The sequence below is a fragment of the Gossypium hirsutum genome, chromosome A02, assembly GCF_007990345.1.
Source record: "Gossypium hirsutum isolate 1008001.06 chromosome A02, Gossypium_hirsutum_v2.1, whole genome shotgun sequence".
Lineage (NCBI taxonomy): Eukaryota > Viridiplantae > Streptophyta > Magnoliopsida > Malvales > Malvaceae > Gossypium > Gossypium hirsutum.
In genome coordinates this window covers 18,408,505-18,480,593 of record NC_053425.1, presented here as the reverse complement: position 1 = coordinate 18,480,593, position 72,089 = coordinate 18,408,505, and the positions used below count along the sequence as shown (strand labels likewise).

The 72,089-nt window shown below is 34.7% G+C and overlaps 1 protein-coding gene and 2 non-coding genes across 3 annotated transcripts; 1 reads left to right on the top strand and 2 right to left on the bottom strand.

The window, feature by feature from the left end:
• Positions 1 to 3,313: 3,313 nt before the first annotated feature.
• LOC121217478 (small nucleolar RNA R71) lies at positions 3,314 to 3,420 on the bottom strand. The gene has a single exon (XR_005913564.1). It is a non-coding gene; the product is annotated as a small nucleolar RNA R71 (small nucleolar RNA).
• Positions 3,421 to 10,084: 6,664 nt separating this feature from the next.
• LOC121216383 (small nucleolar RNA R71) lies at positions 10,085 to 10,191 on the top strand. Its single transcript, XR_005912567.1, has one exon. It is a non-coding gene; the product is annotated as a small nucleolar RNA R71 (small nucleolar RNA).
• Positions 10,192 to 53,145: 42,954 nt separating this feature from the next.
• LOC107951413 (ubiquitin carboxyl-terminal hydrolase 16) lies at positions 53,146 to 60,887 on the bottom strand. The gene is made up of 11 exons (XM_041083447.1): positions 60,095 to 60,887; positions 57,869 to 59,270; positions 57,681 to 57,769; positions 56,663 to 56,748; positions 56,410 to 56,572; positions 56,170 to 56,290; positions 55,878 to 56,035; positions 54,974 to 55,058; positions 54,681 to 54,893; positions 53,991 to 54,052; positions 53,146 to 53,909 (listed from the first exon to the last, which is right to left on the bottom strand). The coding sequence occupies exons 1-11, from the start codon at positions 60,376 to 60,378 to the stop codon at positions 53,354 to 53,356; spliced, it is 3,219 nt and encodes a 1,072-aa protein (XP_040939381.1). The 5' UTR covers positions 60,379 to 60,887; the 3' UTR covers positions 53,146 to 53,353.
• Between the last annotated feature and the right edge of the window lie 11,202 nt (positions 60,888 to 72,089).

The window sequence follows — 72,089 nt, the reverse complement described above, 5'->3', positions numbered from 1 at the left end:
TTATGAATTCTCTAGTGTCTAGAGTAATTTTCTGATGAGATGAATGAATTTCTATCATTTTAGATCAAGAATTACAAAATCCAGGCCTAGATTGGGGAAAAGCGAAGCAAGTGGACTAAGATGAACTAGTCGTCTATAGTTTGTAATCCAAGGTAAGTTGTATGTAAATAAGACAACTACATTGTTATTATATGTGTTTGAATTAATATAGCATAAATTGCTTGGTTGTGGAAATGATTATGTATGATGAATATTAAGCTAGTCTATTTCTTGGTTCTGTTATCGGTGTTGCGATCCGAAGGTGCCATGTTGTGACGCTGACTCTGTTTCATCCCCAATTATAAATTCACAATGTGTTTCAATTTATATTAAACATAAATTTAAATAAAGATTAGGTTTTAGATTATTAGTTAGTTAAAAGTACAATAATATGCATAAAGTTAAAATTCAATTAAAAATTATCAAGTCTTGTTGTCAGATTCATCCGCCAGTCCTATTAATGTACACGTGGATGCTCCATTGGTTTCGTTTCTATCGGTATTGGTCCAACATTCATCGTGCCACTCCACTTCCTTCTGCTTATCTCTTTCTCTGAATTTCCTTTTACCCCTTACACTAATCACTAAAAAAACCTTTCCTAGTTCAAAGTAATTAGGGTTTTGTATAAATATTTCATAACATTGTTTCCTTAAAGTTTCCCTGTTTATTTTATTGATGTCCACGTTTAAAAATTCTTGTCTCATCATTGATTCTCATAATTACCTCATTATTTTCTAGGTCAAAGGTGGACCTTGAGGTTGCTAAAAATAGTCTTCCCAATAAAATGGGTATCTCACAGTCCTCTTTAAAATCTAGTACTTTCACCAACATATCTTCAAGTACCCCCTTTAGTTGTACTAAAGACCTATCGGCTAATTGTAGTGTGATTTGGATATTTTTAAGCTTCTATAACTCAAGTTTTACATATATACATGAGGGCATTAAATTAATATTGGCTCCTAAATCACACAAAGCCTTTCTAAAGTGAATTTTGGGGGAATCTATTTTGATATCATCACACTACAAGATGCGTCTATATTAACCTGGTCTCTTGTTTTAATTTTCCTATGCCTAGACATAAGTTCTTTTAAATACCTGGCGTATGTAGAAAATTTTCAATTAACTTTATTAAAGGTAGGTTAACATTTAAAGATTTAAATAAGTTTGATAAACCGTAATTTATACATATTTCTATCCCATGCTTAGCACATTTTATGGATGATTTTTCCTTAGATTTGTTGAATTCGATGCTCCTAATGCCTTAATTTCATGTTTTAAACTCAGGTGAGCATAGGAGAGTGAAAGGAACAAGAAACAAGCCAAAAACGGAGAAAATGGGCCAACGTACGAAATCAACACGGCCTGGACTTCCTCACACGGGCAGACCACACGGCCTTGTCAATTTGGCAGAATCAAAGCACAACTCACACTGGTGGACCACACGCCCGTGCCTATTTAACAAGCTTGATCATGGCCTGCAGTAATCGCACACGGGCGTGTCACACGAGCGTGTCCCTACCGAGCCCAAGTTTAGTCCAATTCGGAAAAGGCCAATTTTGAGGGTTCTTAGGCATTCTAAAGCCTATAAATACACCCTAGAGGAGGAGGCAAAGAGGGACACAGAGAAGGAAGTAGGGAACTACTCATAGAAAGCTGATTGATCCATCTCAGAAGTCAGATTCATCATCAAAACTAAAGATCTCCCCTCAATTTCCCTTTAGGAGTTTTGGGTTTTTCTTTATGTTTTGTATTCATTATTCTTCTGAGATGTTTACCTTTTTAGTTATGAACTAAAACCCCTAAATACCTAAGGGGAATGAAACCTAAGACAGATCTTGTTATTATTATCTGAATTGTATGATAAATATTTGACTTGTTCTTAATTATGTGTTCTTAATTCTTGTTTTGATATTCCAGGATATTGATTCAAGTCAAGCTCTTATTCAGAGGAGGAATAGACCCTATCTAAGAGTACATTTGTCATAATTAAGCGGAGTTGATTGGGCACCTAGAGATAGGGTGACAAGATTTTTCCGGATTAGGGTGAAACCTAATAAGGGGATCCATAGATCGAGTTAATGCAACCCTAGGGAGTTAATTAGAAAGAGATTTCAATTATTCAACCTAGGGTTAGACATTGTTAGTCTCGAGAGAGATAATAATATAACTTAAGGATTTCTACGGATCAAGTCAAATGAATAAATTGTTCGATTCAGAGTCAAATTACAAGTAAAGTCTAGGTGGATTTTTCTTTAGGTATTGTCTTAATTCAATAGTTTTTCCAAAAGTAATTCCCCAATTCTATTTTCTATGAATTCTTAGTTTAGTTAATTAGTTAGTTAAAACAAACCCCATTATTCTTAGGCTAGATAATAAAAAGACAGTCATTACTAGTACTTTTAGTTCCTTTGGGTTCGACAATCCGGTCTTGCTAAAGCTATACTACTATTCGATAGGTACACTTGCCTTTATCGTGATAATAGTTAGTTTCAAGAATGATTCATTATAAATATTTAAAACGTGTCACGAATATCACGTATCAAGTTTTTGGCGCCGTTGCCAGGGAATTAAGATATTAGGAATACTCAATTTTTATTACTTTAGCCATTTACTTTTATTGCAATATAAATTTTATTCTAACTTTTATTACTAATTCTTCTTTTTCCCTTTTTCTGGCAGGTTTTTATAGTTTATGACTAGAAGAAACCCGTCAGGACCATTACTTTTTGATAGTGAGATCAATCGCACAGTTCGCAGAAACCAAAGAGAAATAAGGCAAAGCTTAAGATACACAGAGAACGAGCAAGAGGACAATATTCAAACCACAACCAAGGAGATGGCTGAAAACCAAGAAAACCTGATACTGCCTGCGATTGCTATTGATCCAGTAAATCAGAATCCTGCTTCACGCACTATGTATGATTATGCTAAACCTAATTTAACAGGAACTGAGTAAAGTATAGTTAGACCAGCTATTTTTGCAAATAATTTTGAACTGAAACCTAACACAATTCAAATGATACAACAGTTTGTTCAGTTTGATGGTTTGCAAGAGGAGGATCCCAATGCTCACTTGGCAAATTTCCTAGAATTTTGCGATACCTTTAAAATTAATGGCACTTCTAATGACGCCATCCGCCTTCAGTTGTTTCCCTTTTCGTTAAGGAATAAGGCTAAAAATTGGTTGAACTCGTTACCACGAGGGTCAATCTCTACTTGGGAACAAATGACCGAAATGTTTTTATTGAAATATTTTTTACCGGCTGAAACAGCTAAATTACGTAATGATATCTCTTCTTTTGTGCAGATGGATTTAGAAACACTCTACGATGCACGGGAGAGATACAAAGACCTTTTGCGACGATGCCCTCACCATGGGTTACCACTCTGGCTAAAGGTCCAAACGTTTCACAATGGCCTGAACCCTTCGACTCGGCAGATGATTGATGCAGCCACTGGCAGAACTATCAATAATAAAACACCTGAGGCTGCTTATGAATTTATTGATGAGATGTCACTGAAAAACTATCAGTGGCAAGTCATGAGGACAAAGCCAACGAAAATAGCCGGTGTTTATAACATTGATTCGGTCACCATCCTCTCCAATCAGGTAGAACTCTTAAATAAGAAAATTAATGGTTTTCTTAGTTCTTCACAGATTCACCCAGTAATACAGTGCGAAGCGAATGGAGGTGGATCGAGCAATTCAAAATACCCACCTTATGGCCACAACACGGAGAACGAACAGTTAAATTACATGGGTAATAATCCTCGATCTCAAAATATTCCTTATAGCAATACTTACAATGCAGGTTTGAGGAATCACCCAAATTTTTCATGGGGAGGCCAAGGAAATTAGAAACCAGCACCCCCTCTAGGTTTTCAGCAACCACCATACCAGCAGGAGAAAAAGTTGAACCTTGAGGAGATGCTAACCAAATTCATCTCGGTGTCAAAGACTCGTATTTAGAATACCGAGACGACACTCAAAAATCAACAAGCATCAATCCAATGGCTCAAAACTCAAATTGGACAGCTCGCCAAGGTGATTTTCGAATGACCACAAGGTAGCCTGCCAGGCAAAACTGAATCTAACCCAAGGGAGCAACTCAACGCAATTGCCATTCAAGACGAGGAAGGGTTAGTGGCAAAACCAAGGTTAGAGCTGGTGGTAAGCGAAGGTAAGAATGAGGTAGGCCAAAACGAACAAAAATCGGTAAGTACAGAATATAAACCTCGTGTGCCATACCCCAATGCGACAAGGAAAGACCGCTCAGACGGATAATTTGGTAAATTCCTTAAACTTTTAAAGAAACTACATATTGACCTATAGTTTATTGAAGTACTTTCGCAGATGCCGAACGCAGTTAAATTTTTAAATGAGCTTCTAGCAAATAAACGAAAGTTAGATGAAAGGTCACATGTGGAGCTGAACGCGGTTTGCTCAGCCATTCTTCAGAATAAGCTACCCAACGAGCTAAAAGATCCAGGGAGTTTTACGATTCCTTATTTAATTGGTAGTTTAGATGTTAATAATGCGTTGGCTAATCTAGAGGCTAGTATCAATGTTATGCCTTACAAATTGTTTAAGCAACTAGGTCTAGGGTAACCCAAACAAACTAGGATGAGCATTCAATTAGCAGATAAAACTGTCAAATTTCCTAGGGGTATTATTGAAGACGTACTCGTTAAAATTGACAAATTTATATTCCCAATTGATTTTGTTGTTTTAGACATAGAAGAGGATACTAATATTCCTTTAATTTTAGGAAGGTCCTTTTTAGCAACTGCTAGAACAATTATTGATGTTGGCACAGGTGAACTCACACTTCGTGTAGGAGACGAAACAATCAACCTTCAAGGTCGCAACCCGAACAACACATCGAGAATTGAAAGTGATTGTACAAATTGTTCTACTAAGACTGATCATACAGTGCAACTTATTTTGCAGGAAATAAGTTCGAAGGATACACATGAGCCATGTTCAATCCACAACAAAGAATCTACCCATGAAGAATGAAGATTACGAATTGAGGAGTTAGATGAATGGCTGACATTTAAGCCGAGAAAACACGATAAACCAAAACTACTCCAGAACGAGCTCAATGCCTCACCAAATCAACTTCAAGTTGGAGACAAAGTACTACTAGATACAGCAGATCCTCGAATCGGCACTTCTGAACCGAATGAAGAAACCCCTCTTACGGTAACTGGCATTTTTCTATACAGTACGGTCGAGGTAAATCACCCAAAATTTGGCACATTCAAGGTAAATAGTACTCGTCTTAAACCTTATGTTCATAAAATTTATAGCAGGGATGAGAAGTGTAAACTCCTCGATCTAGCATGATCACACACCAGAGAGGTAAGTCGAGCTTAGACTATAAATAAGTGCTTCTCGGGAGGCAATCCAAGCACTAACAATATTACTTTCTTTAAATTTTAGTTTTTAAAATCTAACATACTACCAAATCATTGAACACGGGCTTTTCAGAACCACACGACCAGGCACACGGGCGTGCCGTAGGCCGTGCACATACCACGGGATGCAACATGGCTGTGCAATACAGCTGTGTGAAAACAGGGCAAAAATTTCTTCCCCAACATGGGATGCGATAAGTAGCCACGGCCATGCGACATGGCCATGGGTGAAACTGCCAAAATAACACGCTCGTGTTTTGAAACTGTGGGTAAACCTATCAAATTAATACGGGTGTGCGCCAGCATAAATGGGCGTGGGGGAAGCGAATGGAGATTGACACGGCCGTGCAACATGGCCGTGTACACCAATGCGCCTAATTTTAAAAACTACGAAAGGCATGGGCAAAGATTAGAGCACACGGGCGTGTCCCACAACCGTGTGCCCCAATTTCTCTATAAACACCTATTATTTATTTTATTTTATTTTTATCTCTATATTTTGAAATTATTATTTATTTATTTATTTCCTTTTAATACTATTTTATCCTGAGTTTTTACAATTTTTATTCTTCGGCTATTTCACTACGAGTAATTATGCTTCAGTATTCCTCTTAAAAAGTTATTGGTTTTATCACAGTCATAAAGAGCTCCTAAGCTCATCATCACATAGGAACTAAAAACTCCACCGAGAAAGGTTCTCTACGACTGCCATGTCCTACTCGACCACGACCATAGCTACCACCAGATATAATATTCTTTTGGCACAGGACTTATGGACTAATGAACCTCTACCACCACCAGAGTATCCTCCTCCACTCTCACGCTTATTATTCTCCAAAACACTAATTCAAGGAATTCATTCATCATTCAGGAAGTTTCACTTCTATTCCTATCTTATGCTTATATATCTATCTTTTTTCAAATATCTATCTTTGTACATTGAGGGCAATGTACATCTTAAGTGTGGGGGGTCTTTTATATCAGAAAAATCCCTGAATTTTGTTTTATTCTCATGCGATCTTCTCATATCATTATTAGAATGAATTTTAATTAGTCTATAATGTTTATTGATATATCCTGAATTAAAACATAGGTATTTATGCATTGATTGTTTAAACTTTAAGACATTAGGTAATCAAGCATGATAAGAAAGATTTTTGAAGAATTAAAAACTTTTAGGTTGTTCCCCCAAGTTTAGGTATTATTTTGAGTTGGAATTCACAAGTTTAAACATCAAAAAGCCATAATTTTTGTGAGATCTTGAGCCTTTAGAGCATCTATTATTTCTTTCTCAGCTCACTTTCATTATGAGTGCATCAGTATTGAATCGTTACTCTAGAACTTGTTTGATTATGCATGTCAAAACCACACCATTTGATTTGATATGTCAAAATGATAAAGGCACCTAGGTTTAACCCACTCACTCCATAAAAGCCTACCTTCACAATTAACCCTTAGTGAACCCCCTTGAGCCTAACAACTCATTCATTAATTTACCCTCAATATTAACCCATAACTCATTATTGTTGAAATCCCCTAAATTAATTTGATCCCTATTTTTGTCGAGATTTGAATTGGAATAGTTACTTAGCTATGTTTTATTCTATTTTGTAATTTGACTTGTTATTAAAAAAAATACATGTATACATATTAGCAGTAGTGATCTTCTGAGCTAAAGAAGTTAAATTCCATATTATGAGAAAAAGCTCTGTTGTACGCAATTGATGACTAGTCATTTTTCTAGTTAGGCAATTTTTCAATTCAATCTCAACTCTAACCCTTTCTTTCAGCTTGTGACCACACCCTCTAACCAAAGCCACGTTACAACCCTCTAAAGACCTTTTGATTGATGTTTCATCTCAATTTATAGTGGTGGAGATTTGATTTTCATGCAAGCCTATGGTAATAACTTTTCATTGTTGACTATTGAGTGCTTCATTTATTGTCCTTAAACATCTCGAGTGATTTGAGTGAATCTTTAGTGAGGATGTGAAACTCTATGATATTTTGAATCAAAGGTAATTACTTAGATGAGGGGAGACACCTATGATTTCATGATACAATACTTAACTTGGAATGTTTGAAACTTTGATGTTCTTTCGGTTCAATTTTCAATGTATGATTACCTATGGATTACTTTGAGGTATTATCGATAGAAATTATAAGTTGAGAAGAATTTATTTTGATTATGAGTTGAGGATTTTGCTTGAGGACAAGCAAATGCTTAAGTGTGGGGGTATTTGATAAACCGTAATTTATACATATTTCTATCCCATGCTTAGCATATTTTATGGATGATTTTTCCTTAGATTTGGAGAATTCGATGCTCCTAATGCCTTAATTTCATGTTTTAAACTTAGGTGAGCATAGGAGAGTGAAAGGAACGAGAAATGGGCCAAAAACAAAGAAAATGGGCCAACGTACGAAATCAACACAGTCTGGACTTCCTCACACGGGCAGACCACACGGCCGTGTCAATTTGGCAGAATCAAAGCACGACTCACACTAGTCGACCACATGCCTGTGCCTATTTAACAGGCTTGACCACGGCCTGAAGTAATCGCATACGGGCGTGTCACACAAGCATGTCCCTGTCGAGCCCAAGTTTAGTCCAATTTAGAAAAGGCCAATTTTGTGAGTTCTTAGGCATTCTAAAGCCTATAAAGACACCCTAGAAGAGGAAGAAAAGGGGGACACAGAGAATGAAGCAGGGAACTGCTCAAGGAAAGCCGATTGATCCATCTCAGAAGTCAGATTCATCATCAAGACTAAAGATCTCCCCTCAATTTCCATTCAGGAGTTTTGGGTTTTTCTTTATGTTTTGTATTCATTATTCTTATGAGATGTTTACCTTTTTAGTTATGAACTAAAACCCCTAAATACCTAAGGGGAATGAAACCTAAGACAGATCTTGTTATTATTATCTGAATTGTATGATAAATATTTCACTTGTTCTTAATTATGTGTTCTTAATTCTTGTTTTGATATTCCAGGATATTGATTCAAGTTAAGCTCTTATTTAGAGGAGGAATAGACACTGTCTAAGAGTACATTTTTCATAATTAAGTGGATTTGATTGCGCGCCTAGAGATAGGGTGACAAAATTTTGTCGGATTAGGGTGAAACCTAATAAGGGGATCCATAGATCGAGTTAATGCAACCCTAGGGAGTTAATTAGAAAGAGATTTCAATTATTCAACCTAGGGTTAGACGTTGTTAGTCTTGAGAGGGATAATAATATAACTTAGGGATTTCTACAGATCAAGTCAAATGAATAAATCATCCGATTCAGAGTCAAATAACAAGTGAAGTCTAGGTGGATTTTTCCTTGGTATTGTCTTAATTCAATCGTTTTTCCAAAAGTAATTCCCCAATTCTATTTTTTGTGAATTCTTAGTTTAGTTAATTAGTTAGTTAAAACAAACCCTATTATTCTTAGGCTAGATAATAAAAAGACAGCCATTACTAGTACTTTTAGTTCCTTTGGGTTCGACAATCCGGTCTTACTAAAGCTATACTACTGTTCGATAGGTACACTTGCCTTCTTCGTGATAATAGTTAGTTTCAAGAACAATTCATTATAAATATTTAAAACCTATCACGAATATCGCGTATCAAAGTTTAAGAAACTTACGAACTCTACTTCATCCTGTTTTCGCTTATCTTCTAACCGAGAACGGAATGGTACCCTTGTTAGTGCGTATTCCTTGATTGGCTCTTTCTCTAGCTCAGCTGTCGGCTTGACTACCTTCTCTGGTTCTGGTTTGATTTCAGCTGGTTGAGGGTTCTCTTGAAGATCTTCAAAATCCTCTTTATTCTCCTCTTGAGTTGGGTTTTCTAGGTTACCCAGTACTTTACCCGAGCAAAGCACAATTACTTTTAGTTGCTACTTCCCTTCCCTTCGAGGATTCTTCTATAAGATGCTTGGGATTTCGATGCCAATCTACCTCTTGATATCTCCCATCATGCTCATCAATTGGCTCATTTGATCTTCAAGCTTAGTCAATTTTTTTATCATATTGGTGCACTAATATTGCATATGTTTTACTTCGATCCCCATTGACTACATTTCCCATCGATCCAATTCAGCCGTTGACCACATACAGTATGGTCATTCGGGTTGGCCCTTTTCTAAGGCTTCTGTAAATAGAAAGGCTGGTAAGTCTTATTTTTGGAAGAATTAGATTTATTACCTCCTCCTTGGTTTACACCCCATCTCAGATTTGGGTGATCTCTCTAGCTAGGATTATATGTATTTGAATAAGGGTTTCCACCCCTATTCCCAATGTAGTTCAAATTTTCAGTTGGGTTATTGAGATAATGGAGGAAAGGTTTATTTCCTCCACATAATAATGACACATTGGATGAGGATTCTATGCAATTAAGTCTCTCAAAAATTTGTCAGTATCTATCGTCTTCCTAGATAGCTGTTACTGTAGAATGTTGGCCATAAGTAAATATTTTGTTTAGCTAATAGCAGGAATTCATTGCCATGTTTTCAATTAGATCATACACATCCTCGTATGTCTTATTCATCAGGGCTCCTCCTATGGCTCCATCTAATTCTGAACGTGCATATGAATCCAACCCATTATCAAACATGTGCAATCTCAACAACATAGGTCAACCATGGTTTGGGCACTTTTGTATCATTATTTTAAAATGCTCCAAGGCTTTCTGAAAGATTACTCCTTCTAGTTGTTTAAATGTGGTGATCTCTCTCCTCAGTTGGACTATTTTGCTAATAGGAAAGAACTTCTACAAACTTTTATTCGTTAGATTATTCTAGGTTATGATCGATCTTGGAGCATGTGAGTCTAACCAAGTAAACGCACTATCAATCAAGGAGAAGGGAAAAGGTGAAGATAAATAGTGCCATCGGTGACGCAGTTATACTTAAATGTGTCACAAAGCTAAAGGAACCATTTTAGATGCTTGTTTGGATCCTCCATCATTATGCCTTTAAAATATAATTTGGATCACCTGGATCATGGCCGGTTTGATATCGAAGTTATTTATCGTGATGGCTAGCCCTGTGATTTTTTTTTGAACCATCTCTAGATTGGATAGTTAATCTATCGTAATTCAGTATAACAGATTAATCTAATTTCTTCACTTTTGGACCTTGAAAGTAAGCATTTTCATTAGGTTTTAATTATGTTTTTGCAAGTTCTCCTAAAGTTAATAAAATGTGCAAATTGATTCTTTTATTAACCTTAGGGGCTGAATGAAGCCTAAGGATGAGCTAATGACCTTTGTAAGTCTGTAGGAGACTATTATAAGGTGTAATAAACTGATATTAGTCACTGTAACAGCCTGATTTTGGACCTAGTCAGAACAGTGGTTTCAGGACCACCAATCCAAAGTTAGAGAAAGTATTTTATTATTATTTTAGGCTTATAACATGTTTATTATAGTGCATGAAAAATTTGGTGAATTAATTTTACCATTTGAGAGCTTAATTGCGAAAAAGGACTAAATCGCATAAAGTACAAAAGTCTTAAGTTGATAACTAAGGGAGTTAAATTGCCTTGTATCATAAATTGGGCATATTTAAAGTGAAATTAAGCCCTAAAATAATGCTTGGCCAGCCATGAGACAAGGATGTTAACTTAGTCAAATGTTAGGTGAAATTGGTGACTTATTTAACAAAAAAGAAAAAAATAAACATTAGATTATATCATCCCTTTCCCATCTTATTTTTGACCAAAAATATCAGCCATAGGAGGGTTTTGAAGCTTGAAAATTTTAGCCACTTAATCTCTCTACAAGTAAGTGATCTTGATGGTTTTTCTTGATGATTTTTGTACTTTTAGAACCCTTGTAACATGAGCTTTCAAATAAGAAGACTATTTTGCAAAATGGTTGAAAGTCTAGGGTTTTACCTTGAGTGTGTTCATGTTGTTTTTTGAAATTTTATGTAAGGAAATGAGCTATGGTAGTGTAATAAACAACTTTTGTGAAATAGTTTTCATGAAAACCCTAACTAAGACCATTTTGCATAAGTTGTAAAATAAGTGATAAATGTGTGAACTAATGAGAATTGTGGGCTACTTCTAGTATAAAAGTAATCGTCTCAGCTTGGTTAGTGGGAAAATGTGATAAAAATTAATTTTCGGACTTAGGGGTAAAATGGTCATTTTGTGAAAGTTTAGGGGCAAAACAATCATTTTGCCCAATTATGAATTCTCTAGTGTCTAGAGTAATTTGCTGATGAGATGAATAAATTTCTATCATTTTAGATCAAGAATTACAAAATCTGGGCCTAGACCGGGGAAAAGCGAAGCAAGTGGACTAAGTCGAGCTAGTCATCTATAGTTTGTAATCCGAAGTAAGTTGTACGTAAATAAGACAACTACATTGTTATTATATGTGTTAGAATTGATATTGCATAAATTGCTTGGTTGTGGAAATGATTATGTATGATGAATATCGAGATAGTAGAACTTCCGTTTGAACCTTAGGAAATAAATCGGATATTCGTGCCATGACATTTGGGTTATTTGTGTGCCAGTGTAAGACATGTCTAGGACATGCATCGGCCACATTATGAGAGCCAGTGTAAGACCATGTCTAGGATATGGCATCAGTATTGAGACGAGAGCTAGTGTAAGACATGTCTGAGACATGCATCGGCCTCTTGATGTAAGCCAGTGTAAGACATGTCTAGGACATGCATCGGCTACGGGATGTGCCAGTGTAAGACCATGTCTAGGACATGGGATCGGTAAGAGCTAATGTAAGACAATGTCTGGGACATGGCATCGACTTAATGGATGAGCTAGTGTAAGACCATGTCTGGGACATGGCATTAGCATTACACCCTATGTTTGAGGCTTAATAAATATCCAATAGCATTCCAAATGGTTCAACGGTGAGAGTTACAACTTCAGTTAAACGAGAAAAGTGTAACCATGTTGTGAGTGGTACAAGTACCTATTTGAAATGTATGAGACGTGAGCTCAATTTATATATGCAATGTGAATTGTATTGGTTAGTGACGAGTAAGTTGTGCTTATGCCTACTTTAGTACTATGAGCATGATGATGAATGGTAAAGTTGTTGTTATATTTATTGCATGCAACTTACTAAGCCTTATGCTTACTCCATCTCTTTTCCATTTTCTTATAGTGCCGCCTAGCTAGTTCAAGGATCAATAGACATTGGAGGCATCGATCATAGTATCAGCTGAAGCATTCAGTATAATTAGACTTATCATTTTGAATATGGCATGTATAGGAACTTATACTTTTGAGTTTTGTGTCATTGTTAATTGGCGAAATATGATGGCTTAACTTAGCATTTGATTCATTTTGTATAAGGCCATGAAAAAATGGCTAATATTGAAAGTTAGTAAATGAATGTAAGATAGTCTTTCATGAATGTGAAATTGATGGCATGTTTGAATATATGAAATGTACATCAGCCTTAGCTATGGTTGTTTGGTTGAGAAATCATATTAAGCTAGATTTTGATATGTTGGTTGGCATTAGATTGTGTTACAGGGTGGCAAAAAGGCTTGGTAGATAGCCTCGTATTTCCCACACGGGTAGACATATGGGCGTGTGTCTAGGCCGTGTGTGACACAGGGCCAGCCCCATGGGCGTATTGTTCGTTCGTGTGTCCCCTGCATGTAAAAATTGCAAGTCAATATGCATGGTAGTAAATACACGGGCATAGACACAGCCGTATGTCTTAGCCGCGTGAAGGGCACGGCCTAGCACACGGGTGTGTACCTTGGCCGTGTGACCCTTAAGGATTGCTGACGTCAGAAACAAAATGTCAAGGTTTTCGAACATGGGTTGAGACATGGGCGTGTCGCGGCAGTGTGAGGGACACGGGCGTGTGCCAGGTCGTGTGAAAACCCCTGTAGGTTCAATTTGAAAAATAAATCTACACGGGTATGGGACACGGGCGTGTCCCTAGGTACTTAGGCCGTGTGTGCCACACAGGCCATCAACACGACCATGTTCAAGTCCCACACGGGCGTGTGCCCTGTTTCAAGGATTATTTTTCTAAAGTTGGTTAAGGACTTGAACTGGTCCCGAATGGTTTCTGATGGACGTTTGATGCCTCGTGGGCCTATGTTAAGGAATTTTAATCAAGTTTGAAAATTTTTTAAATTTGCCCAAGTCTTGATGATTCGAAAAAGTTAGAATGCATGTGCTAAGTGAGGTGACGCCTTGTACTCCATCCCGATGTAGGACTCAGGTGTCGGGTGTTACAGTCACTATGTTGCAACAGAGAATGCTCAATGTTGGAACATAGAGAGTAGAATGGAGAAATCACAAGACTTCCTAAGATGTCACAACACATCCTAAGGGTGTCGCGACATACCCCTATAGATAACCCAAGAACTGTGTCATGAAATCGACTCTAAACGAGAATTAAACACAAGCTAGGGGGCATTTTGGTCCCACAATCAAACTTAAAGCTTAGGTACATCAGCTAACCTAGGGTTAAAGATGATGACCACCTGAAATATATAAATAGGCTCTTTTGTCACATGTTTTAGACACCAATTACTCATTCAAATTTTCATTCAATTCAATTTAGCCTAAAAGATTCATTTTGGCTAAATTACAAATTTACCCCCAGACTTTTGACTACTTTGCAATTTAGTCGTTTTTACACAAAATGGCAAATTTATGCAACCTAACCCATGTATAGCTGAATTTCACATAACTATATAGCAGCCCATATTTTCATATTATTAACATTTTCAACCACAACATTTCTATCGTTCACAATTTAATTCCTAATTCTCATTTTTCTCAAAAGTCACTTTATAAAACTTGTATATCTATTAACAACCATCAATAATCTAACAAGAAACTTCAAAATACCCAAGTATTCAACAATGGCATATCTCAAAATCTATAATAATTTAAAAAACAAACATACGGGCTAGCTAGATTAAGCTGCAATGAGCTCAAAAAACATAAAAATCATCAAAACCAAGTTCAAATTGTACCTCAATCAAGCCAAAAAGGTGTCGAACCCTAATAGCTCTTCCTTGACTTCTTTTTCTTTTGGTTTTGGTTATGAAGAAGAAAATATGATGATAAAATAGCTTTTGATTTGTTAAATTTATACTTATTATTCATTTTACTAATTTAACCTTATAAAAACAACTTATAAATCACTTAAGTCATGGATACAAATGACCATTAACCTTAATCATGGTCAAATAACATTATAAGGACTTCCATATTAATAAACCATAGCTATTTAATACCTTTAAACAATAGAACTCAAATTTTATGCGTTACGCGATTTAGTCCTTTTTACCGAATTAAGCATTTAAACAATAAAATTTCTTTACAAAACTTTAACATAATAATTATATCATACTGTAAATATAAATAAATTAATAAAATAAATATTCTAAGTTTGGATTTTTAGTCCCAAAACCACTATTCTGATTTGACCTAAAAATGGGCTGTTACAACTCTACCCCTTAGGGATTTTCGTCCCCGAAAATCTTACCGATGAAAAGGTTAGAGTACTATTTTTGCATAGCTTCCTCAGGTTCCCATGTAGCTTCCTCGATCCCATGTTTATGCCAAAGAACATTTACCAAGGCTATGCTCTTATTTCTCAATTCTTTGATCTCACGAGCCAGAATCCTGATTGGTTCTTCGTTATACGACATATCGGTTTGAATTTTCAACATCAATCGGAGAAATCACATGTGAGGGATCGGATCTGTAACGACGTAGCATAGAAATGTGAAAAACATCATGGATCTTTTCAAGTTCAGACAGTAAAGCTAGTCGATATGCTACAGGCCCTATTCTCTCGATAATTTTATACGGCTCGATGAATCGCAGACTTAATTTTCCTTTACAGCCGAATCAGAGAATCTTTTCCACAGTGATACTTTTAAAGACACTCTATCTCTGACTTGAAATTCAATTTCTTTACATTTCAAATCCGCATATGATTTTTGTCTATCCAAAGCTACTTTTAAACTGTCACGAATTGTAACACCCCGTACCCGAGTCCGTCACCGGAGTCGGACACGAGGGGTTTGCAGACTTAAATCACTTCTTTGCACAATCCATTTTAAATTTTTCCAGGCAAACTGGCTAACTGCGTCACTGTCACCTTAAAAATCATATCTTGAGTTTCAAAACTCTAAAATCAGTTTCGTGATTTTTCCCTGAAACTAGACTCATATATGCATCTACAAATTTTTTTTCTAGAATTTTTGGTCGAGCCAATTAGTACAGTTTATTAGTCAAAGTCTCCCATGTTACAGGGATCAACTACACTGACCTTTGCATCTTACGACTTGGATATCTCCCTGTACAGGGCTTCAATACTGATGTCGTTTGTTTCTATAGAAACTAGACTCAAAAAGGAATCTATGCATATATGGCATGACTTCTAATTATCTCTGGTTAATTTATAATGAATTTCCAAAGTCGAAACAGGGAATCCAGAAACCGTTCTGCCCCTGTCTCACGAAAACCTGAATATCTCTTAACATACAGTTCATATGATCATTTCATTACTTTCCTATGAAAATAAATTCATCAAGGTTCGTTTACATAATTTATTCACTATTTAATTCCATTCCTACTATTTTTAGTGATTTTCCAAATCTACATCACTGCTACTGTCAGCATCTGCCTTTAAGGTAGACTTTACCTATTTCATAGTTTCCATGATTCAACTAGCCCTTTTAGCATAAATAGCACAAATTATGATAGTGATTAACCATTCCCATGGCCAATCCTTGTTAAGCATGTCCACACCTCTCAATAACCATATCCATACCAAATGATTATAACATTATGCTCAAACATATATAAGCCATTTTCGCATGGCTATCCAAAATTATACAAATCCAAAGGGTCCATGACCCACAACAAAAAGGGTAGTCCTATACATGCCATTTCAAAGTTCAACCAAAAGTGTACCAAAAGGGGCTTTGATAGTGTGGGCGACTTCGACTTCAAAATTCCCGAGTCCGATAGCTGAAGAACCAAAATCTATAAAACGGAGAATCAAAGAAACGGAGTAAGCATTAAATGCTTAGTAAGTTTTGAGCAAAGAATTTAGACACAACCAAAGTATAGCATTCATGTAGCTAAACAGATAATTTCATATGCACAAATTTTCAATATCATACTTACTTCACATTACCAACCCTTATATTCATACACAAAGATCAACTTAGCCAAAGGCCGGTAGCTCATTTATCAACTGAGCGAATACTTATTTGTAAGGGCTTAACTAATTCAAAGCACATACGAAACATACCTCAATGTTGGGATGTTACAAGCGTATTAACTGAAATTTTTACAGCAAGATCGTTCATTCCCGAATCACGTACCTTCAGAATTTAACCGGATATAGCTACTCGTTCAAATGCCTTCGGGACATAGCCCGGTTATAGTAACTCGCACAAATGCCTTCGGGACTTAACCCGAATTTAGTAACTCGCACCAATGCCTTCGGGCTTAGCCCGGAATTAGTAACTCGCACAAATGCCTTCGGATCTTAGTCCGGATATGGTCACTTAGCACAAAGCCTTCGTGACTTAGCCCGGACATCATTCGAATAACCATGCACATTTAACAATAAATCATGACACATTCGTATTTCATTTTTATTAGCAAAACTCAAACACAAGACACTTATCACTCTTGCAATTTCGGCTCAATAGCCACACACAAAGAGCAGGATTTTGATTTGCTTAAAACATGATCTAATCAAATCATAATTTAAGCTCTATTACTCAAGAACTTACCTCGGATGTTGTCGAACGATTTCGATGGCTATTCAACCACTTTTTCCTTCCCTTTATCGGATTTAGTTCCCCTTTGCTCTTGAGCTTAATTTAACAAATAAATTGATTTAATCATTTGAGCATCGAAAAGAGGAACTCAAGGTACTTAGCCCATATATAATTCATTAGACATCAAAGTCACATATGTACGGAATCATGAATCAAACTCAACACATTAGTTAGTATTCTCCTTAGCCGAATTTTCTAAGTCAAGATAAATCCTTCAATATGCTTACCTATGGCCGAACAAACACATCAACCTATGTATTCATTCATGTGGCCGAATATGCATGTTTATGTTGAGGCCAATTATATACTTAATACCACACACAAATGGCATACATTTTACTAACTAATGCATTACATATTATAACTCAATACGCATCCATCATTTACTCCATAACCGAAACACCATCATATGAAAATATATACCTTGAGATATTATATATGTCATGCCAATACATCATGTGCAAACATATATATATGTGTAAGAGCCGAATCACAAGGTTGATTATAACCAAACATAAACATAAATCCAAAACACAAATCTTACCTACCATGCAATAAGCATAAATCATACTTATGGATATACCATGGCCGAATACATCACAACACCTTACCATTTCAATTTTGATCATGGTTAAACAAAGAACTTAATGTCTCGCTCAAAAATGCTAAAAAGAAAATCCAAGAGTTAATCAATCCACCATCACATGTATCATTAACAAGCTTCACATTTAGCATGCAATGACATTAACACAAAATCCACCTTAGCTGAATATCATCTCCATGACATAGTAAAGATTTGAACCATGGGCTAGTTAGAACTCAAGCTAACAAAAAAAAACATGCATGAATCTCATGGCACAACATCAAACTTACCTTAATCTAGATACAAGTATGGCTGAACCTCCTCCTAATCCTCTTCCAAACCAAACATGAAGCAAGAACTCCTTCCTTCTTCCTTAGAATTTTCGGCCAAGGATGAACCAAAGGATGAACACTTTTTTTTTGTTTTCTTTTCTTCCACTCACGGCAATAGGGGGGAGGGAGACAATCACACACATTCTTTCCTTCTTTTTTTTCCATTTCTTTATTACCCATACTCCTTATTTTATTTTTCCTAACATACATCACTAACATAACATGTTTGTGACATGTTTCCACTCATAGCATGGCTGGCCACTAAGCTTAAATTTGGGTAAATTGACATGCAAACCCATCATTTTCACAACATGCATTAATAGGCCATTTCACATTTGCCAAGCACATTTCTAAATTTTCTCACATAAGTCCTATTTGATAAAATTCACTTACAATTGACAAAATTCAAACATGAAATTTTCACACATGCATATATACATATAATAAGCATCAAATATGACAGCTAATTATTTTTATGACTCGATTTTGTGGCCTCGAAACCACTTCCCGACTAGGGTCACTTTAGGGCTGTCACACGAATCATGTTCACTTTTTCTTTAGTTTCTCTAATCAATTCAACCCCGTGAATATTATTCTTACTCAGTCCAATCCAGTATAGTGGAGTTTGACAATTGCGGCCATATAAATCTTCATAAAATGCCGTCTTTATACTCGTTTGGAAATTGTTGTTATAAGCAAATTCAATCAGAGGTAAGTATTTCTCTCAACTACCTTCAAACTCGAGAATGCAACAACGCAATATATCCTCAAGTATTTGTATAATTCTTTCGGACTGACCGTTAGTTTGGGGATGAAACGCTATCCTAAAATTTAATTTTGTTCGAAAAGCTTCTTGTAATTTCTTCCAGAATCTTGACGTAAATCTTGGGTCTCTATCGGAGATAATAAACAGTGGTACACCATGTAATCGTAGGATTTCAGACAAGTACAATTCAGCTAGTCTGTCCAGAGAGTAATTTGTACGTACTGATATGAAATGAGCAGATTTTGTTAGTCGATCAATGACAACCCAGATAGCATCTTTCTTTTCGGATTTAGAGGCAATCACGATACAAAATCCATAGTGACTCTATCCCATTTCCATTTAGGAATCAATATAGGCTGCAGTAAACCAGTTGGTACTTGATGTTCAGCTTTTACTTGCTGACAAATCATACATTTCGATACAAACTCTAATATATCACGTTTCATTCCCGACCACCGATACTACTGTTTCAAATCATCATACATCTTGGTACTACCCGAATGAACAGAAAAGCAACTATTGTGTGCTTCGTGTAGAATTTTCTGAATAAGTTCTGTATTTTTCGGTACACAAATCCTATTTTGAAACATTAAATAATAATCAGTTCCAATATAAAATTCTAAGTTAGAATTAGACTCACATCGAATTCGTTTAACTTGCAAATCGTTGTCATTTTTCTGAGCTTCACCGATTTGTTGAAGAAGTACCATTTTAGCTCTTAATTCAGCTAAAATAGACCCGTCATCACATATCATCAACTGGGTGTTCATAGCTCATAACGCAAACAATGATTTTCGGCTCAAGGCATCAGCAACTACTTTAGCTTTTCTCGAGTTATAATCAATCACAAAGTCAGAATCTTTCAATAACTCAAGCCATCTTCGTTGTCACAAATTCAAATCCTTCTGTGACATCAAATATTTCAAGCTTTTCTGATCCGTATAAATATGGCATTTCTCACCGTATAAATAGTGTTGCCAAATCTTTAATGCGAACACAATTGCAGCCTACTCTAAATCATGTGTCGGATAGTTCTTTTCATGCAGTTTCAGTTGTCGAGAAGCATAAGCAATAACTTTTCCATCTTGTATCAAATCACACCCCAGTCTATTTAATGACGCATTATTATAGATCACGAACTCTTTACCCGATTCAGGTTGAACCAAAACTGTTGCCTCTGTTAATAGTGCTTTCAACTGTTCAAAACTCTGCTGACACTTTTCTAACCATTCAAACTTCACATCTTTTTGTAGCATTCAAGTCATTGGTGTCGCAATTATCGATAATCTTTTTACACATCTTCAGTGATAACCTCCTAAGCCCAAAAAGCTATAGACTTCAGATACTTTTCTCGGAGGTTTCCAATCAAAAATAGCAGAAATCTTGCTCGGATCAACTCTAATACCATTGGCTGAAATAATATGTCCCAAAAATCCATCCTCTTTGAGCCAGAACTCACATTTACTGAGCTTAGTAAATAACTGCTTATCATGTAGAGTTTGTAACACAACTTTCAAATGTTCGGTATGCTCATATTCATCTCATGAATAGATCCGAATATCTTCAATAAATACAACAACAAATCTATCTAAATACGCTCTGAATATTTGATTCATCAAGTCCATAAAAATGGCAGGAGCATTAGTTAAACTAAAAGGTACACAAAGGAATCCATAATGTCCATACCTTGTTCTGAAAGTAGTTTTCAGCACATCCGACTCTTTGACTCGCAACTGATAATAACCCGATCTCAGATCAATCTTTGAAAATACTGAAGCTCCCTTCAACTGATCAAATAAGTCATCAATTCACGGTAAAGGGTATTTGTTCTTTACAGTCACTTTATTCAACTGTCTATAATCGATACACATTCTCATAGTACCATCTTTCTTTTTCATGAACAATATCGATGAGAATAACTTGGTTGTACAAAACATCTGTCTGTTAATTCTTGCAACTGAGCTTTCAACTCTTTCAATTCTATTGGAGCCATTCTATATAGAGCTATTGATATCGAAGTTGTTCCCGGTACTAATTCAATACCAAATTCAACCTCTCTGATTGGTGGTAAACCTGGTAATTCTTCTGGAAATACATCCAAAAACTCACAAACAACAGGTACAGATTCAATCTTTTATTCTGACACTTTTGTATCCAGTTCGTATGCAAGATATGCATCATAGCCCTTTCTCAAATATTTCTAAGCTAATATAGACAATATCATAGTAGATAATTCACTCGAATCATTAGACTCAATCAGAAGAATCTCACCATTTTGACATTTCAATTCGATATTCTTCTGTCTACAATTCACAACTACATCGTGCATAGTCAGCTAGTCCATACCCAAAATCACATCAAACTTATCAAATGGTAGAAGCATTAAATAAGCTTGAAAATAGTAACCCGAGATCATTAGAGGACAATTCTTACAAATTTTATCAACTAAAACAAACTTGCCTACGGAGTTTAATACTTTAATTACAAACTCTGTAGACTCGACATATAAACTTTTTTAAATACTAAATTCATACAGATATATGAATGGGTTGATCCAGGATCTATGAACGCAACTATATCAGTATCAAAAAGAGAAAAAGTACCAGTAATAACGTCTAGTGATGATGCCTCCTCTCTTGAACGTATAGCCTTGATAGGTGCTCGTGCCTCAGATCTCACAGTCGAGACTCTCATAGCACCTTGATTCCACTCACAGTTTTGGTGTTTCGAAGCAGTCTCCCTATAATAGTCATGTTACTTGTTTTCACTAGTTGTTCTCTTTCAACTATGAACTTTTATGGACAATCATGGAGAAAATGATCAAAAGATCCACATTTAAAGCAAGCTCCACTTACTAATCTGCATTCACCGTAATGTCGTTTATTGTAATGTTTACATTCTGATCCAGCATTTCTAACACTTACCACACTGGCCACAGATGTTGCTTGAGGTTTTAAACTTAATTGACTCGTATTTCTATCTCTAATAGAAATTCCCGCAGAGACTGTAGAACAAGGATGATATTCTCTAAATTTCATTGATGCTGACTGATGTGATTTGCCCGTAAATATTTTTCTAGACTCTCTAGCCTCTGAATCAGCTTTTCTTTTCTCTTTACAAAGCTCTTCGACTTAACAGGCTCAGTCAAACATAACAACAAACTCTTTTAGCTCAAGAATTCCAACTAGCATTCTGATTTCTTCATTCAATCCATCCTCGAATCTTTTACACATTATAGTTTCAAAAGAAACACATTCACGAGCATATTTGCTGAGTCGTACAAACTCTCATTCATATTCTGTAACTGTTATACGACCTTACTTCAATTCAAGGAATTCTTTTCTTTTCTGATCAATGAACCTTTGGCTAATGTATTTCTTTCTAAATTCAACTTGAAAGAAATCCCAGGGGACTCTTTCTAGCGGAACTATGGTTTTAACTTTTAGTTTAGGATTTTTACTTGCTTTGATATAAACTGCTAGTTGTAGGAAGAAGACATGTTTTCAGAAGATTACTATTTTTCAAAAACACCATGTCTTCTTACTATAATTTTAAAGCTTCCGCAACAAACATTGTTTTAAAGTGTAATAACAATCTAATATGATTTACAAATTTTCGTTAATGATATACTAAGGTTTTAATATATAACGGGCATTTAATGAAATTATGGTTTCGAAAAACACTTCAATGTAACACCACCAGATTTGGCAATAACATCTAGGCCGAGTTTAGGGCATTACATTTAGTGGTATCAGAGCCAGGTTGTAAAACTCGGCTGTGGATTTGGGTTCCTTCCAAAACATGGAATTTCTAAATAATTGTTTTAAATGAATTGAAATATTTTGAAATGTCTTTATTGAATGTGTGGTACACTGAGTCTCCAAATTGTATTTTGATTTTGACTGAAACTTCCATAGGTAGGATTACTGGGACTATTGTGGGTAATACTACAAGCTCTTTAGTAGGGTATACTGAAACTGTAGTAAACCAGTAGACATTGATAGACACTGCGTGCCGCGAAAACAAACTCTTAAACACTGATACTATTTTTCCATAAGATACCTGTTAATAAACAATTAGAACTGTAAACCGATCTGCATAGACAATGAGCACAAGAGGTACACGCGAATGAGGTAAAAGAGGCTGTGGTAGAGGCCATAAAGGTGCTCGAGCTGGGTCCCATAATCGTGCGACTGAGTATTGGATTGACGTATTGTTCCAGTCTATCTATAGACTTTACTGAAAGTACCCAATTTAAATGTGGTTGTGATTTGGAATTAGAGTGTGTAGCGAGAGCGTTGTGGTGTAGCCTGTGTTATGCGACTGATCTGATAGTTGGAAATTTCGGGGATGAAATTTTTTTAAGGAGGGGTAAGTTGTAACGCCCCAAATTTGGGCCTAGAAGTATTAGGTCTTGAGAGTGGGAGCAGTTGGGAAGCTGCTCATAAATATTTGGTTGTGCAAGAAAGTGACACAATTGTGTACCTGTTTCATTGGTTATGTGTTCTGGAAGTGTCTGAGAAGTCTTGGGTTCAAGCCTTGGCTTCCACAAAAATTTTGGTTTTAAAGGATAAAACCCTTATCTTTGGTCAGTAGGGTTATAAGTAAAATTTGTAAAAAGCATGATAGAATGGACCTGTTTGATAGTGGCGTGTGGAGTGTGCTAGTGGTTTAAGGTTCGAATCCCTGCTTTTGCAAATGGAGATTATTTTTACTAATGGCCATGAGAGGTAGTAAAGTTCGACTGAAACACTGTAGAGTTGAGTGGAGTTTGAATTGGTCATGGAGGGATTGTAGGAGGGAGTTGAGGAGAGATATTAGGAAGAAATCAAGGGAAGTGGGGGGAGAGGGAATAGAGTACCGAATTTGATCAAGGAATACTCAGGAATTTTAGTTTTGGGGGGTGAGTTTGGTTATTCTATTTCGATTTTGTGAGCATTTTTGGGTATTACCTGTTGTTCTCTAGAAGCTGATTGGTACCTAAGGTTCTTTCGGGTATCTTGTTTTCTGCGTTACATGATTTTGTTCTCTCTCGTTTCCTTTCACACTTTCGGTTTTGTCAAGTTGTTCTTACGGTTTTATTTCTTGTTGTGACCTTTCTTGATTGATTACTCCATCTTTTCTCCTATCAATCGGTGGTGGCTTCTTGGTTCAATATCATGTATTCTCCCCTCTCCCTCTCTATTGGTCCTTTCTTGACTGAATCTTCCTTCACACCCTCGCCCCATATCGGTTTCTCCTTGACCAAAAATTGCTATTTCTTCCACCTCACTGTGTCGAATCTTCACTGCTCTCTGTAGATTTTGGTGGTATCTACAAACTTTTCGGTTTCTCTTTCTCTCTATTTCTTTCTATCATACTAATAGTTTTCTTTTAACATCTTCTTTTGCTTCCATTAATTGCTAGGGTGTGTTGTGCTGAGCTTTTGTCTTTTAAAGGAGAGTAATAGATTGATTGTTCCTTTCCCGTACGTATGGGTTGCATTTCGGTAAGTGATCTTCGTCGGTTCAATCTGATTGTGGTAATATATGTTAATCGTTGTCGATTAGATTGCAGGTTATCTTTAAGGAACAAGAGATTAGTCTCTTACAATGGGTTAGGTGTGTAAACCCCAATCGATTGAGATAGGCAAGTGATGAGATACCATTTTGTTAAGTGATATAGAAAGGGATTGCTAATCCTGTTGTTAATAAGATTAATGGTGCTTTGTGTTTGAATATAGGTTGGTGTTCCTTGGCTTCTGCGCGTTTTCGCAATCAGGTGTGTAATCAATGTCTTAACCATAAATCGACAAAAGCCAAAAAATAGGACCTTTGATGCGACATGGGCTTGTGATCGCTCGTGTGGTAATGCTAAACGCATAAACGTGGGTACTGGATTACGAGAGGCCACCATGGGCGATTTCATGGGCTTAGATCGTTTTGGGCTATGTTAGGCCGAGATGATGACCGAAATACCCTCATAGGGTAAAATGACCGAAATACCCCCATAGGGTAAAATGACCGAAATACCTCCATAAGGTAAAATGACTGAAATATCCTCATAAGGTAAAATGACTAAAATACCCCTATATGGTAAAATGACTGAAATACCCCCATAGGGTAAAATGATCGAAATATCCCTAGAGGGTAAAATGATCGAACAATCCCCATAGGGTAAAATGACCGAAATAGCCTCATAGGATAAAATGACCGAAATACCCCCACAGGTTAAAATGACCAAAATATCCCCGTAAGGTAAAATGACCAAAATATCCCTGTAGGGTAAAATGACTGTAATACCCCTATAAGGTAAAATGACTGATTTGCCCTACGATGTGTATGACTGTATTTGAGCATGCCACGATATATGTATGTTGCATCCATGTAAGATATTATGATACGATGCATGACATGTTGCATGGGGTTGGGATTGTTATTTTGGATGAAGTGTACTGTACTGATATGGTCGCACGAGTCGCCCAAGATGACTGCGGACCTAAGATTGCACGGGTCGCCCAAGACGACCGTGGACCTACTGATGGCTTTAAGCAGTTCATATCACTGGCAGCTTTGCTGCAATACTGTTTAGTACTGCAACCGGTGCTAATTCTGGATTGTAGGGATGGGTGGGTCGATTTTATCCTACATGGTGTGTAGGGTTGGTACGGAGATGGTGTGTAGAGGCTGGATGGGTAGGACCTACATACTGTTTACTGTTACTGCACTGTTTACTGTTACTATAATGGGCTAAGGCCTGAGTATATGACTGCTTCTGTATTGAGATGGGCTAAAGCCCAAGCGGATATTGCCACTGTTACCGATATGGGCTTAGCCTTAGACTATATTTGTTCACTGTATGTTTAACTGTTTGCTTATTTGGGATTACACATTGAGTTTTTGTAAACTCATCCATCTGTTAACTGTACAGGTAATCCTTAGGCAGATCGGTGCTACAAGGGACTTGAAGGTGGCCACACAACAGCTTATGCTTCCGTAATTATCTTTTAAATTTTAAGTAGTTTAATTTGGGCATTTTTATGTAATAAGGCCTCTCTCAGGTTTTAACTTTTGATTTGGGATTTTTACTTGCTTTGATATAAACTCCTAGTTGTAGGAAGAAGACGTGTTTTCAAACGATAACTATTTTTTCAAAAACACCACGTCTTCTTAATATAATTTTAAAGCTTCCTCAACATAGTTTTAAAGTGTAATAACAATCTAATATGATTTACAAATTTTCGTTAATGATATAATAAGTTTTTAATATATAACGGGCTTCTAATGAAATTATGGTTTCGAAAAAAACTTCAATGTGACACTGCCAAATTCGGCTATAACATCTAGGTAAGGTTTTGGGTATTACATTTATTGGTATCAGAGCCAGGTTACAAAACCCTGCTGTGGATTTGGGTTCCTTCCAAAACTTAGAATTTCAAAAGGAACTGTTTTAAACGAATTAAAATATTTTGAAATGTCTTTACTGAATGTGTGGTACACCGAGTCTCCATTCTGATCCTGTAAGCTCTCTGAAAGAAGGCTTCTTTAGCCTCACCACCGTGACTACTCGTCACAAGTCTAGATTTAGTAGGCGCTGTCCCTTGTGTAACATCCCAAAATAGGGTCTAGTCAGAATAGTAGTTTTAGAACCACAAATTCGACATCAAAATATTTATTTTATGATTTTTATGAGGCCTAGAATATGAGAATATGCATGTTTTAAAGTTTCATGAAGAAATTCTTTGAGTAAGGTATCCAATTGGAAATTAGGGACTAAATTGAATAAATTGCAAAACATGGATTCTAGAAGCAATTTGTATGAGATTGCTTTAAATTATAAATTAGAAGGTCTTGGAGAGCAATTTACCCAATTTTTAAGTTTTTGGACAAAAATGGGCTTTCATGGATGAAGTTTTAAAGAAAGGGCTTAAGGGCATTTTGGACATTTGGCATTTTAATAAAATAAAATGGGAAAAAGAAAGCCAAAATCAGCCATCTTCTTCCCCATAGTTGCCGAAATTCCTAGAGCTCCATAAGCTAGGGTTTTCCACATTCCAAGCTCAATGGTAAGTGCTCCCAAGCCCCGTTTTTAATGTTCTTTGTATTTTTTAAATCCCGATAGCTTGCTCTCTCCATTCCTACCCATATTTCATGCTAGGGTTCGTGTTTAAAAATTTACCCATGCATGACTTGTATTTTGATGGATTATGGAGGAATATGAAAGTTGGTTGTGTGTTAAACATCTTTTCTTAAGTGATTTTCAAGAAAAACCCTTATAGGGACTATTTTGCAAAAGTTGTAAAATATGTGGTAGAAATGAGAAAATAATGGGAAATGTGGGTTGTCATAAGAGGGAAAAGTGTTCGGCTAGGCTTGGGTAAGATAGAAATTGCATGTGTTTCATTATACGAGCCTAGGGACTAAATCGTAAAATCGTGAGGTTAGGGGCAAAACGGTCATTTGGACCAGAGGTGGAATTTAGACTTGGTATAATGTAGTGTGTTTGTGATTTAATTTTATTTTTATAGACCTCGAGGAACAAATTCCAGCGGTCGATCGAGGAAAACGAAAGGTTTCGGAATAACTGAAACACCGCTCCGAAACGATTGCCAGGTAAGTTCAGATAATTTAAACTGAACTCCTAATATGCCTGATTATATGATTTATGAATGTATGATGTTTGCATTGGTTGATGGCATAAAAATACATGAAATGTATCTTTGATGATGATTTATTGAAAAATGTCTCGGTTGAGGTTAAAAATGGAATTCGATGGATAACCATGATTGACATGTGAATTGAAATCCTGCATGTGTTGCAATAGGGATTTAACCTGGATGGGTAATCCATTGTTCTCGATTATGAAAAGGATCTAGCCTGGACGGGTGTTCCTTTGGATGATTAAGCCTTCCGAAGAATACATGTGTATTATGGATTTAGCCCGGACGAGTAATCCGATCGGGGTCTAATTTTAGCCTGGACTAGTAAGTCAGATCCGAGCTTAATAAAGCTGTTTGTCAAAGGAAGGGATTTAGCCTGGACTGGTAAACCCGACATCACCTTATGAGTTTACAATATGGGGGATTTAGCCTGGACTGGTAATCCTGTCATAAGATGTGATGTTCGCGGGAGTGCACACCTGATATGATTCATCCTTATGAATTGATGGTTAATGAATATTCCATCGAGATTTCCTAGACACTCAACGGGATTAACATGAAATTCGTGTTCAAAATTAATTGTTAAATGATGAGTTTATCTACGATAATTTATATAGTGCATTGTCATGTGACTAACTCTTTTGTTAAGTGCATCTGATAGGGAACCATGTCATACTTGTTGGTTTCCTTATCTATTATGGATGTATGCTAATTACTTGGTAAGTTTACTTTCTGGTTATTCGAGCTTACTAAGCATGTAAATGCTTACCCCTCTCCTTTCCCTATTTTACAAAGCTAAGGGACTTGTGAGGATTGGAATACACTAGGAGAATCAGCACATTATCATCTAGCCCAGCTTTGGGATAAAGACATTTCTATTTTGTTCAATGGCATATATAAGGTTTTGAGTATTTTTGTTATATGTGTCATTTGATTTGCCAAATGAAGGCATGTAAAGATGTATCTATCTTTTTTGTATATGGCCATTGGAATTGGCTTAATCGAAGTAAGCTATGACCTACAAATCCATACATGTTTATACTCTTATATGATGGGTTGCTATAATTGGCAATGAGTTACCAAAACGAGCCAAATTTTGAATGAATTACAATAACATGGAAACCCATAAATACTAGTTGGGAAATAACCTTGCATGTATGACACCAATGATATGAGGTCTCCATGCAATAAGTTTTATCAAGATCATTTACAAGGGTATAATTATGTTTTATTTTGTATTGGGTAACCATAAAGCATAAAAAGTAAAGAGGGGTGACCAAAAAGGCTTGGAAAATAGCCTATTAGGGTCCACATGGTTGGACACACGGATGTGTGTCCAGGCCATGTGTGACCCACGGCTCACTCCCATAGGTGTGTGCTACGGCCGTGTGTCCCCTGTACTTAAAATTTTAGGTCAGTGTAGTACAGAAGCAGGCCACACAGGCGTGTGCCTTGGCCGTGCTTAAAAGACAATATTGAACACGAGTAGGCCACACGGGCGTGTGCCGAGGCCGTGCTGAAAAGTCAGTGATGCACACGAACTAAAGGCATGGACGTGTCCCAAGCCACACGGGCGTGTGTGACCACACGGCCCACCTACATGGGCGTGTGATACTTCTAAATAAGAAAAATTTCCTAAGGTGACCAAGGTTCATCGAACGTTCTTGGTTATGTTCCGCACTACCTATAGGTATTGTTTTAAGCCTCAAAGGCTTACATTAGGGACGAGATGTATATGGTTGAAAAGTTTTAAATTTTGGGTGAAACTTTGTGACCCGAGTTGGTATTTTGAAAATGTAAAGTCCCGTTAATGCCTCGAACTCTTTCCCAGCACTAGATACAGGTGAGGGGTGTTACATTTAGTGGTATCAGAGCTATAATTTAGTCGATTCTAGGACTATCGTAAAGGATATTGAGGTTTGCTATACATGCCATTATTCGCATATTGATAGTGTGACATCTCCTAACCTTTTAAATTGTTTTAAATATAGTAAATGTCTTCCAATTAAGTGCAAGATGAGTCCGAAGAAGTCGAGAGCCATGTTCTAGCTTTCGTACAACGAGCTGTATCTAGTAGTAGAAGGCTTATGTCTGAAGGCCGAGAAGAAGCCCGAGCTGCCTTCTTTGATATGATGGATGAATGGTTTGGGGATTATTTGAGGAATTTCCCCAACATACCAAGAATTCCCCGCCCCCTAACCAACCTGATGAGGATGTGCCATGAGGTATGGCACTGGTAAGAATCGGTAAGGCTCCCGTAGATAAACTTAGAAAGTATGGGGCTAAGGAATTTAGAGCCAAAATTGAGGATGATGCTGAAAGAACCGAGTTCTGGCTCGAAAATACTACACGGGTGTTGGATGAATTGTCGTGCACGCCTGAGGAATGGTTAAAGTGTGTCGTATCCCTCCTGAAGGATACTGCATATCATTAGTGGAAGAATGTATCCTCAGTAGTGCCAAAGGAAAATATCACTTGGGATTTCTTCCAAGCAGAGTTTCGGAAGAAATGCATTAGCCAACGATTTTCAGACTCGAAAAGAAAGGAGTTCCTAGAACTTAAACAATGGAACAAGACAGTAGTGGAATACGAGAGAGAATTCGTAAGGCTAAGTCAACACGAAACTGAATGGGTCCAAACTGAGCCAGAAATATGTAAACGCTTCGAGGAAGGTTTGAAGGAAGAAATCAAGTTGTTGATCGGAATCCTTGAAATACGGGAGTTTGCCGCATTGGCTGATAATGAAAGAAAGCAAGCAAAGAGAGAGGCTCGAGTTGCGAGCAAGAGGACCAGTGGTAAAACACTCTCGTTTTCCATGAAGAAGGCAAGGAGCTAGCATGAACACTCTACTTCATCGGTGGGATATTCGGGTAGGACGAGAATCTCTAAACGACGAAGTCAGAAGTCTTCCTCCCCGATGGTAACTAGTGTGGGGAGTGTAGATGATCAAAAGCTGAAGTGTAAAAGTGGCAACAAATTTCACTTCGTAGAATGCCAAATGAAGAGCAGCGCATGTTTCAGATGTGGTTCTCTTAACCATTTTCTCAGAGACTGCCCAGAGCGAGTGGAAAAAGAAGTGGAAGTAGCCTCGAAGTCGAGTACTCCCATTCAACAGGTAGACCTCCGAGATACCTTGGGAGTGCTAGTGGCAGTCGAGTTGCGACTAAAGACACTGCAAAAACAGAAGGTTCGAGCTCTGACAAGAACGTATGTGATACGTGCTCGAGAGGAAGCTTCTGCTTCTGATGTTATTACGGGTACTTTTTCTCTTTTTAATACAAGTGTTATTACTTTAATTGACCCGGGGTCGACGCATTCATATATTTGCATGAGATTGGTGTCTAGTATGAACATACCCATTGAACCTACAAAATTCATCATTAGAGTGTCGAACCCACTAGGCAAATCAGTCCTGGTTGATCAAGTTTGTAAGAATTTTCCTTTGACGATTCAGGGTCATTGCTTTACGGCTAACCTTATGTTATTTCCATTTGATGAATTTGATGTAATACTTGGTATAGATTGGTTAGCCCTTCATGACGTAATTGTAAATTGTAGTAGTAAGTATATTAAATTGAAATGCCCGGATGGTGGGATGCTATGGGTCGATTCCAAAGAATTCGGTTCGCCGTCGGTTGTAATCACGGTAATGGTTGCTTATATGAGAAAAGGATATGAAGCCTATCTTGCATTTGTACTGAACACTAAGGAAACAGAGTTGAAGATTGAGTCTGTGTCAATAGTATGTGAGTATCTAGAAGTGTTTCCAGAAGAATTACCCGAATTACCTCCTGAAAGGGAGATAGAGTTTGGTATTGAGTTGGTTCCAGGGACAACTCCCATTTCTATTGCTCCGTACAGAATGGCGCCAACCTAACTGAAGGAGTTAAAAGCACAGTTGCAAGAGCTGACGGATAAAGGATTTGCAAGACTGAGTTTTTCACCTTGGGGTGCTCTCGTACTATTTGTTAAGAAGAAAGATGGTTTGATGAGGCTATGTATAGATTATCGGCAACTGAACAAGGTAACTATCAAGAATAAGTATCCTTTGCCAAGGATCGGTGATTTTTTTGACCAGTTGAGAGGAGCCACTGTGTTCTCCAAGATAGACTTGAGGTCTGGCTATTATCAGCTGTTAGTTAAAGACTCAGATGTACCCAAGACGACTTTCAGGATGAGGTACAGACATTATGAATTTCTTGTCATGCCGTTTGGGCTGATGAATGCACCAGTCGTGTTTATGGATCTAATGAATAGGATCTTTCGGCCATATTTGGATAAATTTGTCGTTGTGTTCATTGACGACTTATTTATTTACTCCAAAGATGAGACAGAGCGTGGGAAGCACCTAAGAATTGTGTTGCAGACTTTGCAGGAAAAGCAACTGTATGCTAAGTTTAGCAAGAGTAAGTTTTGGCTCTAGGAAGTTGGATTTTTGGGTCATATTGTTTCAAGTGAAGGCATCCGAGTTGGTCCAAGTAAGACCTCTGCTATCATCGAATGGAAACTTGATACATGATATTCGTGACAGGTTTTAAATATTTATAATGAATCGTTCTTGAAACTAACTATTATCACGATGAAGGCAAGTGTACCTATCGAACAGTACTATAGCTTTAGCAAGACCGGATTATCGAACCCAAAGGAACTAAAAGTACTAGTATCAACTTTCTTTTTATTATCTAGCCTAAAAATAAAAGGGTTTTGTTTATCTAACTAATTAATTAAACTAAGAAATCACAGAAAAGAAATTTGGGGAAAATACTTTTCGGAAAACTCGATCGATTAAGACAATACCTAAGGAAAAATCCACCTAGAGTTCACTTGTTATTTCATTCTGAATCGGACGATTTATTCATTCAACTTTTTCCGTAGAGATCCCTAAGTTATATTATTATCTTTCTCGATACTAACGACGTCTAACTCTAGATTGAATAATTGAAATCTCTTTCTAATTAATACCCTAGGGTTGCATTAACTCGATCTATGGATCCCCTTATTAGGTTTCACCCTAATCCGACAAAATCTTGTCGCCCTATCTCTAGGCGCGCAATCAACTCCGCTTAATTATGACAAATTTACTATTAGACAAGGTCTATTCCTCCTCTGAATAAGAGCTTAACTTGAATCAATATCCTGGAATATCAAAACAAGAATTAAAAACACATAATTAAGAACAAGTGAAATATTTTTCATACAATTCAGATAATAATAACAAGATCCGTCTTAGGTTTCATTCCCCTTAGGTATTTAGGGGTTTTAGTTTATACTAATGAAAGAAAACATCTCAAAAGAATAAAAATAACAAAACATAAGAAAACCTAAAACTCTTGAGGGAATTTGAAGGGAGATCTTCATTTTTGATGGTGAATCTGGCTTTTGAGATGGATCGATCGGCTTACTTTGAGCAATTCCTTGCTTCCTCCTCTACGTCCCCGTCTAAGTTCCTCCTCAGGTGTTTAAATAGGCTTTGGAATGCCTAAGAGCCCTCAAAATTGGCCTTTTTCGAATTGGACTCAACTTGGGCTCGGTAGGGACACGCCCGTGTGCGATTGCTTAAGGCCGTGGTCAAGGCTGATAAATGGGCACGGGCGTGTGATCTACCCGTGTAAATCGTGCTTTGACCTTGCCAAAGGGACACGGCTGTGTGGTCTGCCCGTGTGAGGAAGTCCAGGCCGTGCAGATTTCGTACATTGGCCCATTTTCTCCGTTTTTGGCCTGTTTCTTGTTCCTTTCACTCTCCTATGCTTACCTAAGTATAAAACATGAAATTAAGGTTGTAGGAGCATCGAATTCACCAATTTTAAGGAAAAATCATCCATAAAATGTTCTAAGCATGGGATAGAAATATGTATGAATTACGGTTTATCAAATACCCCCACACTTAAGCATTTGCTTGTCCTCAAGCAAAATCTTCAACTCATAATCAAAATAAATTCTTCTCAACTTATAATTTCTATCGATAATATCTCAAAATAACCCATATGTAATCATACATTGAAAATTCAACTGAAAGAACATCAAAGTTTCAAACATTCCAAGTTGAGTATTTTATCATGAAAGCATAGGTGTCTCCTCTCATCTAAGTAATTACCTTTGACTCAAAATATTACATATTTTCACATCCTCACTAAAGATTCACTCAAATCACTCGAGGTGTTTAAGGATAATACATGAAGCACTAAATAGTCAATAATGAAAAGTCATTACCATATGCTTGCATGAAAATCAAATCCCCACCACTATATATTGGGATGAACATCAATCAAAAGGTCTTTAAAGGGTTGTAACGTGGCTTTGGTTAGGGGGTGTGGTCACAAACTGAAAGAAAAGGTTAGAATCGAGATTGAATTGAAAATTTTCCTAACTAGAAAAAGTAATTAAACATCAATTGAGTACAAGTGAGCTCCTTCTCAAAAGATGGAATTTAGATACTGCGGCTCAACAATACTGAATTACTACTAATATGTAAGTATGAATTTTTTTTTAAGAACAAGTCAGCTACATAGAAGAGCAAAACATAGCTAAGAAATTAGTTCAAATCAAGTCTCGACAAAAATAGGGATCAAATTAGGGGATTTCAACAATAATGGTTTATGGGTTAATATTGAGGGTAAATCAATTAATGGCTTGTTAGGGTCAAAGGGGTTCACTAAGGGTTAATTATGAAGGTAGGCTTTTTTTAAGTGAGTGAGTTAAACCTAAGTGTCTTTATCATTTTGACATATCAACTCAAATGGTGTGGTCTTGACATGCATAATCAAGCAAGTTCTAGGATAACAATTCAATACTGACGCACTCAAAGCAAAAATAAAAGTGAGCATGAAAGAAATGATAGATGCTCTAAAGGCTCAAAATCTCACAAATATTATGGCTTTATGGTGTTTAAACCTGTGAATTTCTACTCAAGATAATACCTAAACTTGGGAAAAATAATCTAAAAGTTTTTAATTCTTCAAAAATCAACTTATCATGCTTGATTCCCTAATGTCTTAAAGTTTAAACACTCAATGCATAAATGCCTATGTTTTAATTCAAGACATATCAATAAAAATCATAAATTAATTAAAATTCATTCTAACAGTGATATAAATGATTTACATGAGAATAAGACACAATTTAGGGATTTCTAATGATGATATAAAAGACCCCCCACACTTAATATGTACATTGCCCTCAATGTACAAAGATAGATATAATGAAAAAGATAGATTCATAATCATAAGATAGGGAGAGAAGTGAAACTTCCTGAATGATGAATGAATTCCTTGAACTGGAGTTTTGGAGGATAATCAGCGTGAAAGTGGAGGAGGATACTCCGGTGGTGGTAGAGGTTCATTAGCCCATAGGTCCTGCGCGAAAAGAATATTATATCTGGTGGTAGCAATGGTCGTGGTCGAGCAGGACATGGCAGTCGTGGAGAACCTTTCCCGGTGGAGTTTTTAGTTCCTATGCGAGGATGAGCTTTGGAGCTCTTTGTGACTGTGACAAAATCAGGAACTCTTTAAGAGGTATACTGAAGCATAATTACTCGTAATGAAATAGCCAAAGAATAAAAATTGTAAAAACTCAGGATAAAATAGTATTAAAAGGACTTAAAAATAATAATTTCAAAATATAGAGATAAAAATAAAATAAAATAAATAATAGGTGTTTATAGAGAAATTGGGGCACATGGCTGTGGGGCACGCCCGTGTGCTTTAAGCTCAGCCCGTGAGTTTTGTAATTTTCGAAATTAGGCGCATTGGTGTACACGGCCATGTTGCACGGTTGTGTCGATCTCCGTTCGCTTCTCCCACTCCCGTGTAATGATTTCATAATTAAATTATGTAATTAATAGGCGAAGAGTCGAAACTTAATTACAAATTATTTGATTCCTAATTATATATGTTCAATCGATTCCTCCTCTAGCTCAAAATAACCCGAACGAATTGTATGTAAAACCAGTAAATATGGAATGAATGAAAATCGTGAAATAAGAGAAATAGTTTTCATGTATCACTATATACAGTAAATGTGTTTTCTCGCTAAATACAAAAGATCACTTAGAAATTAATTTAATTTTTTGTGAATTATTATTTAATTAATTTTAATTAATTAATTAAAATTCAAAATTGAGATTAAATTAATTAGCCATGATGGATTTGTTGAATAAAGCAATTAAATATATTTCTTCATAGATTCTATATGATACGGTCACCATAACTTTAACAAAATTAGAATTGGATTGAGAAAATAATTTAATTAAACTCATTAATTTTAAAAAATATTTTGGGAAATAAAAAATAGTTATTAGGTTAGATAACTTAGAAGTGTTAGATAAAAGTTCGGATAACGCATATAATTGTACCCAATACATGAAAGGCCTAAAATAGGCCCGATTAAGGAGAGAGGCGACAAACCCTAGTCCCCTTAGGGCATGTCGCCAATCCCTTGTTCTTCTTCAAGTAGAACTTATGTTTTCTATTAAAATATTATTATTTAATTAGACTTTATTCGAATAAAACTCTTGTATCATTTTTTTAAAAATAGGAATTATAAGTTAAACTATTTACACATAATATCGAGTGTTGTTATTCTATTAGAAAAACAATGAAAATTTATTTTTAGAATAGATTATATTTTCTGGGAAAAGTTAATAGTTTTTAGTTATAGAGAGAATTGACTTTCCTACTGAAAGTTAAGAAAAGTTTTTATTTTGTGCACTTGTTTGTACTGTTTAAGCTTACATTCAAAGTAATTCGGGATTCAAAAATAATAAAGAATGACATTCAGTAAAAAGTCGTTATCAAAGGAATTATGGCCTTTGTGTATTGACATTTTTATTTTAACAACCGCTCACATTCATTTCAATGTGTTATATGTTGGAAAAATTAGTTTCAGTTTAAAAAATAATGTTTGTAGTATAATAGAAGATATTTTTCTTAAGACCAAGCATTGCAGTATTTATAGTATTAAATTCTAGACCAAATTATCAAATGTGTTTTGAGCGAGGCGACTTAGGTCCTTTCCTAGCTTTCTACCAAACAATCTTTTCCACTATTCTCGAACTCTTGGTTACTTTTAGTGTAGGCTCAAACTACATGAATTGAATTCACAAAATGAAAACATTAATTAACTTTTAGTAGGAAAGTTAATTTCTCTTTATGGGAAACCATAAAATTTTTTGAACTTTTTAGAAAATAGAATTTATTCTATAAATAAATTGACACTATTTTTTATAGAGTAACAACGCTTAATTAGTGTCTATTAGGTCATCCCATACTTATTTACTTATAGAAAAAAAGTTACAAGAGCTTTACTTGAGCAATGGGTAATTAAATAATACTTTTTTAATAAAAAATATATAGTTTCCTTGGGACTAGGGTTTGTCGCCCTTTGTGTATTAGGATGGGCTCTCAAGCATGTCTCGTGTATTAGGTGCAATTATATGCATTATCTGAATTTTTAACCAGCACATATAATTTAGTAAACCCAATAATTGATTTTTTCTATTTCTCAAAATATTATTTATTTATTTTACTCAATTAAATTATTTTCCCAACTCAATTCTAATTTCATTAAAGTCATGGTAATTTTACCGTATTAGAACCTATGAGAAAATATATTTAATTTCCCTATTCAATAAAACTACAATGACTAATTAATTTAATTTTCAGCTCGAATTTCAATTATTTAATTTCAATTAATTAAATAATAATTTGAAAAAATTAATTTAATTTCTAAGTCATTTTTTGTACTTGTAACACCCCAAACCCGGCCTAGACGTTATGGCCGAATCTGGTGATGTTACATGATAGTGTGTTGAAACTAAGTTGTTACGATAAAACTGTTTTCATTTGTTTACTCTTGTTGACTCTAAAATCGCTTACTTATTTAATTAGTTGTTTTAAAACACAATTCATTGCGGAAGCTTTAGAAATCATTTAATTTATGAAAACCCAAATTAATTAGGTGAATCCATCCATCTTAAAAAAACCCCTTCGTTTTAGAGAAAACCATATGTTTGTTGAGTTTGTGCAGTTATTAACCCTACGGAAACAGTCTAAAATTCGAAATAAAGGCAATCAGTCCAAAAAGTCCAATTTACATAAAAAATAACCCAGAAAATAATTAAGAAATAAATACCAAAATTGAAATTTAAACAGTTTAAAAATACGTGTGGCCACCGTCAAGTCCTTCGCTGCACTGATCCGTCAAATCTGGGGATTACCTGTGCACATTAAACAGAGAGGGGTGAGTTTACGTAAACTCAGTGTGCAATCCCCATCGAAAATATACATACAGTCATTCATAATCAAACAGTCAAATGCAATCTGGGGATAACCCAATTCAGTCTCAGTAGCAGTTCGAGCCTTAGCCCATTTTAGTTCAGTATCACATATGCATTAGGGCTTTAGCCCATCACAGTAACAATAATGCAACAGAAATCAATAAACAGAGTCCTACCCAACCATCCTCTACACACCATCTCCGTCCAACCCTACACTCCACGTAGGGATTAAATCAACCCACCCATCCTTACACTCTAAATAGTACCGAATGCGGCACAAATAGTAGTTTGCAGCTGAGCTGCCAGTATATTAGGCTTAAGAGCCTTTCAGTACACTTCCTCCAAATAATATCATCCTCACCAAATGCAATGCAACATACAAATGATGACATGCTATTAGGTGATTATCAGTACATACACTCAATTCAGTTTACATGCAAATTATTAACATGCTCAATACAGATATCATACAATCAGTTTCACACTTTTAGGGGTCTAAGTAGTGCTTATCGACCCTACAGTAGATTCACAGTCGACTTGGGTGACCCATGCAACCTTAGGAATCAATTCAGTAAAAATGGGCTCACACGCCCATGCGGCCTATCCGTGTGGGCCCACACGCTCGTATGGCCCACACGCCCAGATTGGCCTTGGCCCGTATGGATCACACGGCTTGGCCCAAATTCCCACACACCCCGTGTGGCCCATGCAGCCCAAATTAGTTTAGCTTGTGTGTCGCACACGGCCTACCTGGCCATCACACGGTCGTGTCTTATGTGCACGGCTTGGCCTCGTTGATCACACGCCTGTATCCCATCACACGGCCAACCACACCGGCTACCACACGCCCGTGTGGTGTTGATAGTGAGGTTTTTGACTTTCGTCGAAACCTCATTTTTGTATTTCTGGGTACACACCTAGTTTCGATTAAAGCTGAGCTAATCCCTGAGCCTTCCTGAACCTATATTCAACAACTTCTACTCAATTAATCATTTAACAATTGAACTATAACCGAACTCGAAACCAGAATACTCAGTCATAGAGCAATTAAAACTTACCCCAACACTTCGAATTGATTCGTTACAAAACAATACAACGAGAGCCTTACTCTACACAATACGCTGCTATCAAAACCCAAAAATTTAGACTCACAAAAATAAAAACAATCATCTAAGAATGATACCAACCAATATACTACTTACCTCCCGCCAGCAATTTACGTCACAAAGGAAAAAGAAACGGAATAAAAGCAAAAAGAGAGGGGAATTTCAAAGGAATTTCGGCAGCAAGTGGGGAGGAGGAAATGATAGAGAAAGAAAAGAAAAATAATGAGGAAGAAGCGTCAGTTTTTCTGAAGAGAGAATTTGAAAAACCCACATTATCACAACCACCTACTACTCAGTTATCCACTGCAACCCAATCCCTTAAATTTCTCTTTCAACTCCCACTACACATCCACCACTTAGAATCCCAGTTCAGCACAACTCTGGCCAAACTTAAAGCAAAAATACTACTCCTTTCCATCGTAAAGAATCGAACACAAGACCTCCAACACACCAAACTCCACTTAACCACTAGACAAGTAGGCCCATTCTGTTAACTTTTTACCAACTATTAAACTTAAGTCCTTTAGGCCACGTTAAGGCTTTATTTATAAAAATTACCAAAATTTTCCCATGTTCTGGCTTGAACATGGGGCTTCTCACACACACGCAGAACACTTAACTACTGAAGCAGAGGTATAGTTGTGTAAAAAATTTACAAAAGCCGAACACCAAATTTTTGGGGCATTACAGTACTTAACAAGAAAACACATTCATTGCGGAGAGTGATACATGCGATCTTTTTTCTCTTAATCATCATTTTCATTCATTCCATATTATCAGTTCTACATATAGTTCGTTTCGGCTTTATGTTGAGCTAGCAGAGGGACCAATTGGATATTTATAATTATCGTTCAAATAATTTATTATTAAGTTTCAATCCTTCATCTATTATTTACAAAATTATTTAATCATGAAGTCATTCCATAAAAGTACCATGATTGAAATCTCTTTTATTATATACCATTACGAAAGTAACTTTAATAATTGCTCATTCAAGACCTTGTTATAAGTGTGTTACCCTCATATGATATATTATATTTCTTTGGGATAAATCTGTTCACTCAATATGATCATATTTTATCTCATGGTAACCATTACACCTTCATTCATGAAAAAGTCAATTACTAACAAATAGTAATTAAATCATTTGTCCTAGATAAATTACTTATGGCCACATTGCTTTTCCATCTATGTAACCTCCCTAACACAACCTAAACGTTATGGCTAGATTGAAAAGGCTACATTAGCCATCGAAATGGCTAAGTTAACTTACAATACTTTAAAAGGCCTTAAATTGACTCATTTTAAAGAGAAAGGAAAATAAATGTGGCTGTACTTTGAGTTGGTTTAAAAAGATTAATTTATTAGGTCATTCGTACTTTAGATTCATTTTATTGTTGTCAATGTTGTTTGTCGGTTTGCTTTGTAAAAACTCGATGTTAACTAATGAAGTAGAAAAAATCACTATTCGTGTCATTTTGAAAATCTAGTTGCCTTATAGTTTGTTTGTTTTTCCAAAAATGGTTTCTTTGCAATGCAATGGAAATTGGATATTAATGTCAATTATACTTAATCCAGATATCATGCATTTACCGGTTATTATGTTTAAGTAATCCATGCTTACAAAAATCCCTAGATGAAAAGTTGCCAAGCCACAAACCAAAAATAATTAAAATTACAAACCAAAACCAATAGAGACTTATTAATAATACTTAATTAAAAATAGTCTGATGTCCGAGGTGATACTCTGTATACCGGGTTCGGCCCTAGTTTCGAGGTTTGCTTGAAAAGTTAAATACTATGGAGAAGTGAGCTTATGAACGCTCAATGTGAGTCAAATAGTTATTTAAACCAACATACATTCAGCTATAGTAACGTAGAGAATCGTTAATACAATATCTATAATAAATGCGACATTTCATCAAGCAATGCATATAAGTGTTAACAGAAAAACACAGTGCCAACATTGCACAGAGCCAACATTGCAAATTCATGTCAATACATAACAATTATTATACAGTATCAAACGGTGTATGATCATGGGGTGATGCAAATGATGCAATGCAAAGGTTCCTACCCAACCATCTGCTACATACCACGAGTTTCGCAGAACTCGTCTGCTGAACACTAAACAGTGCGAACCGTAGCTCGATGTGGATAAACCACCAGTACAGTAGTGAAAATAAACTTCCAATATATGTAGTAAACTGCCTATAATGCGATAAAATTGCCAATATCCTCGGTACTCTCGGTGCAATGCACTGACAACAATAGTGCGGACTCTAACTATCGCCAGTACTTCACGGTACTCCTCCATCAACCACAATAACCCCCCATGCATATACATTATGACATACAATCATTTAGCAAAATCATGCTTTCGGTTCAGTTTCAGAACAATGACATGTTTTTTTGTGTTTACAATAACATGTTCAATTCAATGGCATGCCTACCATGCTTATCAATAATCAGAGTTGGTGTATGCCTTGCATACTTTTCATTTATCAATAACAAGAATTCAATCATGCTTTCAGTACATGACCAATTTTAGTTTTCCAAACATTCAGTCAATCAAACCAACAATTTTATTGGTATGTAACATGTGATACAGTCTTGTCAAACTTAGTATACAATTCGAACAGTAACATTACATATTGAACATTATGCATGCATCCCATAATCAATAAACACGATATAACATCATTTCAAAGCATGTCACAACCAGCATACAATAATCCATAACATTGGCAATCAATCAAACACTAAAATATAACAATTACGTAAACAGACAATCTAGATAAGGGCATAATCACTCAATCAATGATTTCTAAGTCACATAACTTGTTTAATGACCTTTAATTTGCTTATTAAGGCATTAAGCCATGCCCGACCAGCAAGAATTTAATATCAGTTTAAGAATTATATTAATAGTTAACAATTATTTATACAAAGTTAGGACCCATACCTTAAATCGCAAGTTCGCAACACTAATTCGCAAAGTCAGTGCTTCCACACTTAAACCTTAAACATGCCTAAAACCAAATTACAACATTTAACACTTCAAAATAATGTTAAAACCAGCCTTGAAAAACCCCCTAATGGTTTGGACAAATTAGTGTTACACAAACAAATTTTCAGATCCAATTCAGCAAGGTAACTTATATTAATTTGATGCGAAACGAGGGCACGAACGGAATTTAACTTCACTATTGATCTTAGACGTTCAAATTAGTACCTAATATTGAAACAATACTTAAAAGTAAGTAATCAATAACCAATTAGGTCTTAGAACATTCGGCCAAACCCAAAAATTTAACAAATGAATAAAATACAATAACTCGCTTAAATTCGCACTTACGCTTCACGTTAACTAGATATGAGATGTTGGTTGAATAAGATTGGATACACCCTTAATTAAGAATGCTAAGGTTTGTTTTAGACAAATTAAAATTGAGGGAAACACTTCTGTAATGGGAAGCAAAAGAAGAGAAAAATAGCAGTCCACAAGTGGTACACAAAGGGGCGGCACACCACCACAAGTGGCTGCAAGAATTTGGCTGATTTGGGTGGCACAAAAATAGGTATAACACCCCTAAGTCGTGTCTATTGTCAGAACAGGGCTACAGATTACTATTAGAGTTTTTAGAACATTTACAAATAATTCATGTCAATTACTAATCATTTCTCGAGATTATTCATAACGTCCCTTAAATGGACCCTCGATGCCCAATATGAGTATTAGACTCGAGTTGAGACTAAATCGGGAACTCAGAGAATTTTTCACAAAATTTTTAAAATTTTCCTAGATGCAAGGCACACACGCCCATGTGGTCTAAAGACACGCCCATGTGACCATAAGACACGCTTGTGCTGCAGGCCGTGTTCGACCCCGTGTAACTCTCTGACTTGTGCCACACGGCTAGTCGCACACCCATGTGAGTAGGCCTTGTGATCAATTTAATTTTCAAAAATTAGGTGCAGGGTTCATAAGGCCAAGACATACACCCATGTTCTAGGTCGTGTAGCACACACGACTGAGACACACGCCCGTGTTCTAGGCTATATAGAACACACGGATGAGACACACGCCCGTGTCTCTGCCCGTGTGCTCAATTCTGAGCATTCTGTTTCTAAATTTTAAGATGTAGGGGACACACGACCAAACCACACACCCATGTGCTAGGCCGTGTGTTACACACGGTCAAGACACATACCCGTGTGTCTACCCGTGTGAACAAAATAAAGTCATTTCCTAGTTTTATTTCTTACTAAATTTTCCAATAACCTACACCAACACTTACAGGTATATACCAGCCAATCCAAGCATTATATCCAAACTAATTTTAATATTTAACATGGTATATCATTACATGCATATATATATTTATAATTTTATCTTTATTAAGTATATTCATTTAGTATAACTCAATCAACCTCTAATTTATATTCATGATATTGCCATAGATTAACCTTATTAGATATACCAAAACATAACCATTACTAGCCATTCCAATGGCTAGATTACAAACAATATTTATAAGCCAACAACGGCCAAGTTACTTATACATCTTATTATACCAAAATGAGTTTACTATTTATACCAAAACAAGCTAGTGGATAGTGTGATAATACTCCAACCGATCTCCAACCTTCGCGAGCTTCCGAGCACTATCAAACAAAGAAAATAAACCTAGTAGGCATTATATGCTTAGTAAGTTCGCATAACAGACACTAAAACTTACCAATCACATTTAACATCATTAAGCATACAATTAACATGCTTTCATCATTTTGGCAAGTTTACCTAAACACATATACTCAACCAAGCTAGTTAGTCTTATAATACATTTATATATTAAATAATCATAGATGAGCTCATCATATATAATCCTTCATCAAATAATTTAGAACATTCAGGGCATATTTCTATCTATCTCATCGTTTTCTCATGTCAAGAGTGCTATCCGTTGAATTATTGAAATATCGATGGATATTCAAATAGTACACTCAAGGTGTACAATTCTATAAACCGTCAATTCATAATTAGGGGTACCCATCAGGGTACATAATCAGGAAGCATATTCTCGAGCCACATGTCAGAATGCTCAAACGAGCTATGTAATCATGTAATAGGACACTTATACGAGCTAATTAGAAACTCATAAAAGTTTTTACTCGAGAAGCTCATAGAGCCTTTCAGATATCTCCGAAGAGATAATATTAGGGAGCTTCAGATAAGGTAACAGAGAGTTCGAGAGAGCTTAACAGGACGCTCATGAAGAGCTGCGTTTGTGTCCGTATTATATGCCAGATCACAACCGATCGAAACATGTATCAGGACACTCATAAAGAGTTGCGGGAGTGCGCAACGCATGCTAAATCATTACCGATCAGGATGCTCGCAGGAACTATATAACAGGATACTCGAGAGGCTATATCGGGATTACTCATCCAAGCTAAATCCCTTCTGCAACATATGTAGAATCACATTCATATTCGGAAAAGCAAATGTATCCATCGATTTTCATTATTCTAATTGAACTTAACATTTTAAACACATTTCCAATCAAATGATCATTTCATATTTTTATAACATTCATTTAGTCACATAAACATTTACTTCATTCAAATTAAATATAACATTCAATTCAAACATGTTGATATACATAAATAAGTTACACAAACTTACCTCAATAATAATTCGTACAAGAAAATCTACTATTTCGAAACTTTCTCTTTTCCTTGATCTAGCTTTGAATTTGTGTTATCCGGATCCAATTAAGCTTGATTAGTTTCTTCTCTCTCCTAGGGTTTTCATGTATTGGGGGGATAAAGATGATAATAATATGATGATATTTCTTATTTATTAATTTATCATCTTTTAATTATTTTAGTTTCCAATTTAGTTCTTAAATTTTTCTAATTTTTCCATAAATGAATCACCAAAAATATCTACTAACTTATCTTTATTGGTCTAATTACCATATAAGGACCTCAAATTTTGAATTCCATAGCTATTTGATCCTTCTAGCTTCTAGAATCCACTTTTTACATTTTATACAATTTGGACCTTTCCGTAATTAAGCACATAATCGGTAAAATTTTCTTATCAGAATTTTCTTATGACATTCCTATCAAAATACTAACCATGCAAAAATATAAAAATAAATTTTCTTTCCGACTCGGATTTGTGGTCCTAAAACCACTATTTTGATTTCACTAAAAATGGGTTGTTACAATAAGTTTTCACAAAAAAAGGGGATAACTTTTAGAGGCTGGAATCAATAATAAAATGGCTATAAAAATAGTAGCAAAAATCGACAAGCAAAAGAAAAAGAATTGAGAAGGAAAAGGAAATAAACCAATACAGCACGAGTGGAGAAGAGGGGGCGGCAATAGAGGTTTTAATGGGAACAAGGAGAGGCTTATTTAAGTGGCTCAAATGAGGGTTTTAGGGCAGAAAAGGGGTTGGTTGGTGATTAAAAATACCAGCAATAAGGCTCGAAGAATGATAACAAAATAATAGAGCAAAGAGACGACACAACAATGGTGAAAATCATTAAGCTAGGAATGACACAACAATGGTGAAAATATTAGTATTTTATTAATAAAATTATAATTTGACATATTTTTAATAATTTTATAAAAATAAATTAAATAAAAAAATTCTTATATACAATTTTTAGTCTAACATACTTAATAGTCATTTTTTATTTTCGCTTGATCACAACTACAATGGTTCTACACATATTTCACCAGACCTCACTAAGGACATTACATCATCGAGCACCATGCCTCACTTGAGCACTATACCTTACTAGGACCATGGCCATGCTAAGCTCAACCATACCACCTTGACAAGATCATTGTCACTCATCATTAACATATCCTGCCACTTCGTCACATCAAGTCGCATAGTCAACTTAAGGAGAGGCCTACGCCGTATGACAACCCCCAATCAAAAGAAGACACATGGCTTACAAATGACCCCTTAAATACCTCTCCAAATCCCATAAGGACACAGACACTGCTCTAACAACACACACTTCCCTCCCCCTCCATCTGTTTTTCATTCTCCTCCCCGTCCCCTATAACCTCACCTCTCTCAGCTCATCAGGTGAATAGTTGTGATAGTTTCTGTCAACTATTACCCTTAATAAGTTGCATTTTAATCCAAACATATATTTCACCATTAGTTTTAACTTCAATGGTACATTATTTAATTTTACTGATATAGTAAATAATATCACCGCCACCGTTATTTTTAATCTTATTGAATCTAATTTCACTACCTATCCAGAGAGAGCTAAAGAGCTCGACTCTTCAATTCCGACTCATTTGGCTGTATCGGTTGATAAGCTCTTTAGTAATATATATATAGTTTTACTAAATTTATTGGAGGAATTAAGGGATTTTGAAAGAAAAAAAATAGTCGTAATATGTTGTGCATGCCGGTGTAAAAAACCCTTTTTGTAGTTTTGGTTGGTGATGTAGATCAATTACAAGAGGAATTTTGGAACAAAATAATCTCTCAGAGATCAAATACATACTATATTTTACGGTAAGCTGCTAAGTTTGTATAACGGTGAGATCAAGAGAGGCACGGCCAAATGCCACTGTCTTTCAGCCCAAAACAGGACTTAGTTTTGACACTGATATATGTATGTATGTATGTATGTATATATTATTAAAGATGAAAAGTGATACGGGGTTGCGCGCGGACCAAGATCGAGTTGCCAAGTCACGAGAAACTCCTACGAAAACCCTAAACAATTAGATCTGAAACGAAACAGAAAATTAAAAGATTAGATTTTTGAATTTTCAGATCTGAAATAAAATCTCCAAATCAGCAAAGAATCAAATTGAGAATAGAAATAAGTGTTAGGGTTCTTGAAACCCTCAAGGAGATTGTGATTCTGCCCAATTGAACACCAAGATAGTTTTCCCCAAATTTCGACAATCTAATTTCACCCAAAAAGAGTATGGAAAACCCCTAGAAATTGGGGATTTTTGGGCTGATTCCTTAAGATAGAAAAAGGCTGAAAACACAATAAGAACAGAAAATAGATTAGATAATGATTCAGCACAAGTAGAAATAAAGAAAGAATTGACAGTAAGAAATTAAAAGATAAGTCCTAAGAAGCCTTGAAATCTCGAAAGATCTCACAACTCCCTTCAAACGGCTCTAATCTCCCCTCCAAAGAATATCAATGGCAAGAAGAAGGTTGAAGATGGCTCCCACAATCACAAGATTGTTAAAACAACTTCTAAAGAAAACTCAAGAGAAAAATCTTGGAGAAAACTCAAAGAAAATTCTGCTCTCAACAAATCTGAAATTTTAATAATAATGATAAGTGTTTAACAAGGTGGACAGCCATGCCTTTAAATAGGCCTTATAACTAGTCCTAATCTAATTAGAAAACTAAAATAAAAAAACTCCTAATTATTTTAATATGGAAATTCGGTCAAAGGTCATTTTATCTGGGACTCTTGGACTGAATATTGACATAAAAATTTAAACTAAGTAAATAAATAAATAAATAAATAAAAATAAAAATAAAACTTTACAACTTGGGCCACTTTGACAATTTGGCCTGATTTTCAACTAAGTATGGATGGATTTCTTGATTGGGCTGGGAATTTGCTTATTGGGCCTCGCCTTCAAGAATTTGGGCTTTTGTAACTCGTATCATTCCCCCCTTCCTCAAAAAGATTCGTCCTCGAATCTAAAAAATCAAATGAACTCGACTTTCCTCTATCGAACGGGACTAATGGCAATTGAGTCCACTGAGAAGAATAGCCATGAGATAGTAAATAGCAACGGAAATAAGCTTGTAGTCCAATCATAAGCATAATAGAACAGGTATAACGCATGTGAATGGACAGATTCAGATTACCATGCAAACAATCTAATTTACTCACCACTGCCTCGTCAAATATTTGAAACAAAGATGGACATGTTTTAAGGCATTCAGTCGTCTCACATTGTTCCCACAAACCATGAATAAATTGCGAGTAATAAATCAAATGGTAAACATAATCGTCACAAGTAGGTATTTGAAAAGATTCACATGGTTCACAGAGTTGCATAATCATACCATGCATTAATCGACGGTCTATAGATTCACTCACACATGCATTATCAAAAACAAGAATCTTTTTATCAACCATCAAAACAGATAGATCATCAATAAATAAAATAGGACAGTCAAGCACGTTTCGATCTAAGTGTTCATCAACACGATCTTTATCACTATCCGAGGAGTACAAAAGTGTTTCAAAGGTTTCAAGCATCTTACCTCGATAAGCAGAAGAATAAGGGTCGATTTTACCTTTTTCATTTAAAACAAACCTTCGCTCATCGGGGGCATAGTGTAGTCGAATCTCCGTTGTTGAGTTAACCTTTGTCAAATGGAACTCAAACTTCATGTACAACCACATAAACTGTTTAAGGCACGAATATAAATTGAAAACAAATTTGGAAAATTTCGTTACCTTATTCTCCAAAACAGATTTGGACAAATTCGAGGATTTTACACAAGGTAAATCAAGAGAATAACAAATCACGCTTCTTTTCGTAATGACTTTATCAACCACAATCGAAGAGTAACAATTAATCGGATTAAAATGAGGGGATCTTTTAAGAACTAAGTCACCAAAAGTTTTATCAATAATTTTCAAATCTGCACTGGACTCGGTTTCTAAAATTTCCTTACCTCGCTTACCTTCGGGATCATGTAGTGTGATTTCATCTTTGCTTAAGTTGATCGTATGAAAGCGTCTTTCGTTTGAGAGGTATTGAAGTTGAAAGTTATCTTTCGATCTTTCGGGAACCTGAAAAGTAGCAACACAAGAAAAATTCATATCTTGGTTAGTGGAAACATTCCTCACTACCCTTTCCACGTCTTTTTCTTTTGTTTCTTTTTCTAATTCATTTTCTCTTCTTTCTTCAATTTCTTTTTCACTCTCAATCTCTTTTTGCTCTTTTTCATTCTCTTTTTCTTTTTCCTCACTTGTTTTAACAGAATTTTTCAGTTTGATTTGGTCCTCATGGACTTGTTCCAGAGTGAGCGGCACTAAGGTGAGTTTCTTTCCTTGATGCTTGAAAGAATACCTATTGGTACGACCATCGTGAGTGACTTTTCGATCCAGTTGCCACGGTTCTCCTAGCAACAAATGGCAGGCTTGAATAGGCATTACGTCGCACACAACTTCGTCTTGATACTTACCGATAGAAAAGGCGATGCGCACTTGTTGAGTGACCTTAAATCAGCCTTCGTTGTTAAGCTCTTGTAGTTGATAAGGTTGTGGATGCTTGGTAGTGGTTAAGCAAAGCTTTTCCACCATCGTCGTGCTGGCTACGTTCGTGCAACTTTCACCATCAATAATAACTCTACAAAGCTTCCCTTGTACATGGCAGCGAGTATGAAAGAGATGTTCTCGTTGCTGCTCACTCTTTGGTTTTGCCAAAGAAGGTTGCTCACGATCATGAAAATCATCATCCATTCTAGGGACACGTCGAGGGTCGCGCCTATGGGGCTGGTTATCCCGATCTTCCTTGATTGGATATCGATATTGAGGTTCTTGATTCAATCGTACCTCATTGATGGTAGCAGTCAAGGCTCGAAGAGCAGCAGCCTGTTCATCCAACTGTTGTTGGAATTTTTTAAATATGTCACTATTATTATCACCTGTAGACATTTTTTTTAAAACCTGCAAAACACTCAACACTCAAAAATAAAAGTTATCAAACCTCACCGTTAATCACTCAAAAAGAAAAAATCAAATTCTCAATGAGGTCGAATTCAATCTTGTGAGTTCTTTATCAGAGTTTATATCAACCAATTAGAGAGTGTGAACCAAACTACCAAAGAATCCTAATTTGCACTAGGATGCCAAAAACTGACGAGACACCAATTGATTCGTGTTGCACCGAGGAAGAAGTTGTGCACACGTTTAAATCCTACTAACACAAGAAACAAGAAGGTGTTAGATAACGTAAAGGAAGAATAAAGGTAAACAAATGAAAACCTACAGCTAAGAATCAATAAAAATTGCTGAAAACAGAAAACCCGAAAAACTGTGGAGTAACTTGACAACTTCGTTCGAGGTGTTCCCGATCTCCAAAAATCACGAAATTAAATCTGGAGTGTCCTTATATATTGAATTTTTGATCTGGAAATTTTGGGCACCAAATTCAACCCGCTAAATCTTTTTTTAAATTTTTATTGAATTTCGTATTTTTTTTTATTTTTTTGACTTTTTTGACTATTTTTTTGCGGGAATAATTTTTTTATATTCAATCACAGTGCCAAAAACATGTATGTAAAATTTCAGATCAATCGGACAACGCTTACCCACTCAAATGAATTTTTTTTGAACAATTTTTCTGGGTAAAACTGCCGTTTATGCTTTAAAAAATAGAGATCAGTTTAGAAATCAACCAAGAACACCCAAAACGCCCAAAATCTGATACCAAATGATACGGGGTTGCGCGCGGACCAAGATCGAGTTGCCAAGTCACGAGAAACTCCTACGAAAACCCTAAACAATTAGATCTGAAACGAAACAGAAAATTAAAAGATTAGATTTTTGAATTTTCAGATCTGAAATAAAATCTCCAAATCAGCAAAGAATCAAATTGAGAATAGAAATAAGTGTTAGGGTTCTTGAAACCCTCAAGGAGATTGTGATTCTGCCCAATTGAACACCAAGATAGTTTTCCCCAAATTTCGACAATCTAATTTCACCCAAAAAGAGTATGGAAAAACCCTAGAAATTGGGGATTTTTGGGCTGATTCCTTAAGATAGAAAAAGGCTGAAAACACAATAAGAACAGAAAATAGATTAGATAATGATTCAGCACAAGTAGAAATAAAGAAAGAATTGACAGTAAGAAATTAAAAGATAAGTCCTAAGAAGCCTTGAAATCTCGAAAGATCTCACAACTCCCTTCAAACGGCTCTAATCTCCCCTCCAAAGAATATCAATGGCAAGAAGAAGGTTGAAGATGGCTCCCACAATCACAAGATTGTTAAAACAACTTCTAAAGAAAACTCAAGAGAAAAATCTTGGAGAAAACTCAAAGAAAATTCTGCTCTCAACAAATCTGAAATTTTAATAATAATGATAAGTGTTTAACAAGGTGGACAGCCATGCCTTTAAATAGGCCTTATAACTAGTCCTAATCTAATTAGAAAACTAAAATAAAAAAAACTCCTAATTATTTTAATATGGAAATTCGGTCAAAGGTCATTTTATCTGAGACTCTTGGACTGAATATTGACATAAAAATTTAAACTAAGTAAATAAATAAATAAATAAATAAATAAAAATAAAAATAAAACTTTACAACTTGGGCCACTTTGACAATTTGGCCTGATTTTCAACTAAGTATGGATGGATTTCTTGATTGGGCTGGGAATTTGCTTAGTGGGCCTCGCCTTCAAGAATTTGGGCTTTTGTGACTCGTATCAAAAAGGATCTTTTAAGACGACCATCCATGACTTGTCTGATTGTGTCTTGTTGCGTTGCCCCGACATCTCCGAGACATGCATATATATGTATATATACAAATATGCGATTCAAAGAAAAAGTTACTCCTGGCTGAAGGTTTTTTCAGGGTAAAAATCAATGGCTAAAACACTTTTGCGTGAACAAAAACAAGGCATGGAAGAGGCAAGGAAGAAAGTTATGCAATTTGCCCATTTTGAGATTTGATCTGTCTTTAGACAATTAGTTGGGGGATGGGATGAGGGTCCCATTTTAGCTCCAAGTTGTTATAGAAGTTCCATTGATGACAGTTGATAAAATGCAATAATATTGCATATTCATGCATTCTTCCAAGTGGTGGGACACTTGCTGCCTTTTCAACGGCCGCCACGAGAAGTACAACATTTCCCACTTGCGCTTGCGCATCATTTTGGTTTTTCTTTTCTTCCTCCTTTTTTGTCTTTTCGTTTTTGATGAATAGTATGAGTCCATGTGACCCCGCAGGCACTCACTGTTTCATTATATAGACTAGTTTTATAAGGTATTGTTAACCTCATGGTTTTGTCCCCAAAATGCGCCTTGAATGTTGAAGCTGGAATAACCATATGTACCAGTTCTAATATATGGTCAATGTAAGTTTCATGGCTTCTCTGCTAATAAATGTCACGATTCACGTCATATTACAAGATATTATTCACTTCAACTCATTAAACGTTACGACTTTTGTCTATAAAAAATATGTTTCATATATGAATATGATGTCACTACTTGTATCCTAAAATCAAATTCATTCTCTCTCTAAAATCGTGACACCACAATAAGCCATTAGCTTTTTGAGACATCGCTTCTGACTTAAAAGGTGCTTGAAAAGTCAAGCCCTTATTCCCTCGTAAATCAAAATGTTGGCCTTTCTTCAAATATGATTAGCTTTTAATCTAAATCTGCTTTTCAAAAACCAACCAACTCTTTCTTCCTTCAAATAGGCTTTTCATTGATGGGCGAAAAACTTTATTCCATACTTTTCTACTCCTACAAAATAAAATTCAATTTCTTTGACGAAACAAAGTTCGCCCTTTGGCATGCTTTTGACTGAAACGTAATTATTCAACTTTATTTTATATACAAGGTTGAGTAATACGCGGTCGTGATAGGTACGAAGTGACACTACTGTGCATGTATATACAGGGCTGTGTGTAATACGTGCATGTAGTCAAGGGAGGCATCATTTAGGGGGTGGAAAAAGGTACACGTGTTGGGTTATGATAGGTCCCTCTGTGTGAAATTGAAAACTCTATTGAATATCATGATGTGGAAAGACGAATGAAGTGAAAGATATTTGCATTACACTAACAAAAGAGAAGAGGGAAAATAATTATACAAAATGTGGTTTGGATAGTGAAAATTACGAAATGACTGAAAATACGAAATAATCTATAAGTTATACGAAATAATCTATAAGTTCTAAGTTCATGCAATGAGCGTTAATTCGTTGGATTTTTACTTGCTCAATACAAAATAGATACAACGTTATGGGCTAATTTACAACTTTTTTACCAAATTAAAATTACATTTTCGATGAAATGAAAACTTCCTTTTTTATTTTTTCAAAAGTTAAGCCATCAATTATGCTAAACCGAGGCCTGAAGATTAGGCTGGTGTATTATTTACCTAGAGAACGGGAAGCTATGAACAAGAAGGGATAGGCTGCTTTCTTTAAACATAGCTAAGCTAACTACATGAGTAAGTACATTACATATACAACCCTCCCAAAAACTCTTATTTACCTCATTTTAACTCAAATCTCGTAATAAGATTTTTAATCTCTTCTTTCCCTCATTGATTTTCTAAAACATGCATCATTTTTAAGAGGTTAATCTCTTTTGAGTCAGTTTTCCTAAGCTACTACTACCTTTCTACATTGTTTACTCATCGTGTCGGAGTGGAAAAAAGGATCATCTCCCTTACCTTCCTCATCCATTCGAGAGCTGCGAATTTCGGGTGAACCCGAACTATATCGGTCTAAATCAGCAACAGGTGAATGCCTCAAGTAAAGGGGGGAAGAAGATGATGAAAAAGAAGCATCTGAATCACAACTCCTCCATGGGCTGTTCCACCCTTGGACTGAATCACCAAATATAGAATCTATTAAGTCATCAGTGCTGGTAGAATCACGTGTGCTATCAGTACAGCAGGAACCTTCATCAGAATTGACGCTAAAAAGAGAACAACTATCACTTGACGACGAGTCCTCTAAAATCCTTTGCAGCTGATTGTATTTTGAATAAAAAGATTCAATACTGCTAGGAGTATCTGAATGAATCAAGCTGGGGTGGAATTCATCAAGACCAGAATATGTCCAAGAATTTGACTTCAGCGGATTCTTTGAATTGACACTCGATGGAATGGCTTTATTTCTGCTCTTCATCAATCTCGGGGCCCGAGGTGAGCACCTGCAAGATAATTTGGTTAAACCACCAAGCAATGACATCATATAAACTTCTAAAGCAAACTGAAGAACTGAGATTCTTTACCTGGCATAAAGAAGCATATATGCTCCTTTTGTTAGAACTCTTTCGAGTTCTGTAGATGTTACCTGCCAAATTATTACCGCCCCGGAAAAACTTGAGAGGTGATTTAACATAATTAAAACATAACATTAATGAGTAACATGAAGACAGAACATGAGCGGGTGAAATTGAGTGAATATTTTCAAACTGAATTTCTTGTGCTTTAGGATAGCATTTTTGGCCTACAGATTGGTGCATCAGACAGGAAAATATAAATGCCTCCAACTTAGACATCAAAAATAGATGCCAACCGGAGTATTTTCAAACTTTTTCACTATCTCAAAAGCCATTAGAAAAAAAAAATTGTTTAATGCAGTCCAGAATCAAAGGAAGAATACAAAGTCACCCTTGGTCTATTTCCAAACATTAGGCAGTATTTTTGTAAAACTCCTTTTACCCAGGAAAATTAAGTGATTGTGAAGCAAGGGATTTAAAAGAATCGATGATTATTAACATGGCAACTACAGCTAAAACATTACATATGGGGGGTAAAACCCATTAAATAAAGGGAGAACAAGCCAAACATGCTATTACAAAAATTAAGGGTAGGAAATCAAAACATAATGTAGATGAAAACATAGATCGAGGAAAGAAGCATGCAGTAAACAAATGAAACGGCTTAAGGCATGCAGATGATAGTTGTAGAGAACATACCATGCTGTCATCAATCTTAAACCACTTGTTTTGAGCATTTTTAACATAGCACAAGTAGTGACCCGAAAATGCTGCATTCATGATATCCAAATGGACCACTACTCCATAGAGCCTGTATATGGGTGATTTATCACTTGTCCCACTCATATATGGTGCCAAGTCCAAAATCTCAGGGAACCGAATCGCTTTGTTAAGCTTTCCAAATTTACCAGACTGCGACATAATACACACTTAAACTGTAAGAATCTGCAAAGAACAAAGAGCAAAACAACGTTCTTTATCGAAAGTTGTACCTGAAATCTCTTCAAAGCAATTGTAAGAATATTTGGAGCCTCTAATATTGTCAACTTCTTTTTGGCCTTCTCATAAGATTTGCATCTGAACAAAACAAAGACAAAGTGAACAAACCTCAAACATTGATGCCTTCTAGACGTAGAGAATTTAGTTCAGGACCTGCAACCAAACAGACTGCATGTAGTGGCACAGTACCATCACCAATGTCAACAAACACAAAAACTCAACGAAAAGGTATGTTCAACAAAATCAATCAGAGAAATTCTATGCCATTTATCAATCTTTGAGGAAAGACAACTTTTTTCACATGCAATTCTAATTCCATTACAGAAGTTCTGTTAAAGTTGTTTAATTTTCAGTATACAGATCTATCACAAACATAAGATATAGATATCACATTTCAACTATCAATGAAATTTTGGCAAAAAAAAGGGGGTGGGGGGGAGGACTCAATTGAGCTATCTCTGCATAATCACATGACAGAGAAGACAGAAAGAAAAATGTATTATGTACATAAACACTTATAGCTTCCAAAATTTAAGGTAAATCTTTTCTCCAGAAGCATCAAAATACAGCCTAGAGCTTCTTCAAAGTATACTATTTACAGAAACAAAGACCATACTTCCAACAATTTCAAGAAAGAACCCGAAGAAAAATATATAATAGTTTTGATTTTGAGCCTATCAAGTTAGGAATTAAGGAGAGAATTTCTCCATGTTATTTCTCTAAAAGTTAAATTGTCAAATTTTAACCTACCAAAAAGAGGGACAAATAAAAGAACAAAATTTTGAGCATAGGACTGTTTCCATAAAAGTTCATCTTCAAGTCTCTTTGCATGATATTGATGGTACCATTTATACAATATCTAAAGAAACTTCTGAAAAACTTTGTAAGCGAATCAACCTGCTACATTGGTACTTGTTTTCTCCATCCAGAATTTCAGTCCTAGTAAACCGCCGAAGAGCCTCTTCTAGGGTTCCTATGTCTCCTTCAATTTCAACTGTTAGGTCCATCATTTTTTCATGACGTTCGGACTTGCCTTGGCACTTCATGCACTTTATCTGCAAAAAAAAAGTAACAAGTTTACATGCATTATTTGCATTTTAACACAAACTCCTGATGCAAATAAGACCTCTAGTGCACGAGAGAGAGAGGAGAAAGTGTGGCCAAAAAACAGGTTGGTCTTAGTTTTTACCTTTGACCGAAGGTAGCCTCCAAATGTTAAGCCTATTAAAGTTGTTTCTTCTTCTAAACAACCTGATGAAGCCAACCCAGCTTCTTTAAGACAAATAGATTGCATAGCATCAATAGCATACCTGTCAAATGTAATTCATCAATAAACTAGTGCAACATCATTGAAAGCATTGCTCATTTCTCATGGAGTAAAACATTATTCAAATGGTTCAAGCATTAAATATTGCTAAACCTATCTGACCTTAAAAATTCATGTGCATCTTCCTCTTTCCCATTAGCAAGTTGACTGCCAATATTTTGTAGTTGGGAAAGTATTCCTATAGGGGACAGCGGAGATTTCCCATCTTTAGCCTTCAAAATTATTTTTTCGAACTCACAAGTGAAACACCAATCTTTCTTTGCACCTAAGAAAGAAATTTGTAGTAAGTCATCCAACATGCTACCTCGAAGCACAAAAATGTTATAATTCCAATTGGAACATTAGAGGGACATACATGCTTTGGAATGGATTCCATGAAGAAAGTAAGCAGTCAGAGGAGGAGTGAAAGTCAAGCATTGAAGGACAGCATTGGCATAACAGCTGTGCAAAGTAAACAGCAAATTAACAGAAAGTGAGAAACAAGGAATAAAATAGTAAAATATACACATCCAAGGTACGACACAGCTTAAAGGATGAAAACTTAACATTTAAAATTATGCATGTAAGGAATTCCTAATCGAAACAGCATAGGGCAGAAACATGATCTAGCAGTATTGTTCCCGATTCAGAAAATAGGTAACAATTGGACTAGTCTAACCCAAACTGTCCTTAAAGTCCACACATTTACTTCTGCAATTTTTTCTGCAATTTCTGTTAGCCTAGATTTAGTGGGGTAATTTTTTGTTTATTTCTGTTCTTTTTATTTGTGATGACCTGATGTGAGAAAATAATTTTCTGTAATATTTCTTACATTTTAGATTTCTTTTTCTATTCCTTTTTCTAGATTGCCATACCTTAACTACTTAAAAAAATTTCCCTTCATAGATTTTTGTCTATCCTGCCTCTTTTTCAGGTGCATTTAAGGGTCCCAGATACTGGATTTAAATATGTTAGCAATGGCATCATAATTAACTAGGCTATTTTGAACTGTTATGGATTTTAACCTTGAAGAAAAGTGATTTTAGGATAGGGCTGTTATCGGTTCATAAAATATCTTTTGGCCAAAGGTCCATATATTTGTTTATTTCTAAGGTTTTGATAGGGATTGATGGCACAATTCTGAAAATTTGAACTCATACGAAGAGTGTTAGAGTCATTTCATTATCTTTTTATTTAATGCTACAAGTTGTAACCCTTATGGAACCGAAAAGAACATCAGGGTGCTATCAGAAAAAAGTCAAGGTGGCTATGCAGGAAACTAAAGTGCAATAGGTTTAGGTGGATTTACCCAATAATATAACATAAAAACCAGATTATGTTCAATAATTTTTTCCATAATTGTTCATTATGATAATAGAAAAATCTGATGCTACCTGTTACCACAATTTACAAGGCCACGTGGTTGTAATTCCACCTTGTTCCAACTATAAAGCTTGACAAATGATTCATAAGGAAAAATTCCCTGCAAAAACAAAACAAAATTCTAACAAAAAGATAATATGTTGAAGGCAAAGTAAGGCAAAAGGAAAAACAACTTTAAGCTTATCATTATATTCTCCACCAACCTCATTACTAACTCCAAATGAATGGTGTTTGGAAATTTAGATACTCTGAATTGATCAACAACTTTCCACATTGAGGTTTTCAATCCATTCTTACCGTTAGAAGAATAACTTGAAAACTGAGATAATTTAGCGAAATTTGCATGAACATCATCAAATTTTCCAGATTTCACACTGGGAACAGCATGCACTCTGTCACTGGATGAATAAGAATCAGATGACTCTGACAAATGAGAAGCATTGCTAATGCTAGGTCCATTAGTGACAACAGTAGAGCCTGATTTTTCAAAATGGGAAGATGACAAGCTACCGACTAGCGGAAAATCTATATTGATAGCTTCTCTGGGATTTATAACATGCTGAATATTGTTAGATCCACATTCACCCTGGTTGGTGCATACAGAATTTGAGGACTTGGAGTTTCCTTCATTCGGAGAATCTAAACCACCATTTTCGGACAAAACTACTCCATCTGAAAGCTTGGAATGCCCCAAAGTAGTAGCACATTGAGTAGCATCATCCAATTTGGCATCTTTCACCTTGGAGACTTGCGGATATGAGGAAGAAGCATTTCCAGCCAAAGTAAATGAAAAATGTAAGGATGATCCAGAATCAAGTGAGGCCATTTTACTGCCTTCTTTATGATAAGAGTTAAATGACTCATTGTCATCAACACTTGTAGATGGAACTGATTCCAAAGTTCTGCCCCAAAAATCAGAAGAAAATCTAGAAGCCTCAGCATTTGAGCCCTCAGACATATCACTAACACCTAATCCTGAAGAACTAGTTGCTCTGCACTGGCTCTCTTCACTTTGATCAGGCTTGCTATGACTTAATTTAGAAATTTCATCTACAGAATCAACCAAACTGACAAATTTAGGGGATGATGGATTGGTTTGATCCACATTGTTGACAACAGAAGTCCAAAACGTGTCAAGATTAACATCAGCAGATGAGGAACCATCCAATTTATCAAGCTCATTTGAACTTACGCTCTCACACACAGAAACATCATCAGATGATTCACTACCAGCTGCAGACGAAAATCCTGAAAATGAAGCACTGGAAGATTCTGGAGCAGAGCTCAGTCCTTCCCTATCAGCATGAAACTCAACCTTTGCATCATCATCCTTCCCATCTAAAACCACAGAAGAGCTAGAGGAACTCAATAATGCAGGTCCTGTGATGGAACTAAACAATGCAGATTCAGTAGAGGATGTTCCAATTAACTTTGCATGTGACTTTTCTTCAATCTCATATCTATCTCCATATTGGTCTTGATTTATCGCCTTCTGACCATAATCGCTCCCTTCATCATGATTTTGGTGTATGGCAATGGCAGGTGGGTGGCATTCTTCCTTGTGACCTTGCCGCCAGTGAATAATTTGACACTTCGCAGAACTAAAACATCCAATTTTTGGTATTAAAAAAAAAAACTGTTAAAAGAACTTCTACAAAATCAATTGTATCATTAGAAAATAATGCTAAACACGGACATAATTTACTATTGTTGTCCCTTCAAATCAGTAAAAGAAATCCTTAGAATTACAACAAGGTGATAGGGGGAAAGCTAAAATATTTTCTCTATTCATTAGGTGGATTTTCTTTTGGTTACTTTTCCATCAAATGAACCACATTTTTAATGATTCGCAAATGTAGTTAGTGAACATACAAAACCTCAACTCTTAGATTAAAAAGAACCCCTAAACTGCAGACAAAAAAGGCACAAAGGAAAAGGTTATTTTCAAGAGGAATTGTTTTTCTAATATCCTGTCTTTGTAACCTAGAGATAGGAGGCTCAAACATGTAATTTACAAACCAAAACATTTTCAGAAAATCAGCATAAACATCCACCAAAAAATTGCAGCATTTAAGACCAACTCCAAACTTCCCATCAATGATAGATTGTGGATGTTGGGTTTAAAATTAATTTTCACAAAGTCTTCTAAATTGCTTCGTTGCTCACTACATAAACACTTACACGACTACCGTACATTCACACATGTTAAAGCGTATTTAAACTAGACCCACACTCGCCCTGCGCTACTTGAAGCACTTATCTAATCAAATATTTTTTCGATTACATACTCTTTAAGACAGTATTGTCAGATAAAAGAATCAAATTTATCTCAAATACATTTGAAACAAAATCGCCTAAACAAAAAGAAATCTCAATAATTATAAATAAATTAGAACAATAACACGAAATTAACAAGCTAACGTACCAATATCGAACCCCTTTACAGCGAGCGCACCGCGTGGTAGTAGGACAATAACAAACAGCACACTGGTGATAGTTCCGCGAAATAGAAACCGTACCGTATTCAATAGTCGCTTCAAGCTCGACTCTAGCCGCCTCCTCAGAGGCCAAAATCAAGAGCCTCTTTATCTCCGCTTGCCTTGCTACAGAAAACTGCCATTTCCGCCTTACGAAAAAGCCGATCAAAGGAAGGAGGAGGGAGAGCACGAGCACCAGGCTCGGAAACCCTAAATCCCAAATAAAAAGCATTTATCCTGCAGCCAATACCAATAGGCATCCAAAGTAGTCGGCAAATCCTACTCTCCAAATCTCAGCACTAGACATAGATTCCAACGACGTACCCGTCTTGATCGCTTTCGCGATGGAACAAACTCCGGCCGTCGAACATGCAACCGTAGCCGTTGGTGTGGACTGAAACAAGACGGTTGAACTGCACCGTGATCTCGAAAAATAGAATTATTTTATATTTTATAAAAAATAAAAATAAAATAAACAAATCTAAAAGGGAGTGGCAGTGGGAGAAGAATGTCGATATTGCTTGGGTTAGCAAAAAGGTGAAAGTTTAAGCTTCTTGTTGAGCTCGGAGGATTTTCAGACAATAAATTTTTTCCCTTTTTTAGATCGAGATTTTTACAGGGAGAAAGGGAAATAAAAGGAAAATAATATTAAAAAGGGACATTAACTTAGCAAAATAAATATTAAAATATGTTATTAAAAAGGGAAAATTGATGGTCGAGGGGGAAAGGAATTTTGTCTTCAGGTATCGAGAAGCGTGAATTCTTTGGCCATCAAATATTCGAACCAGGGTGGGGGCCACGGGTTGAACCGGCTAACTTCCGGTCTTTTTCATTATTTATTAGCGGGGGTTGTTTTTGATTTGGTAATGGATACTGCGTTTGGACGGTCACAGTAATACGAGGAATCGGACGGTAGAGATTTGTTTTTGATTTGGTGGAGGCCGGAATCTGATGATGATGGTTCACTTACCATAACAATTATTCCTTTTCCAGTCTTTGAGTTTTCCCTCCGCTGGAAATAAACCATTCCACAAGTAATTGCTTTATTTAAACTATTATTATTTTATTTAAATAAAATTATAAATTTATTTAATGAATATGCCCGAATTAACCTTCGCATTTGAATTTCTTCGACTAGAAAATGTTTCCCATGTCTACCGTCACATCATTAATCAATTTTCTTTGTTTACATTAATTGAATAGCAAATAAAATGGTGAAAAGTTAATTTATTTGATTCTTTAATTTTTTTTAAAAATTATTTTTATTTATTTTTTATTTTAAAATTTATGTCAATTGTGAAATTATTTTAAAATAAATAGAAAAATTAATTTTTGTTAATTTTATCGATATGGCATAAATATAGATTACCTTATGAATATCGTGTCATCAATTAATTAATTTTTTAAAATTTAAAAATATTATAAAATTTATTAAAAATATAAGAGTTATTAAAATTATTAAAAAGTATATAGTTTTTTAATTTTTAAAAAATTAATTAATTTCTAATGTGATATACATGCGGACTGTCACATCAACAAAGTTAATGAATGTTATTTTTTTATCCATTTTGATTTAACAAATAATACAAGTTTATGACTTAAAAAAAATTATTAAATGAAAAACTAAAATAATTTTTTTTACAAAGTTGAAGGCTTAAAAAATCATTATATCTAAAAATTTGCTCTTTAAACTACTTTTACCTTTACATTTTATAAAGAAAATGATACTTTTAAATCAAAAATTTTAAATAGTGTAACGATAAAAAAAAGTAATTTTAAATAGTGTAATATATTGATATAAAAAATATATATAGCAATTTTAAATTTTATATAATATAAACTATTAATTGATATTCCAAATTTTATTGCGACTTTTATCTGTACGAAGTTATGATTTTCCTGAATTGGATTACGTTTTCCATAATGTTATTCATAATTATGATAAATAAAAACCAAATTTTGATATATTTTATTATTTAAGTCATTTTTGTAATACATGGGTCATAATACATTTGCAAATTTGGTGGTTAGTTTGTTGGAAAATGACATTGTTGTGAAATAGACTGAAATGGAAATCAAATTTATGACAAAAATGACCCATTTTTCTCTAATCACCTTTTTGACTCTGCTCAGTATTGAAGGGGTCTAATTTGTTGCACCTTGTTTTAGTCAGCGAATTAGAATGTCGGTTTCAAATCCCTACCTATTTACCACAAAAATTTAAAATATGCCCCTATTCGTACATTTAAATTTTAGTTCGTTATATTTTTGAGAATTCAATATTTTTATTTTTTAGATTTTAAAATTTAGATCTAATTTTATATTATTAAAATTTTTCGATAAAATTCATTAGTGTATCATTTTGAAATAATATAAAAATTCATTTCGTAACCATGTTACAAAAAAAAATTAGTGTTGTATTTGATCATAATTTAACATAAATATTTTAACCATCTCAACAATTCGACTTGTATTTTTTAAATCTAAAAAGTAGAAAAGTTAATTTATTCAAAATAAAAGCATGAAGATTAAATTTTAAATGTACAAAGAGTATAGGAACTTGAACATATCATTACCCTTTTATATGTATGTCTATATTTATATTTGTATAAACTTTTTGACAAGTTGGTGTGACGAAATGTATATATCATATATATATTATAAAAGAATAAATACAAATATTTTGGAAACATTTAGGTAGCATTAAGTGCTTTCCCATGTTATGATTTCAATGGAATGTGATTGCCGAGAAAGTTATTTTATAGCATTTGATATACATTGGAAGGTATTGATCAAAATCTTAAGAAAGTTACATTATCACATTTTGTTCACTAAATAGTCTCTTAGTAATGTAATGATAATTTATAAATTTACCCTTCTCAAATAAAGAACAATATTTATATATTTAATTTTTATAATAAACTTTGTTCTTAACAAATATTTGGATTAAATATTTAATAATAAATTGTAATTGATATTTTTATTTTTTTAATTTGTAATGTTAATTGAAAGCAAAATTGTTTCAAATTTGTCCTACTAATATTTTGTGAATATAATAATACACATATAAAATCAAGTATATATAAAACTTGTTTTGAATAAATTAAAAAGAAATATGTATATATAATAATTGTGAAGAATTCATTAAAATAAAATAAAAATCAAGTTGTAGGATAGAGGAAGAAGGCAATAATTTCTTTTTTTTTACATTTATTGATAGACTAATATCTTAAACCAATATAAAATAGAGTTTTTGTCTTAATATTTCTTTTAATTTTTTAATTTATATGGGAAAGTAATTTTTCACATTTTACTATGGAAACCACATTTCCATATTCATAAGAAAGTAATTTTTAAGAAAAATAAATAAAGTGTAACATATTAAACGTTAAAATTACTTTCTAAATGATTAAATTATCTTGAAAATTATTACATTTTCTTAAACCAAACGCTACCTTAATTCTAGACCAATTCTCTTAGTTCCGCTCGTTACCATTTATATTTCTCCAACATTCTAATTATTTGAAATAGAAGAATGGAATACAAATATTTTTGAAAACATTCAGTTCTAGTTGTTTGAAATTTCAATGCTTTGCAATGATTCAAGTCACATCCCTTTTATTTGTTGATTCAATCCTCATTATTCAAAACATTTTATATCTTAGGCTTTGTTTGTTTTAATGTATAAATTTTTTTGGAAAATATTTTCAACTCTTTTCAATATTTGTTTCATGTAAAATAAGATGGTCAACGTAAAATATTTTTCAGTCAATGTAAAATTACCCTCTTATTTCTGTAAAATGTCTTACCAATTTTTTTCATAAGACATTTTCAAAACTGATAACGCTTTATTCACTGTAACACTCTCATACTCGACCCGAACGTCGGGTTAAAACACCGGGATGTTACATTCTCTATTACATTCTTCACTTATAAAATATTTTCTTATAATCTTTCATAATTTTTCAATTTAGTTATTTTTTTGTCATAAAAGTTCAATATTCACTAATTAATCATATTAAATCAATTTTCTTTCTTGTTACACTTTTACCACATAATTTATTGCAATATCAAATTTATATGTATTTCACTCCTATTATTTCATCCACATATTTTTTCAAGTTTAACAATTTAATCCTTGTCAGCATAAAAATTCCATATTTTCCCACAATTTCACTTTTACAATACTTTATACATATTTCATCATCTCATAACACATTCATTAAACTTTTATCATAATTTTCTTATTCACATATTAAATTGTTTCACACTTAAACTGTTGTACATTTTTTTAAATTTAGCCCCTATTTCCATGTAATTTATTTTTCATCATATAAGCACTTTAATCAAATAATTTATTATAATATCTTATTTCACATGACAAAATTTCATGCATATCACTTCTCTTGATTCAATTGTAAATTTCACAAATTTTACTATTTAATTCTTAACATCATAAAGATTCATTATTTACTATAATTTCACCTGAACATCACTTTGTAATCAATTCACTACTTCATTTAAACTTTTTATCATAAATCTCAAATATATGCTTGTTTTATTGAAAACAATTTTTATGAAATATTTTCAGGGAATTTGCTTAATAACAGAAAATATTTTACATAAATTCATCCAAACACAAAAAAAAATATTAACTTTTCAGAAGAATAAATAATTTTCCAAAAATAATTTTGAATCAATCAAATGCTTAATTTCCGTAAACACAATATATTCATAATCGGGAAACTAATTGAATAGACTATAATAATGTTATAGTGACGTAAAATATATATTCAATTTTTAAGGTAATTAAATTCATTTTATGTCTCTATATTGATGAAGTAATTTACAAAATTATTCGGAATCTATGACGTTAATGGAAAATTAGTGGTATTACCTTTTATATTATCAAATATATCTTTAAATTTTCAAAGTTGAACCTCAAAACACCAATATTTTGACCCATAGACCACACTTTTATATTATCAATTATATCATATTAAAAAAGCCATGTATATCAATTATGGAACAATGAATAAATTCTATCAACTAAAATAGAAAAACAAGTCTTCAATTAAGTAAAAAAAAAAGGGGGGAATAAATTAATGAGAAATATGAAAACAAATTAAAAATGCATAAAGGAAAGAAGATTTAATTGTAGACAAGATTTAATTGTAGACATGTTTTCACCCTATAAATATATCTATTCACTCACTTGGAAATCTCCTATTAAACTTGATTTAGGATATATTTAAGTTATTTCTGAAATCACACACCCAGACTTTCTTTATTCAAAATGTTATTTTTTATAAATTTTCTTTTCATGTATTTATTTTTTGAAAAAAAGGATATGTTTTTATTTGTGATTTTTTCTTTTAAAATCCATATGAGAATAGAAAGAACTTTCAATGATTTTTATGGCATCATTAGGTGTTCAAGCCCCTAGCCATGGAAAAACCGAATTACCTAGAAAGACTTTTCATGGCATCATCTAGCACCATTTGGCCTCATTGACTTAGCCCTAACCATTGATAGAGTTTCATCTTTAGAAGAAATGATAGGAGAAAGCCTAATAAATTTTCAAAGAGGAAGAAGATAAAAGAAAATAGTTGAAGTTTTTTTTGTGAAGATGTCTGTGGCTAATAAATGAATAGGGAGAAAAGCCTAATAAACTTCCAATTAGGGAGAAAAACCTAATAAAGTTTCATCTTTAGAAGAAACGATAGGGAGAAAAGCCTAATAAAAAATATTTTCAAAGAGGAAGAAGATAAAGTTTTTTTTTTTTTTTGTTAAGGAAGAAGATAAATCTTCAACTACACCATTGACCCGATCCATGAAAACAAAACCATTTATATTAGATATTTTTCTTATGCACAGTATAATCTTTTTTAACTTACACAGTAAGTAATACACACAAAAAAAGTTAGACGCTAATTGTTGTAATATACTGCATTAAACATTTGTACTTTCTTTTATTTTCTTTTTTAGCTTATATTTACAATATTAATCCCTTAATATTTAAAGACTTTATGCTTGAATAGACTACATTGAACAGACAGGCAACAGTATTCCGATAATAGATACATTGAATTTACGAGAAATCTGGAAAAATTATCAAATAAAGGATTTTTCTGGAAATACAGTTGATTTTAGATATGAAAATTTATGAAAAAAAATTTAGAAGTGAGAATGTGGAAAAAAGATCAAATCACAAATTTTAAAAAGTTCAAGGACTAAAGTGTAATTTGGCCAAATTGAGAAATGTGAGTTATTGATGTGTTGGTGTGATGAAAATCACTTTTGGGACCCAATTGGAAAGTATTTGAAAGTTCAAAGACTAAATTGAAAATTTCTCCCTTTTTTCGGGGAAAGGTAAAAATATAATTTTCACCATTCATGGATTTATATTAAGGTTTATATGAGAATTATGAAATTTGGATTGGATAAACAATCATGGAGTTAAGAAATTACGCAAAGTGTGAAAAAGGGTAAAATGATAAATTTTCCATAAAAGGGTATTTTGGTCATTTCTCAAGTATTTTGTATTGGAAAATATAACATCCCTTATCCGACCCGATCATCGAACCTGAGTTTCGGGATTCTACTTCTATTAACAAAGCAAATTGCTTGTAAATCACAATAACAATTTATTCAATCATCGGTTCTGATCATAAACGCATGCACATTACAATATACGATCAAAACCGAAACTTAATCGAGCTTACGAAAGCTCTTAAGCTGACTCGATGTAACACTGCTAACCCACATTCGTTGCCGGAATAGGGTTTCAGAGCATTAACAAAGCTTATCGATCAAACAGACATAAATTACAAACATTTCTTATCATAACATATTCAGATAAAAAACCAATTAAACTCGTACATACTGTCCCTTATTCGAGCCATCGAGGCCCAAAATACGCGTTAGAAACAAATCGGGACTAATTCAAAAACTCAGAGAATTTTTTAAAAATATTAAAATTTTTCAAAGCTGCAGGGTTCACACAGCTGTGTGGTCAGGCCTTGTGACTCACACGGTCAGGAGACACGCCCGTATCTTAGACTGTGTGGGCATTCGAAATAGGGATACATAATCGTGTCCCAACCCGTGTCTATACTTGTGTAATTCTCTAACTTGGGTCATATGGCCACGCCACACGCTTGTGTGCCAGGCTGTGTACCTTTTTGAAATGGTCTTGCACGTCCCTATGCTACTTGTGTGTCTTACACATCCTAATCACATACCTATGTGTTTGGCCGCGTGGACTCAAAATGTACCTTAAACAACAAGTTTACCATTCCCTGCAAGCTTGGACAATAAGTAACCCAAAAATCATTCGTTTAACCAATTCAAAACACAATCGAACACATCCAAATCATATCAAACAAACATCCTAGGTGCCTAACCAATGAACCCTCATAGGTACCACAATTATATCATCATTTCATATCATTAAAACATCATTCAAATCATCATTTTAAATCATGCCTAATTCAATTTATTTTGCCTAATTCATGAACACTTAAACATTAAATTATTTTCACATGTTTATATATATATACCAAACTAAAATTATATATATAACCTCATTTACAAACAATTCACAAAATAATTATTATTTAGACACCCTAGGTACATGCCGACACATTTCAAAAGGATAAACATCACCACGTTTGAGTTCGGGATCATTGTTGGATGCTGAATCAGCGATCAAAATTAAGTAACTAACTCGCGCACAGAAAAAAAAATCGTACGCTGAGTAAAACTCAATGGTATTTCTATAATCCGAATATTTAAAGACAAGATACTGTAATATGCACATTTTAATTATAAGCACAACTGAATATTAAAAACCACATTTATTCATACAATGACATTAGTCATTCAATATTCAATTCATAAATACATCATTCATACCATACTCAATTCTCATCATTTTCTATATAATATCTTTTCACAATATGATACACATATCATTTAAACAATAATATTGTTCATTCCATATCCAATTCATGAATACACAATTCATGTGTCTCAATCCATATTTCAATTCACTGTCCCATTTTCATTTCACATACAATATCATCTAATATCAATTATAGTGCCATTTCAGTTAATTACCCCTATTAACAGGACTCAGACTCGGACTCGGACGGATACACGGGGCCAACCAAGCACACCAGTTTGGCACTCAGTGCCTCATCGGATAATTCGAAGTAGTAAAAATTGACACCAGTGTCTTATTGGTTAAACCGAAGTAAATTGGCACCCAGTGCCTCATTGAATAAATACGAAGTAATAAATTGACACTCAGTGTTTCATCGACTCGAAGTCAAAGAAATCCCTGAACTCTTCCAATCCTATGGCATGCCATCTATATCCGGCTCAGCCCGATACAGTTAATAGGATTCCAATTCACTTTTCAAATACAACCAATATTCATTTCAATTCAAATAATCAATATATTCAATATATATATACCAATTCAATCAACTTAAATTCAATTAATGACAAAGTGTCAAATACTCACCTCAACACTAACCATATGCATTAAATAAAAAATACAACAATAAATAACTAAGTTCGAATTATAGAAATACAAACCAGAAATTTCGAGCTATTCTTCGTCGACTTTATCTTTCCCCTTTTTAGTCGAGGATTTCAGTACGACGTTAGCTATGGAATTAAAACAATTAAAATTCATCAATACAACACAATTTAATTTCATATTGAAAATTTCAATTTTTACTCAATATTTGCCTAAATTCCAATTTAGTCCCTAAATTGAGACTAATTTTATTTCTTCATAATTAATCTTATCTTTTCATACAAATTCCACTTTAAACTAAATTTAACTCCCCATTTTCACTTAAATTCCTAAATTTCAAATTTTTCACAATTTAGTCCCTATTACTCAAAATTTACAATTTATTCTACAATTCAATACTTTTTTATTTCTAACTTAAAAATCTATCAATTTAATCCCTAATACTAAAATTATTCAAAATTAACAACACTTAAAAACTCAATAATTTCTAACATTTCAGCATGGGTCGGGTAGTATTTAACACCGAGATTCCAAAAACATAAAAATTACAAGAAAAATGGACTAAATTGACTAACGAATTGAACTTGGAAACTTTGAACCCTAGCCTTGTCTTTCTTCTTTCTTTCTTTCCCTTTTTCTTTTCTTTCCTTTATGTTTCGTTTTTGCTTCTTTCTTTCTCTTTTTCTTATTTTGTTTTATTATAATTTTATAATATATATACTTAATTCTGAAGGTTTTATATTATAATATATATTTTAACTTAAATTTTATAATAATATTACACCTTGTGCTGGCTCATTTAAAGGAAAATGGCATAATTGCTTCTTTAGTCCCCTTTAATGTTTTTCTTTAATATACAATTCAACTTTCACCCTTTATGTAATTTAGTCCTTATACCTAATTACTTTTAATTCATGCAAATTCACCTAACCGAAACCTAATTAACTAACACAACTGACTTCGTAAATATTTTTAATAAATATTTAAGAATTTGATTTACGAAAATAGAGTCTCGTAAATGCATTTTTCGACACCAGCGACTATCAGGTCGTTACGCTTGAGCATAAATAAGGACCAAACGACAAAATTTTCAAAATATAAGCATAGGTATCGATACCCAAGTCAAGTACCAATACCATTATTAGCTTTGATGTTTCTAAAATCAAGTTAAAATACGCAAGTATCGATACTTGGAAGTAGGTATCGGTACCCCTATTAAGAAGTATCGATACTCGTTTTGGCATTTTTTCATTTTCAAAATTATGGACACAAGTCAATTTGTATCGATACCTTTATAGAGTATCTATCCTTGGGATTAAGTATCGATACTTGATATCGGTATTGATACCAAATTGGCATTCTGTCGTTTTAAAATATTGTTCATTTGGTAAAGTATCGATACTTCAACCCATAATATCGATACTTTTTGCCAGAAGGTAAAAAATATCACATTTTAGTCCCTTTTCATGCCTAAACCATAATGCATACAATATATGCCTAAAAGCACACATCACACCTACAAAAAATCACCTTAAAATACATGTCATTTCATTCCTTAGTTCGTACCAAAATCAACCAATTCATTTTGCCTTAAATTGACACCAACACACTTTATATCACCTAAGGAAATACTAACTTATCTATCATGCTTCAACCATTCAATAACAATTACATAGAAAGTAGACTTAAACTTAGTTCCAAAGTTTAACAATTGAACTGGGTGATAAATCAGAAAATAATTTCGAAAACACAAGTAACCAAACTGGTATACGTAATTGAGTTTTAAACTTTCAGTTGAAAATCTTTCTTTTGAAAATACAATATTTCTGACTATGGTTATAACATATAAAACAATTAGCTTATACAAGTAGAAAACACTTTACATAACATAATTCATAAAATTCATTCAATCCTTCAAAGGGTAACATTCAAATAAAACTGTAGTTAGATAAAAGGTACTTTATTACAAATTTAGATTCAAAATAAAAATACACACCACCCTTAAATATCATATGCATGTTAATAAACAAACACAAGCGAAGCTCACTGCAGAAGTCGCTTTTTTTGGCCAAATCTGTTCCACAACCTATGAAAGAGTACCACCTGAAAGAGGGGAAAAGAAAAGAGGGACAAGTTCATAAGAACTTAATGAGTTCCAAAATAGAAAAGACTCAACATTTTAGGTGAAATACAAAAGCAAGTATGATATTACAACTATAAACTCATGCACATAGACTCATACAACAACTCTACAAGCCGAGACATTCTGGCGGACACTCTCATACAAACTCAAACTAACTTACTCTATTCAAATTCTTCCTTAGGTTAAACCTCAGATCCCTCAATCACATATCAGAACATATATCACATCTCTTAACATTTCAAATGCATGCATGTTCTCGTGAGTTCAGGGCTATTTGCCATGGTTAACAACTAACATGTCCTACTATAGGCAGCACCCATATCGCTAGCAACTATTATGCCCTACCAAACCTAGTACTCATGCTAACTGGTTAGTAACTAACTTACACTACCAATTGCCGCCAACCTGGATAACAACTAACATGTCCTGCTAGTGGCCCAATATACATGTGACCTGGCGTAATTTGATGTAGTAGATTAAACTAATTTTTGCTTTTTAGGAGCTTGAAAGCAAACATTTCTATTAGGTTTTAGTTATGTTTTTGTAAGTTTTTTTTTCTTACTTTTTTAGGTTTTCTAGAGTTTAGCTTATTTGTCTTTGTTTTATTTCAAAAGATCTGAATTGTGAAGGAGATCAACTTCTGTAGATTTGCATTTATTATTAATATCAATTAGGCTTTTCTTAAGCTCTTTACTTCAATTCATTCATTATGATTAATTCTTCAATCTATTTCATGTTTTTTATGAAAGCCATGAGGAACTAATCCCTTGATAGGGGATTAGCGAGTGGAGGTATGATATGTTAACTGTTTTGTAGGGTTACTCAACGAATCAACTATTTGGGAAAGGAAGAATGTGAAACAAATCGTGGGCCTGGTAACCTTGGGAAGTCATCAAGGTGAAAATTAACTCAAATTTGGTATTGCCCATTCGTGAACACCTTCACCCCAAGCCAATCTAAACTGTGAGGTCGGAAGATAAATAGTTCTTACTGACCCATTATGTTAGTGGAAAATCGAAAGATCTTGCTAGGGTAGCGACTAGTTGATTGACGAGAAACCTGAAGCAACAGTTGATTGGGATTACCAAAGCGAGCTAATCACCCATAATCGAGATTTGGTTTACTCTACTTTTCTATCTCTTATGTTTTATTTATTTTTTGTTATTTTAGTATTATTATTATAAAATCCATAAAACCCCCTTTTTGCTCTCGTACTATAATTTATTTAAAAGTACTAATTAGATTTTTTAGT

Excerpts from the sequence above, each read along its gene's own strand:
- LOC107951413 (XM_041083447.1), bottom strand. The coding sequence starts at position 60,378 with ATGCTTTTTATTTGGGATTTAGGGTTTCCGAGCCTGGTGCTCGTGCTC. Across the intron at positions 59,271-60,094 it reads TGTAAAGGGGTTCGATATTG|TTCTGCGAAGTGTCAAATTA; the intron begins GTACGTTAGCTT and ends TGGATGTTTTAG. Across the intron at positions 56,291-56,409 it reads GATGCACATGAATTTTTAAG|GTATGCTATTGATGCTATGC; the intron begins GTCAGATAGGTT and ends TACATTTGACAG.